General features: G+C 39.5%; 5 protein-coding genes across 5 annotated transcripts in view; 3 read left to right on the top strand and 2 right to left on the bottom strand.

Moving 5' to 3' along the window:
* LOC139324330 (vomeronasal type-2 receptor 26-like) overlaps positions 1 to 11,882 on the top strand; it is a 17,096-nt gene extending 5,214 nt beyond the window's left edge. The window contains exons 3-7 of the mRNA XM_070954051.1: positions 690 to 981; positions 2,991 to 3,854; positions 7,918 to 8,145; positions 8,347 to 8,473; positions 10,981 to 11,882. Coding sequence (XP_070810152.1) covers positions 690 to 981; positions 2,991 to 3,854; positions 7,918 to 8,145; positions 8,347 to 8,473; positions 10,981 to 11,882 — 2,413 coding nt within the window. The remainder of the gene's footprint in view (positions 1 to 689; positions 982 to 2,990; positions 3,855 to 7,917; positions 8,146 to 8,346; positions 8,474 to 10,980) is intronic.
* A 4,351-nt stretch (positions 11,883 to 16,233) lies between these two features.
* Positions 16,234 to 30,827, top strand: LOC139324329 (vomeronasal type-2 receptor 26-like). Its single transcript, XM_070954050.1, has 6 exons — positions 16,234 to 16,319; positions 19,113 to 19,404; positions 21,134 to 21,997; positions 26,608 to 26,835; positions 27,036 to 27,162; positions 29,926 to 30,827. Exons 1-6 carry the CDS (start codon positions 16,234 to 16,236, stop codon positions 30,825 to 30,827), a joined length of 2,499 nt encoding a protein of 832 aa, XP_070810151.1.
* A 115-nt stretch (positions 30,828 to 30,942) lies between these two features.
* On the top strand, positions 30,943 to 42,708 carry LOC139324328 (vomeronasal type-2 receptor 26-like). The gene is made up of 8 exons (XM_070954049.1): positions 30,943 to 30,988; positions 31,411 to 31,797; positions 35,405 to 35,576; positions 36,686 to 36,977; positions 38,229 to 39,092; positions 40,441 to 40,668; positions 40,872 to 40,998; positions 41,807 to 42,708. The coding sequence occupies exons 1-8, from the start codon at positions 30,943 to 30,945 to the stop codon at positions 42,706 to 42,708; spliced, it is 3,018 nt and encodes a 1,005-aa protein (XP_070810150.1).
* A 5,402-nt stretch (positions 42,709 to 48,110) lies between these two features.
* On the bottom strand, positions 48,111 to 54,970 carry LOC139324761 (vomeronasal type-2 receptor 26-like). Its single transcript, XM_070954506.1, has 5 exons — positions 54,683 to 54,970; positions 53,706 to 54,566; positions 52,227 to 52,454; positions 50,482 to 50,608; positions 48,111 to 49,012 (listed from the first exon to the last, which is right to left on the bottom strand). The coding sequence occupies exons 1-5, from the start codon at positions 54,845 to 54,847 to the stop codon at positions 48,111 to 48,113; spliced, it is 2,283 nt and encodes a 760-aa protein (XP_070810607.1). The 5' UTR covers positions 54,848 to 54,970.
* A 4,037-nt stretch (positions 54,971 to 59,007) lies between these two features.
* Positions 59,008 to 66,081, bottom strand: LOC139324981 (vomeronasal type-2 receptor 26-like). The gene is made up of 5 exons (XM_070954767.1): positions 65,794 to 66,081; positions 64,817 to 65,677; positions 62,925 to 63,152; positions 62,196 to 62,322; positions 59,008 to 59,909 (listed from the first exon to the last, which is right to left on the bottom strand). Exons 1-5 carry the CDS (start codon positions 65,956 to 65,958, stop codon positions 59,008 to 59,010), a joined length of 2,283 nt encoding a protein of 760 aa, XP_070810868.1. The 5' UTR covers positions 65,959 to 66,081.
* Positions 66,082 to 71,544: the final 5,463 nt, after the last annotated feature.

The raw sequence follows: 71,544 nt of genomic DNA, 5'->3' as shown, positions 1-71,544 counted from the left end.
GTGATACATTTAGGGGAGTGGAGGAAATGGATAGAGTGGAATAAATGTTAAATTAGATTTTATGGTGAGCCCGCTTTGAAATGTTATTAAAGTAGGACTTATCGTATAGTTTTAAAGTGGAAGGTGGTTTTGAATTGTTGCAATAATGTATAGATATAAAACACTATTATGCTAAATTAGAAGTTATTTTATAATAGTTATAGTATAATGTGTTTGTTTTTTGTTTTGTTTTTTTCTCTTCTTCTTTTCTGAGATGTATGGATAAAGGGGGATTTATAATACTTTTAGTAAGTAAAGGTCAGTATTTTGAGGAGGGAGCAAGTAATCTGTTATGAATTAGGGTTTTTTTTTTGTTACGAAGAAGTCACAGGGGGGGAAGGGTGGGGAGGGGGGGTTAGGGAGGGGGGGGGAGGGGGGGGGAAAAAGGGGGAAAAAATTTGTATTTGAAAACTTTTTCAATAAAAAAAAAAAAATGGAACAAGAATCTAATTTCAGTCTGGCATTATTTGAAATATAGACATACAAATATATTTAGAGAGTTCAAGGCATAGTTAGCCCATGATAAGACGAGCAGCCAATAAATGTGATAAATTTAAATAAATGTATGTATGAATGTATGTATGTATGTATGAATGAATGAATGAATATTCCTCTCAATACTGTTCACAAAAGACTTTCTTTATTTGCAGTGTGATCACAAAATTCTACCAGCATGTCCTTTCCTTGGTCTTTGCTGTCAAGGAGATCAATGAGAACCCACAAATCTTGCCCAATGCTACCCTTGGATTCCACATCTACGACAGCTACACCAATCCTAAAATGACCTATCGGACCACTCTGGACTTACTTTTCAAATCCAATAGATTTCTCCCCAATTACAAATGTGGACTTCGGAAAATTCTCTTGGCCATCATTGGTGGACTTGGATCAGATACTTCATCCCATATGGCAGAAATTCTAGAGCTCTACAAAATCCCCCAGGTGGGTCCAGGGGTGAGAGGATTTATCTTGTTTCTGTTAACCGATTTAAAGAATTAATCAATTGATTAAATGTACCCAAGAGCATTCTTAAGTCTTCTTTCTCATAAATCTCATCTAAGATTTAACAAGTGATTGTTAAATCACTTAAAACCATTTAAAAACCATTAAGAAAACCATTTAAATATTAGCCAGCAGTGTGCAGCAGCTGCCAAAAAAGCCAAAACAGTTCTAGGTTGCATAAACAGAAGGATAGAATTAAGATCATGTTAAAAGTGTTAATACCACTTTATAATGCCTTGGTAAGGCCATACTTGGAATATTGCATTCAATTTTTGTCGCCATGATGTAAAAAAGATGTGGAGACTCTAGAAAGAGTGCAGAGAAGAGCAACAAAGATGATTTGGGGATTGGAGGCTAAAACATATGAAGAACAGTTGCAGGAACTGGGTATGTCTAGTTTATTTATTTATTTATTTATTTATTTATTAAATTTCTATACCGCCCTTCTCCAAATAGGACTCAGGGCGGTGCACAGCCAAGATAAAAACAAAGCATACAAAATTTAAGAACAATATTAAAATAATTAAATGTTTTGGCCGAAATTAAGATAACCCAATTTAAAATCAATTTAAAATTTAACTCAGGCCAGCCCAGCTTGTTGAAATAAATAGGTTTTCAGGGCCCGACGAAAAATCCGGAGGTCTGTTATTATACGTAACTCTGGGGGAAGGTTGTTCCAGAGGGTGGAATGAAATGAAGGACTAGGGGAGACATGATTGCACTGTTCCAATATCTCAGGGGCTGCCACAAAGAAGAGGGAGTCAAGCTATTCTCCAAAGCACCCAAGGGCAAGAACAAGAAGCAATGGTTGGAAACTAATCAAGGAGAGAAGCAACTTAGAACGAAGGAGAAATTTCCCAATTTAATTGTCAGAACAATTAATCATTGGAACAAGTTACCTCCAGAAGTTGTGAATGCTCCAACACTGGAAGTTTTTAAGAAGATGTTAGATAACCACTTATCCAACATCTTGATACCTACACCATGTAGATATCGACATCATGAAGTGGTGTAGGGTTTCCTGCCTAAGCAGGGGGTTGGCCAGACAGATCTCCAAGGTCCCTTCCAACTCTATTATTCTATTCTATTCTAAAAAGATTTCTTGGCGCAGAATGGAACAATTCATTATGACCAACTCACAGGAGGACAAGTCGCCAGAGGACAATTCAAAAATTCAATTTAATTGTTTTAAATAATTTTTAAAAATATTTTAATTTTTGTCGTTCACATTTCATTTTATCCCTCCTTTTTTCATCCTTTCTTTAATGATTCCATTCCAACATTTCCTTTATAAGAATCTTTTCCTGAGATGAGTTACCCATGGTGAGTTTGCCTAGATGGTGAACCTTTTTGGCATCGAGTGCCCAAATTAGAATGGGCGTGAATGTGTGTGCATGTGCGCATGCTGGAGTGGTGAAAATCCAAAGACCAGATGGCCAGTGCCCATGCGCGCACTGGAAAATGGCCTGAAAGCAACCTGAGAAACGGCCAAAACACAGGCATGTCAGCCAGCTAGACTTCGGGTTTCTGGCACGCACATATGTGATGGCCACACGCATTGGAGCACCGGAAACCCAAAGATCAGCTGGCTGGCACACGCATTACTGTTTTTTGGCCCATTTTTGGCCCATTTTTCCAGTATCCATGAAGACCAGCTGGCTTGTCACATACATGCACACCAGAAACCAATGGTGCACATGCCCACAGAGAAGGCTCTTTGTGAAATCATCGCCATAACGGGCCTAGACCCTTCTTGGTGAATGCCGATGATATTTTAACACATTTATTGAAAAAAACATCGATGACCAGGAATTTAACCATATTCTCCAAATTTGAGAAATTATGGATCAGATGTCAATTCTAATCTGTCAAATCAATTTCTGAAGAGATCCATAAAAATCCATGACCAAAACAAAAACCATGTACCACATCTTGATGTTTTCTTTTAGCTCACATATGGATCATTTCCCCTGGCGGAAATTGATAGCAGTCAATCATCTTCACTTTACTTTATGGCCCCAAATGAAGTTCCCCAATATGTAGGGATTATCCGACTGCTTCAGCGTTTTGGATGGAAATGGATTGGGCTCTTTGCTGCAGACACGAAGAGTGGAGAACATTTTTTGCAGAAATTGGAGTCCTTGTTTTTCCAGCATGGAATCTGTTTATCTTTCCTACAAAGATTTCCAAAACAAATGCGTTTGGATGACTTGGGCATATTAAGCGATATCATGTTTCATTTTTATACACATTTCACAGACGTTAAAACAAATACATATATCATCTATGGAGAATCTTTTGCACTTGAATGGCTCACAGCTCTCAAATCTCTGTGGGAAGCTGCAAATAACGGAAATGCATTTTCAAGCAAGGTGTGGATCAGCACCAGCCAAATTGATTTCATGCTCCCAGGATCTCAGAGGGAATGGAATCTCCAGTTTTATGATGGGGCCATAGCTTTTCAAATCCATTCCAGTGAAAATCTGGAATTTGAGGAATTTCTTCAGTCCATAAAGCCATATTCAACTCATGAAGATGGATTTCGAAATCATTTTTGGGAGGAAGCATTCAACTGTTTCCTTCCTAATTCAGAATTGTCATCAGTGGACAGACAAAAATGCACTGGGAAAGAAGAACTGGGGAATCTTCCCGAATCTATATTTCAATTGCAGATGACAGGTCACAGCTATAGCATTTATAATGGGGTTTATGCTGTAGCTCATGCTTTGCATAGCATGCTATCCAAGGGATCCAATCTGAAAAAAATCTTGGCAGATAAAATTGCTAAATCTCCAGAACTACAGCCTTTTAAGGTAACATATCTCCAGCAAAGGGTTTTTTTTTCTTTTCAATGAAGAACTTATTTCAAAATAATTTAGCTCACAAAATCAGCTAATCAGTTTATTCTCTAAAACTAGCTAATAACACCACTTTTCTTTTTTTGCAGTAGTACCATAATATTATATATCAATGGAAAGATCATTTACTCAAGAATGTAATGCAATAACTTTTATGAAGGATTTGCTATTTGAATAGGAGTTAAAGTATAAAGAAGAAAATTGAAACATGTAGAAAAAAAATGAGATATAAAAAAATTATCATCATATCAGTTAATACTTAGTTGAGTAACCTTTAGCATGAATTACGGCCCTACAATGTTTTCCCATGGAGTGAACCAAGTCTTTTAGTTCTTCAGCTGTTATAATGTGAAACCAAGATTGAATGATTGCTTCTATTAACTGGGTTTTATTGCTAGGTCGCTTCTGACTAACAAGTTTCTTTAGTCGGCTCCATAGATTTTCTTTTTTCTTTTTCTTTTTTCTTTTTTCTTTTTTCTTTTTGGTTTTAAAAAACAAACTTGATTAGAGTTTAAAAAAATAAAATTGTATAAAACATTCACAACCTTAAAATACAATCAACAGTATCAACAAACAACAAACAAACTAAGTATATATAATGTATATAAGTACAAATATACACAGTGACTTATTTCCTTTTTTTCCTTAATGACGGTGTATAATTATTACTTTTAATTTCTTACTAAATTTTGACTTTACCTTCTTTTCCATTGCTTTATCCACTCATACCAACTGTCCCATATCTTAAAATACTGTGAGTCTTCCTTATCTTTCAATTTCAATGTTAGTCTATCCATTTCTGCACATGTATAATTTTTTTTTTTTTTTGAATTATTTGCTGCTCCGTTGGCAATTGATCTGTTTTCCAGATTGTGCTAGGGCTAACCTAGCTGCCGTAATTATATGTAATATTAGGTACTTTTTTTCTTTTCTAATGTTTTGTTTAAGCATTCCTAACAAAAATATTTCTGGTTCTAACTCAAAATTTAGAGCCTGGTGCCATAAGGTATTCTATTGTATGTAGAGGAGTGGAATACTCTTCTTGTGAAATACCTCTGGATTCGCTCAATTGTATTAATGTCTGATATACCATGTGGATTTCAGGGAAATGAGCTGTATTCAAGAATTGGTCTGGCAAAGGTTTTGCATGCCCTAGTTATTGGTACAATATTACCGGAGAAGAAGCTTCGCAAAATTAGCTTAACAACTCTTAATGTCTTTTTGGCAATGCTGTTACAGTGACCTCTGGGGCTTAGATCATTTGAGATGAATACTCCTAGGTCCTTAAAAAGTGAGTTTGTAACCACCAGCCTGTATTTGGTGTTCTGATTTTTGTTGCCAATGTGTAAGACAAAGTATTTGTTAGTTGAGATTTGGAGTTGCCAATTGCACGACCATTCAGACCCATAGTCAAGGTCTCTTTGTAGGCAGCAGTATTGTTGGTGATGTTTAATAGTTTTATGTCATCAGCGAAGAGGACAGAGCTCCTTATAATATGATCACAAAGGTCATTTATGTAAAGCAGAAAGAGTGTGGGTCCTAAAATGCTACCTTGTGGGACACCGCTGTTAACTGGTGCCGGGTTTGATAGGGCATTCCCTATTTTGACTACATTTTGCCTATTTGACAGGAACACGGCTATTTTATTTATTTATTTTTATTTTATTAAATTTCTATACTGCCCTTCTCCCGAAGGACTCAGGGCGGTGAACAGCCAAAAGATAAAACACAGAGATACAAAATTTAAAATAGATTAAAACAGATTAAACAATTTGGCTAAATTTTAAAAATATCCCATAATTAAACAAATTAAAATTAGTGTTTAAAATTTAAATTTAAAAATTTTAAAAGGGAGAAGATTTAGGCCACGCCAGCTTGATGAAATAAAAATGTTTTAAGCGCGCGACGGAAGGTGCGCAGATCCAGGATCCTCTGTATCTCTGGGGGGAGCTCGTTCCAGATCGTAGGTGCCCCCACAGAGAAGGCTATCCCCCTAGGGGCCGCCAGTCAACATTGTTTGGCCGACGGCACCTGGAGGAGCCCCTCTCTATGGGAGCATATTGGCCGGTGGGAGGCTATTGGTGGTAGCAGGCGGTCCCGTAGATAACCAGGTCCTAAGCCATGGAGCGCTTTAAAGGTGGTAACCAGAACTTTGAAGTGCACTCGGAAGACCACCGGGAGCCAGTGCACCTCGCGCAGGAGAGGTGTTACATGGGAGCTCCACGTTGCTCCCATAACCACCCACGCGGCCACACTCTGCGCCAGTTGGAGCCTCTGAGTGCACCTCAAGGGGAGCCCCATGTAGAGAGCGTTACAATAGTCCAGACGAGAGGTGACAAGGGCATGAGTGACCGTGTGTAGGGAGTCCCGATCTAGAAAGGTACGCAACTGGCGGATCAGGCGAACCTGATGAAAAATCCACCCGGTCACGGCCGTCAAGTGCTCTTCTAGAGACAGCCGTGAATCCAGGAGGACGCCCAAGTTGCGAGCCCTTTCCGTGGGGGCCAATGATTTGCCCCCAATAGTCAGCGATGGCACCAGCTGACTATATCGGGACATCGGAAACCACAGCCACTCAGTCTTGGATGGGTTGAGCCTGAGCCTGTTCCTCCCCATCCAGATCCGTACGGCCTCCAGGCACCAGGACATCACTTCAAGGGCATCGTTGGGGTGGTCCGGGGTGGAGATGTACAGCTGGGTGTCGTCAGCGTACTGATGGTACTTCACCCCGAAACCACGGATGATCTCGCCCAGCGGCTTTACATAAATGTTGAACAAAAGGGGCGAGAGGACTGATCCCTGCGGCACTCCACATATGAGGGGCCTCGGGGTCAACCTCTGCCCCCCTGTCAACACAGACTGCGACCAGTCGGAGAGAAAGGAGAACCACTGTAATACGGTGCCTCCCACCCCCAACTCTTCCAAACGGTGCAGCATGATACCATGGTTGATGGTATCAAAAGCCGCTGAGAGATCTAACAGGACCAAGACAGAGGAGCAACCCCTGTCCCGAGCCCTCCAGAGATCATCAACCAACGCGACCAATGCCGTTTCCGTGCTGAACCCAGGCCTGAAACCCAACTGGAATGGATCTAGATACGATGTTTCATCCAGGTACTGGGGAAGCTGTCGTGCAACCACACTCTCAACAACCTTCGCAACGAAGCAAATGTTGGAGACTGGACGATAATTAGCCAATACTGCCAGGTCCAGGGAAGGCTTCTTGAGGAGAGGCCTCACCACCGCCTCCTTCAAGGCGGTGGGGAAGGCACCCTCACCCAATGAAGCATTTATAATCCCCTGGAGCCAGCCTCGCGTCACCTCCCGGGAAGCCAGTACTAACCAGGAGGGACACGGGTCCAACAAACATGTGGTCGCATTCAGTCTACCCAGAATCCTGTCCACGTCATCTGGGGTCACAGGATCAAACTCATCCCAGATAACATTCTCAAGACCTGCCCCCGTCACCCTCGCTGGACCTACCCAGTCGGAGTCCAGACCTTCCCGAATCTGAGTGATTTTGTCATGCAGATATTGAACAAAGTCCTTGGCTCTTCCCTCCAAGGGGTCCTCCCGTGCTTCCTGGTGGAGCAGGGAGCGGGTCACCCTAAACAGGGCAGCCGGGCGATTATCTGATGATGCAATAAGAGCAGCACAATGAGTACATTTTGCTGCTTTTATCGCCACTTGTTAAGAGATCCTGAAATACTGTAAGAGCTTAGTTTTAACTGTAGTTTGTTGTGTACCACTGAATCAAAGGCTTTGCAGAAGTTTATGTAAATTACATCTATTGCTTTAACCTGGTCGAGTTTGTAGGTTGACTTTGTAGGTTGACTTCTTGCTCTGTTGAGGAAAACTGGAATTATGACTGCCATCTACAGTCTTTGTTTTGTATTGCCATTTTGTCCAATGAAGCTGAATAACGATTTTGGGATCCAAAACATGGAACTTCTAATGTGTTGATTTTTCTTGTCGTTGGGAATTCAACTTCATTGCTTTCTCTTTCTCGTTCAAGTAGATCCACCCTTTTCTTCAAAACATTTCTTTCAACAACTCAGCAGGAGAAGGAGTGTCTTTTAATGAGAAGAGGGAAGCTGCAGGTGGATTTGACCTCATCAATGTGATAGTTTTTCCAAACAAGTCTATTCGGAGTGTGAAAGTTGGAAAGCTAGATCCTGATGCCTCTCATGGAAATGAATTGATCATTAATGAAAATCTGATAGAATGGCACAAAGGTTTTAATCGGGTATGGAACTGCACAAATGTAGAGTATTTCTTTTTTACAACTTCTTTAAATAACGGAACAGATTTCAGTTAAAATTTCTCCAACTGATCTCTGCTGGTCATGATTCTCTTTATAGGATGACTAGTTGACTGTATTTTCAGCTGATGAAGGAGCTGAATAAGTTGGCAATTCTCTGTGCAAACTTTTTCATGTTATGAGCAGGTTCTTCCAGTTTCTCTGTGTAATGAACGCTGTCGCCCTGGATCTTGGAAGAGAAAATCTGAAGAGAAAAGCTTCTGCTGCTATGATTGTGTTCCATGTCAACCAGGGAAGATTTCAAGCAAGATAGGTCAGTTATGAAACTGCAACAATTTGAGAACATTGAACAGTAAAGGAATTGTTTCATCAAATGTTACAAGAAATTTATTTCTTCTTAAAATTGATGTTTTCTAACATGATTAATTTTGGGAGGTATAAGATGGTCCAAAGCATTAGACGACAATCTAATGAACATCAAGGGGGAGAAAATTGAAAATTATCAACTTAATTGTTTTAAAATTGAATGGAAAAGTACAATATCCAACATGATAAAACTGTTATATTGTTTTATAATAGTTTTATACTATTTATTAATTATTTATTAATTAATTAAGCTTGTATGCAGCCCTCTCTCCGACAAGGACTCAGGGCGGCTCACAGGAATAAGTTTTTACAAGCAAGAATCAAAATTTAAATGTTAAAATTATTAAAATTCCCCTTAAAAACCCTTTCAGTCCCATCCAGCCTGGCGAAATAACCATGTCTTAAGGTCACAGTGGAAGGAGCGCAGGTCAGGGGCCACCCGGAGCTCCAGGGGGAGTTGATTCCATAAAGTGGGTGCACCCGCAGAGAAAGCCCATTCTCTAGGAGTCGCCAGTCGGCACTGCCTGGCCGACGGCACTCCAAGAAGGCCCTCCCTGTGGGAACACACCGGGCAATCGGGAGCTGTCACTGGCCGCAAATAGTCAGTTAGGTGCCCCAGACCTAAGCCATGTAGGGCTTTATAGGTGATAACCAGCACCTATAAATGATATGATATGATATGATATGATATGATATGATATGATATGATATGATGCGATGCGATGCGATGCGATACGATACGATACGATACGATACGATACGATACGATACGATACGATACGATAAGATATTCCATATTTTATGACACCGTCTACAAAATGGTTTCATCAGTATTATGGAAGTGATTCTGTGGTGCAGGAAGTTCTGCTAAATAATGTTAATCTTATTTAGTGGTATTCCCCAAATACTACTAAATATCGTAGTAGCTTTCAAAATCTTGAGAGCACCGTGTGAAATCATGGATGTTTCAAACACTTCCTCCAGATTTCAGTAAAATACAAACTGGGATATTAAAAGAAAGGACAGAAAATAATTATTTTTAATACATTTTAGTCATAGTCATTTGGAAACTATATATGCATATATCCCACAGGAACTGAAGACTTTTGTTTGTTTAGTTGTCTGTTAGTTAAATTTGATTGCCACCCATGTTGCCACAATTTAGCTTTTTAAATTGTCAATGGGTTTTAGTTTGAATGTTTTAACTTTTGGGCCAAAGTCATGTAATTCTTTTAAAAATTTTAAATTTTGTATTGGTATGTGTTTTAGTTCTGGCTGTGCACCGCCCTGAGTCCACTAGGAGAAGGGCAGTATACAAATTGAATAAAATAAATAAATAAATAAATAAATAAATAAATAAATAAATAAATAAATAAATAAATAAATAAACAAACAAACAAACAATTATTGTTCTGCCCCAGCTACAGATCCCAAACAACGCAGCACACACAAAGTCCGTTCAAACCTTAATTTACTGAATAAACCAGTCTTTTTAAAAAATGGCTGTTAATTAATTGCATTAACAGCCACCAGGAATTCAAACAATAATAACTGAAAATTTACTATAGTTGGCAGAATGCCCAGAAGCAATTTGCAGGAAGTTGATAAGATAAGCAAGACAAGACACGAAGGTATGTGAACTAAGTTGTTCCCTGCAAATTGCTTCAGTTGGTGTTAAGGCTAAGGGAGTGGCCAATTAGCCCCCAGCCTTACTCTCGAGGAGACCTCTTCCTGAGGAGCCACTCCTGCCTTTTGGCAGCTCTGTGCACCCGTGCATCGAGAAAAGGCTCCTCCTCTTCATCCTCTTCACTTAAGGGAGCTTCTGGAGGTTCTGAAGGCCCTGACTGAATCCCTGCCTCTGGCACCACATCTCACAGTCCGACTCAAGTGCCAGCTGCACAGGCTGCTGGCACAGCACCACACCAGCCTCCTTGCTGTCTGATTCAGCTACTAGCTGCACAGGCCATGTACGAGCCACAACAAATTGTGTGGAAATGCAAACAAGTACATTTAAGAAAGCATTTGAACTGCTGGTATGTTCCTTGTAAAATTAAATGAAAAATAACACAACAATCAATATTATCTATAGATCACTGTCTATTAACTAATTAATTAAATAAACAAACACATTTCTAGAGTACACAACCCTAAAAAACTCTGTGTAGCTTGACAAATATGAAATTATAATATCAATAACAGCAACTAAATTCTGCACCATTTAAATTTAAATTATTCATTTCAATGAATTTTTATAACTTCATATATTTTCATATCACACTTGAGTAAATAATTGATTTTTGATATAGTTGGTGAATACTTTGGAATAGCCTTGGAATATAGCTGCACAGGGAAAAGATCACAAAATGAATGATCAGTCTTCAAACAGTACATAAAATATTTATTAAAAAGTGGTAAGTAGGAAATTGGTGAGTTTTCTTTTTTTCCTTTATCCAGATACAGAAGATTGTTTCAAATGTCCTGAAGATCAGTATCCAAGCAAGGATCAAGATCGATGCCTTAACAAAACAATGAGTTTCCTGTCCTTTGAAGAACCTTTAGGGATCAGTCTGGCCTCAGCTGCTGTTTTCTTCTCCCTCATGACAACCAGTGTGCTCGGAATTTTCCTTAAGCGTAGAGATACCCCCATCGTCAAGGCCAACAATCGGGACCTCACTTACACATTACTCATTGCCCTTCTGCTCTGCTTTCTCTCTTCCTTGTTATTCCTTAGTCAACCAGGGAAAATAATCTGCCTTCTCCGTCAACCAGCATTCGGCACCATCTTCTCAGCTGCTGTTTCTTGTGTGTTAGCTAAAACTATTACCGTGGTTGTCGCTTTCATGGCTACTAAGCCAGGTTCTTCAATGAGAAAATGGGTGGGGAAAAGATTGGCTCTTTCCATTATCCTTTCTTGTTCTTTTCTTCAAGCAGGTCTTTGCATTCTGTGGCTGGCAACATCTCCTCCATTCCCTGAGTTAGACATGAATTCCCTTACAGAAACCATGATTTTGCAATGTCATGAAGGCTCCATCTTCATGTTCTATTGTGTCCTGGGCTATCTGGGCTTCTTGGCTATTGCCAGCTTCATTGTGGCTTTCCTTGCCCGTAATTTACCTGACACCTTTAATGAAGCCAAGTTCATCACTTTCAGCATGTTGGTCTTCTGCAGTGTGTGGATCTCCTTTGTTCCAACCTATCTGAGCACCAAAGGAAAAGCCATGGTGGCTGTAGAGATCTTCTCCATTTTGTCTTCCAGTGCTGGGTTATTGGGATGCATTTTCTTCCCAAAATGTTTCATCATTGTGTTCAGGCCAGAGCTTAATAGCAGACACCAACTAATCAAACGAAATAATTAAATTAGGTCTACATTTTTTATGATTTACACTGTAAGAATATTAGCAAAGGAAAATAAAAGATTGGACTTTTCAATTTTTCTTCCTATCCTCTCTTCCATGGGAAAGATAGTTTACCATGGATCTTAGGGAAATGAAGCATCGGAAAAGATGCCTGGAGGGTGGTTGGAGATCCTCCCAGTTGGAATCTGACCAAACACAGTTAAGAACCCATATTAGGTCTTACCTTGTGGTGATGGAAGCGGCAAAACATCATTATTTCACTGCTCTCATTCCATCTGCAGAAAAATGCCCAGTAGCCTTGTTTAGAGTGACCCGCTCTCTTTTCAATCATGGAGCGAGGGAGGACCCCTTGCAGGGCAGAGCTGAGGATTTTGTACAGTTTCTCCAAGATAAAATCACTCAGATCCGGACTAGGTTGGACTCTGACTGGGCAGAGTCTATCGAGGAGACAAAGGCTTGTCTTGAAGGTAACATCTGGGTTGGGTTTGAGCCTGTTTTGGTGGATGAAGTGGACATGATTGTGGGTCGGTTCTGTGCCACCATGTGTTTATTGGACCTTGTCCCTCATGGCTTGTTTCTGCAGCCAGAGAGGTGACTGGAGGCTGGATCCAGGCTGTTGTCAATGCTTCTTTAAAGGAAGGGGTCTTCCCCGCCGCACTTAAAAGGTGGTGGTTCGACCCCTCCTTAAGAAGCCTTCCCTGGATCCAGACTCTCTTAACAACTATCGTCTCCAACCTTTGCTTTATAGTGAAGGTTCTCGAGTCCGTGGTGGCACAGCAACTCCCTCAATTCCTGGAGGAAACGGGCTACCTTGACCCATACCAATCAGGCTTCAGGCCCGGTCACAGCACGGAAACGGCATTGGTCGCCCTGGTGAATGATCTCTGGTGGGCCCGGGATGGGGGCTGTTCCTCCATCCTGGTCCTACTTGACCTCTCAGCGGCTTTTGATACCATCGACCATAGTATCCTGCTGCAGCGACTTGGGGGGCTGGGGATAGGAGGCACTGTTTTATGGTGGTTCTCCTCCTACCTCTTGGGTCACTTGCAGTTTGTATGGGCGGAGGGACAGAGATCCCCCTGAGGCACATGTGGGGTGCCTCAGGGATCGGTTCTCTCCCCCCTTCTCTTTAACATCTATATGAAGCTGCTGGGCGAGATTATTCATGGTTTTGGGGTGAGGTATCATCAATATGCTGATGATACTCAGCTTTATATCTCCACCCCAGACCATCCTGGGGATGCCCTTTCTGTGATGTCCCGCTGCCTGGAAGCGGTGCGGGCCTGGATGGGAAGAAACAGACTCAGACTCAACCCATCCAAGACCGAGTGGCTGTGGATGGTGGCATCTCGGGATCTAGTGGTTCCATCACTCGTGATAAGAGGGGAGGTACTTACTCCCTCTGAAAGGGTTCGCAATATAGGTGTCCTCCTGGATTCACAGTTGTCTTTAGAAGATCACTTGACAGCCGTAACCAGGGGGGCTTTCGCACAGGTACACCTCGTGTGCCAGTTACGCCCTTTCCTAGACCGGGATGCCCTCGCCATCGTCACTCATGCCCTTGTTGCTTCTCGGTTGGATTACTATAACACCTTCTACATGGGGATGCCCTTGGGATGCACCCGGAGGCTTCAGCTAGTCCAGAATGCGGCCGCACAGGTTGTTATGGGAGCCTCTCGTTACTCCCATGTAATACCTCTCCTGCGCGAGCTGCACTGGCTGCCAGTGGTCCTCCGGGTTCGTTTCAAGGTGCTGGTACATGGCTTAGGCTCAGGTACTTACAGGACCATCTTCTGCCATCCTCCCATCGTCCTGTGCACTCTCACAGGGTGGGCCTCCTCAGGGTGCCGTCAGTCAGACAATGTTGGCTGGCGGCCCCAAGGGGGAGAGCATTCTCTGTGGGAGTGCTGATCCTCTGGAATGGTTTGCCACCGGGTTTAGGACAGCCCCCGACCTCCTCTCCTTCCGCAGCGAACTGAAGACGTGGCTTTTTCATCAAATGGACTGACCCGTACCACTCAACCAGAACTCCCGGGGCTGGCCAAGACTGATACTATGACTGTGAATAACTATGAATAACAAGTTGCCAAACTAGCAGCTTAGATGGTTTTGCCCGTCTCCTCAGGTCATCCATGAGTGCAAGCAATGTCATCTCAGTCCCAAGTCTTGGGACAGAAAGAATGGGTTCTAGATAATCCGCTTCATCCAAGGTCATTTGCAGTTGTCATGCAACCACTGTTTCCATATTCATCTCTAGACATAGAAGATTGGAAACTGGGTGAAAATTGTTGAGCTTGGTTGGATTGAGGAGGGGACAGAACACTGTCTCTTTAAGTGCTGTTTTGATCACTCCTTGTTTCAAGGATGAATTAACTATTATGAGATCCAATTCTGCATTCCTTTCCATGCAGCTTTAATAAGACAGGAGGGGAATGGATCTAATAAATAAGTCACCAAACTAGCAGCAGAGAGGGCCTTGTCCACTTTCTCAAGCTTCCTGGTCTCAAACTCTTTCCAGGTCATCTTGTAAGACCCCACGCCTGACAGATCCTGCTTTAAAGTTGGGGTCCAACATAGAGCTAATTTGAGTGGCATTGTCCAGCAGAAGTGCTATGACTCTTTAGGTATTACTCCTTCGAAGAAGGTACTGAGTCACCTGAAACATATATTTCTTAGACTTAGACATTGTTGAAGCTATTGAGGAATCTGATGAGGAAATATCTCTGAAAAAATGGCCCAGCAGGTCATGATTGTATTTTATATTCTTAATTAAAATAGTTAAACTGAATATTTCATCTTTCTTTCTGTGTCCAAGTCAGAGGTGGGTTTCAGATAATGTTATCATTGGTTCTCCACTCCCGCATGCATCTTCCTCATATTGCTCCTGGCCTTCGGTGCATGCGTCCGGCCTTCTGTGCAAGCACTTTGTTCTCGCGCACACCTTCTGCACATGCACCCGGCCTCAAAAACATAGCTAAATAGGACAGCATAGTACCGGGGCAGGTGGGTGGACCCACCTGTGATCTCTGCTATTGGTTCGGGTGAACTGGTCCGAACCAGCTGAATACCACCTCTGGTCCAACTGTATAGATTATTATTTTTTTTTTAAAAAAAATATCTATTCGTTAATGTTATTTTTGCCATGAGGAGCACTTTCCCTTCAACAATTAGAGTAGCCCTGAGCCTGTTGGTTTTGAAGGGTCATTGGTTCTCAATGGAGCTTGGTTGTTTCCTTGCAGACATTTCCTTTATTGGTACATGCTGGCTTTTTCTAAAACTCAGAATATTTTATTTTTATTTATTTATTTATGTAATTAATTTATGTAATTATATGTCGCCCTTCTCCCATAGGACTCAGGGCGGCTTACAAAAACAAAACAAAGAATTACATAAACAATTAAAATCAGTTTAAAATTAAATTAAAATCAATTAAAAATTATTAAAATTATTTGAAGTCACCCCTACGGATTCAGCCCATTTGGTGAAAAAGCCACATCTTCAATTCGCAGCGGAAGGAGAGGAGGTCCAGGGCTGTCCTGATGCCGGTGGGCAACCCATTTCAGAGGGTCGGCGCTCCCACAGAGAACGCTCTCTCCCAGGGGCCGCCAGCCAACATTGTCTGGCTGATGGCACCCTGAGGAGGCCCACTCTGTGGGAGCACACCAGACGATGGGAGGAAGGCAGGAGATGATCCTGCAGATACCCCGAGCCTAAGCCATGTAGGGCTTTATAGGTGAGCACCAGCACCTTGAAATGAACCCGAAGAGCCACCGGCAGCGAGTGCAGCTCGCGGAGGAGAGGTGTCACATTGGAGTACCGAGAAGCCCCCGTAACAACCCGCGTGACCGCATTCTGGACTAATTGTAGTCTCTGGGTGTATCCCAAGGGCAGCCCCATGTAGAGGGCATTACAGTAGTCCAACCGAGACGTAACAAGGGCATGAGTGTCCGTGGCAAGGGCATCCCGATCTAGGAAAGGGCACAACTGGCACACAAGGCGTACCTGTGTGAAGGCCCCCGTGGTCATGGCCATCAAATGATCTTCTAGGAATAGCCATGAATCCAGGAGGACTCCCAGATTGCGGACCCTTTCTGAGGGAGTAAGGATCTCCCCTCCCATCAGTAGTGACAGGGCCACTAGAGCAAGAGATGCTGGTATACACTGGGTCCGCCTCCCAGCAGCGGGGGATGACAGAAAGTCCAGCCTGAGGAGGGAATGATCGGACCATGACAGGGGATAAGTTGATGAGTTTCCCCTATCACGATCATTTATCCACTGTCCAGAGAGAAAAACTAGGTCGAGTGTGTGTCCTCCCTTATGAGTTGGGCCCTGTACAACCTGAGTTAGATCCATGGCCATCATGGAGGCCATGAACTCCCGGACTGACTCAGATGTCTCCCTGGCTGATGGCAAATTGAAATCTCCCACAAACAGAAGGTAGGGGAGTTCAACCGCCAATTCAGCCAGGACATCTAGCAGTGCGGGCAGGGCTGAGGCTACACAGCTGGGAGGTAGGTACGTAACCAACAGACCCAACTGAACTCCAGGGTCCCATTTCAGAAGGAGGGACTCACACCCGCCTATCTGAGGAACAGAATATCTGGTTCTGTCCATTGGTGTGTGCAGTCCTATAACTTTACAGAAATATAGACACACCTCGTCCCCATCCCTCTGGGAAGAGATCCTACATATGTCATCAGCGTCATCTACAGATTGCCTAGTAAGGATCCTGCTAGGACTCATGATGTAGATTGGGTAATGAAACATATGCCAGAAAACAGCAAAACTCAGAGAGCACCAAGGATCCCTCATTTCCACCCTGAGCTACACATATTCTCCTTTTTTGATACCCTGTTCTCTGTAAGCACCTGTCCCTGAATCCTATATTCTGAATTAAAATAGTTAAATCCAATACATCATCTTTCTTTCTTTCTGTGTCCATGTATGTATATTATTGTAAAAAAAAAAATCAGCTGATTTTTAAAATTATTTTTATTTCAGAAAGTGGGGGAACACTTTGTCAAATTGACAATTAACAAGTAGGTAGGTTTTCTAAGGCCAGCTAGGGGGAAATATTTTAATAGATAATTAACTCTTCCTGGAATTGGTCCAAATTACTATCGTGTGTTTATTTGCTCAAAGCTCCAGAGATTTTCTAGAAAGCAGTGAAAAGTAGAAAGCAAGTTTGAAAGGAGTTATAAACTAATCCTGGTTCAATGGACAGCTTGGGGTGGAGGGAAGAGTCCCAAAGGGCTATTGGGTTCAATTTCTCCAGCATCCATTCTTTCTTTGATCAGACCTATTTCAAATCTGAGTTGTAGAAATCTTAGTCATTATTCAAGCACGTGTCTGTATCTCCATCAAAATGAAAAATTTAGATTGATGCTTTGGTCTCTGGACCTGTGTTGGGAAGATCCAGGATGCTAGGTCAGATCCATTGGTGTGGCTTGATATTTTGGAGACCTCTTTGGGAAGATGTTTTGGCTGCTGATGTGTTATTCATTCTGATGTTCCCAGTGATCAAAGTGAATGCACTCAACTGCCCAAAAGCTGATCCTATCCCAATTCCACATGAATGGTACCAACCAGGTGATCTCGTCATTGGAGGGATGGCTTCACATATCCTCTATACGTTCAGTGAACATTTGTTTGATGAACATCCATCTAAGGAACTCTATAAACTTTCAGAGTAAGCAAAATCCACTCTTTTCTTCATGTAATGATTCCTTGATTATTTTTTTTCTCACTTATTCATATCTCTATGAAAAAAGGTCCATAAAGAAAGCAGATGAAAGCTTTATCTGACTGAGTAAATGTTTCAGTTTCTGAGAGTTTCTGACTGTAGGTTAAATAAGACTTTTCTTTCCCATCAGTTTTATTTTAAATAAAATGTTATGTAGGCTAAACATGATGGGTAAATTCCAAATCCCTAAGAAAGGGGATTTAATAAGATGAAGAAATACTTTAAAATATATGGTCCCCTTATTGTGAAATAAAAGAATAGAATTAATTTATTTTTTCCAGGAAGAGAAATATATCCATAAGAAGGACCATTAACATCCAATATAGATAAGTTTATTTGAAAGATAAAATGTAGACAAATATATTTCGAGAGTTCAAGGAAGAGTTAGCCCATTAAAAATTTACCTAGGTGCTCTTCATAACTGAAAAGATTATAACTGAGGAAATTTAAAAAGCAAATTTGCATTAAACTCGGTGCTCCAAAATTCTTATCTGAAATTTGATTTTTTTTCTTAAAGTATAACAGTGCTTGAAGCAATGAAAAAAGGCAGATTATTTTCTACTCCACCTGATTAGAAATAATTATTAATACTTAATCTAATTCATCATTGCCTTCAATATTTGAGGAGTAACTTCCCAGGTGTAATGTAAATCATGATAAAAATTTCCTGTCATAAATAATAGATCAACTTTAGTTAAATTAAAGATCATGATAGCAGAAAAAGAAATGTTAAACTTTCTTTTGTAGCATAGACAGAAACTGGGATTTTTCATTCGCAACTAAGGCACCCACTGAAGAATAATTTTCTCAAGGATTCTGGAGAATTTCACATTGCATTCTCAGCTGTTGGTCTCCCTCTCAGATTCCTGTTCTTTCCCAAGCCAGCTTCAGAAATCATGCTGTGTATTGCAGTGTTCTCTGTGTTCCACTGAATTAAGAAATTCCTCCTTAGTTCTAGGTTGGAGCTCTCCGTGATTACTTGCCATCCATTGCTCCTTGTCCTGCTCCTGGGGACTATTGACCCATTGGTTGACCCATTAACTCATCTCTTTCATGAATTTTCTAAACACTTTTCACTCCATACGAAATGTGAAAGCTTGTTCTTCCACTAAAATATCATAATACTTGGAAGGGGAAGAAGGGGTGAGATTATGGATTGTTACAGAATAGCAAAACACTTAGGAAATGATGGGTGAAGATTCATACAATGAAAAAAAAAACTTTTTTTGGTGAAAAAGTGAAAATGGAACAAATGAACAAATGAATCAAAAATGGAACAAGTATCTAATTTCAGTCTGACATTATTTGAAATATAGCATACAAATATATTTAGAGAGTTCAAGGCAGAGTTAGCCCATGATAAGATGAGCAGCCAATAAATGTGATAAATTTAAATAAATGTATGTATGAATGTATGTATGTATGTATGAATGAATGAATGAATATTCCTCTCAATACTGTTCACAAAAGACTTTCTTTATTTGCAGTGTGATCACAAAATTCTACCAGCATGTCCTTTCCTTGGCCTTTGCTGTCAAGGAGATCAATGCGAACCCACAAATCTTGCCCAATGCTACCCTTGGATTCCACATCTATGACAGCTACACCAATCCTAAAATGACCTACCGGACCACTCTGGACTTACTTTTCAAATCCGATAGATTTCTCCCCAACTACAAATGTGGACTTCAGAAAATTCTCCTGGCCATCATTGGTGGACTTGGATCAGATACTTCATCCCATATGGCAGAAATTCTAGAGCTCTACAAAATCCCCCAGGTGGGTCCAGGGGTCAGGGGATTTATCTTGTTTCTGTTAACTGATTTAAAGAATTAATCAATTGATTAAACGTACCCAAGAGCATCCTTAAGTCTTCTTTCTCATAAATGTCATCTAAGGTGTAACAAGTGATTGTTAAATCACTTAAAACCATTTAAAAACCATTAAGAAAACCATTTAAAAAGCAGTGTGCAGCAGCTGCCAAAAAAGCCAACACAGTTCTAGGCTGCATAAACAGAGGGATAGAATTAAGATAATGTTAAAAGTGTTAATAGCACTTTATAAAGCTTTGGTAAGGTCACACTTGGAATATTGCATTCAGTTTTGGTCGCCACGATGTAAAAAAGATGTGGAGACTCTAGAAAGAGTGCAGAGAAGAGATAAAACATGAAGAACAGTTGCAGGAACTGGGTATGTCTAGTTTAATGAAAAGAAGGACTAGGGAAGACATGATAGCAGTCTTCCAATATCTCATGGGCTGCCACAAAGAAGAGGGAGTCAAGCTATTCTCTAAAGCATCTGAGGGTAGGACAAGAAGCAATGGGTGGAAACTAATGAAGGAGAGAAGCAATTTAGAACTAAGGAGAAATTTCCCAATTTAATTGTTAGAACAATTAATCAGTGGAATAAGTTGCCTCCAGAAGTTGTGAATGCTCCAACACTGGAAGTTTTTAAGAAGATGTTAGATAACCATTTATCCAACATCTTGATACCTACACCATGTAGATATTGACATCATGAAGTGGTGTAGGGTTTCCTGCCTAAGCAGGGGGTTGGACAGACAGATCTCCAAGGTCCCTTCCAACTCTATTATTCTATTCTATTCTAAAAAGATTTCTTAGCGCAGAATGGAACAATTCATTATGGCCAACTCACAGGAGGACAAGTCGCCAGAGGACAATTCAAAAATTCAATTTAATTGTTTTAAATAATTTTTAAAAATATTTTAACTTTTCTCGTTCACATTTCATTTTGTCCCTCCTTTTTTCACCCTTTCTTTAATGATTCTATTCCAACATTTCTTCTATAAGAATCTTTTCCTGAGATGAGTTAGCCATGGTGTGTTGGCCTATACCAGTGATGGTGAACCTTTATGGCACCGAGTGCCCAAATTAGAATGTGCATGCATGCATTTGCATGTGTGCACGCTGGAGTGGCGAAAATCCAAAGACCAGCTGGCCAGTGCCCAGCTGGAAAATGGCCTGAAAGCAACCCGAGAAACGGCCAAAACACAGGCATGTCAGCCAGCTAGACTTCGGGTTTCTGGCACGCACATACGTGATGGCCACACGCATTGGAGCACCGGAAACCCAAAGATCAGCTGGCTGGCACACGCATGACTGTTTTTTGGCCCCTTTTTGGCCCACTTTCAGGCCATTTTCCAGGGCCCGTGAAGACCAGCTGGCTTGGCGCACATATGCACATTGGAAACCAGAAGAGCAGCTGGTGATGGTGTGTATGCCCACAGAGAAGGCTCTTTGTGAAACCTATGGCACTGTGCCGTAGGTTTGCCATAACAGGCTTAGACCCTTCTTGGTTAATGAGATGATATTTTAACATATGTGCTGAAAAAAACATCAATGCCCAGGAATTTAACCATATTCTCCAAATTTGAGAAATTATGGATCAGGTGTCAATTCTAATCTGTCAAACCAATTTCTGAAGAGATCCATAAAAATGCATGACCAAAACAAAAAACCATGTACCACGTCTTGATGTTTTCTTTTAGCTCACATATGGATCATTTCCCCTGGCGGAAATTGATAGCAGTCAATCATCTTCACTTTACTTTATGGCCCCAAATGAAGTTCCCCAATATGTAGGGATTATCCGACTGCTTCAGCGTTTTGGATGGAAATGGATTGGGCTCTTTCCTGCAGACACTGAGAGTGGAGAACATTTTTTGCAGAAATTGGAGTCCTTGTTTTTCCAGCAGGGAATCTGCTTAGCTTTCATACAAAGATTTCCAAAATTATTGCGTTTGGATGACTTGGGCATAATAAGTGATATCATGTTTCATTTTTTTACACATTTCACAGACGTTAAAACAAATACATATATCATCTATGGAGAATCTTTTGCACTTGAATGGCTCACAGCTCTCAAATCTCTGTGGGAAGCTGCAAATAACGGAAATGCATTTTCAAGCAAGGTGTGGATCAGCACCAGCCAAATTGATTTCATGCTCCCAGGATCTCAGAGGGAATGGAATCTCCAGTTTTATGATGGGGCCATTGCCTTTCAAATCCATTCCAGTGAAAATCTGGAATTTGAGGGATTTCTTCAGTCCATAAAGCCACATTCAACTCATGGAGATGGATTTCGAGGCCATTTTTGGGAGGAAGCATTCAACTGTTTCCTTCCTAATTCAGAATTGTCATCAGTGGACAGACAAAAATGCACTGGGAATGAAGAACTGGGGAATCTTCCCGAATCTATATTTCAATTGCAGATGACAGGTCACAGCTATAGCATTTATAATGGGGTTTATGCTGTAGCTCATGCTCTGCATAGCATGCTATCCAAGGGATCCAATCTGAAAAAAATCTTGGCAGATAAAATTGCTGAATCTCCAGAACTACAGCCTTTTAAGGTAACATATCTCCAGCAAAGGGTTTTTTTTTTTTCAATGAAGAACTTATTTCAAAATAATTTAGCTCAGAAAATCAGCTAATCTTTAATTCCAGGCACAATCTATTGTTCAAAGAGTTACAGTAGTGGCCAAAATTGTGGAAACTTTTTGGGAAAAGTTTATTCTCTAAAACTAGCTAATAACACTTTTTTTTTTTTTTGCAGTAGTACCATAATTTTATATATAAATGGGAAGATCATTTACTCAAGAATGTAATGCAATAACTTTTATGAAGGATTTGCTATTTGAATAGCAGTTACAGTATAAAGAAGAAAATTGAAACATGTAGAAAAAAAATGAGATATAAAAAAATTATCGTCATAATTCAAGAAGTCAAGAAGCCCTCTCTGGATCCAGCTGTTTTAGCTAACTATCGTCCAGTCTCCAAGCTTCATTTTATTGCGAAGGTTGTTGAGAGTGTGGTGGCGCGACAGCTTCCACAGTACCTGGATGAAGCTGTCGATCTAGATCTGCTCCAGTCTGGCTTCAGGCCTGGGTACAGCTCGGAAACGGCATTGGTCACGTTGGTGGATGATCTTTGGAGGGCTCGGGATAGGGGATGGTCCTCTATCCTGGTCCTGTTAGATCTCTCAGCAGCTTTTGATACCATCGACCATGTTGCACCGGTTGGAGGGGTTCTCCTCCTACCTCTCTGACCGGTCGCAATCTGTGTTGGCAGGGGAGCAGCTGTCGACCCCGAGGCACCTTGTTTGTGGGGTGCCGCAAGGGTCGGTCCTCTCGCCCCTTCTGTTCAACATTTATGTAAAGCCGCTGGGTGAGATCATCTGTGGCTTTGGGGTGGAGTTCCATCAGTATGCTGATGACACTCAGCTGTACATCTCCAGCCCAGGCCACCTCAACGATGCCCTTGAAGTGATGTCCCGGTGCCTGGAGGCTGTGCGGGCCTGGATGGAGAGAAACAGGTTCCGACTCAACCCTTCCAAGACGAAGTGGCATCCCGATATAGCCAGCTGGTGCCATCGCTGATTATTGGGGGCAAATCATTGGCCCCCATGGAAAAGACTCGCAACTTGGGTGTCCTCCTGGACACACGGCTGTCTTTAGAAGAGCATATGACAGCCGTAGCCAGGGGGGCTTTTTATCAGGTCCGCCTGATACGCCAGTTGCGTCCCTTTCTAGATCGGGACTCCCTATGCATGGTCACTCAGGCACTCGTCACTTCCCTCCTGGACTACTGCAATGCTCTCTACATGGGGCTCCCCTTGGGGTGCACCCAGAGGATCCAGTTGGTCCAGAATGCGGCTGCGCAGGGGATTATGGGAGCGACGGGGTGCTCCCATGTGACACCTCTCCTGCGTGAGCTGCACTGGCTTCCTGTGGTCTTTCGGGTGCGATTCAAGGTGTTGGTGACTACCTTCAAAGCGCTCCATGGCTTAGGGCCAGGGTATCTACAAGACCGCCTTCTGCTGCCAATAGCCTCCCACAGGCCAGTTCACTCGCACAGAGAGGGCTTCCTCAGGGTGCCGTCGGCCAGACAATGTTGGCTGGTGACCCCCGGGGGAGAGCCTTCTCTCTGCTGGCACCTTCCCTCTGGAACAACCTACCCCCAGAGATACCAGACCTCCAGACTTTTCGTCGGGCCCTGAAAACACATCTATTTCATCTAGCCGGGCTGGCTTGACCCCATCCTTGGGGTTTTAAATTTATAATTGGTTTTAACTGGGTTATTTTAAATTGATGGCCAAAATTATTTATTTTTTTTTAAATTGCTTTTAAATTTTATATGTTATGTTTTTACCATGGCTGTTCACCGCACTGAGTCATGTTGGAGCAGGGTGGTATACAAATTAATTAATTAATTAATTAATTAATTAATTAAATAAATAAATAAATAAATAAATAAATAAATAAGTCAGTTAATACTTAGTTGAGTAACCTTTAGCATGAATTACGGCCATACAATGTCTTCCCATGAAGTGAACCAAGTCTTTTAGTTCTGCAGCTGTTATAATGTGAAACCAAGTTTGAATGATTGCTTCTATTAACTGGGTTTTATTGCTGGGTCGCTTCTGACTAACAAGTTTCTTCAGTCGGCTCCATAGATTTTCAATTGAGTGAAGGTCTGGACTATTCCCAGGTCATTCCAGCAGTGGAGTAGGATTATCTTGAAACTCCAAAAAAAGTGGTGTTATTAGCCATTAAACCTCAAAAATACACTTTTCCCAAAAGGTTTACACAATTGGCCACTACTGTATGATAAAAACAATTATGGACCTTATCTGCTCCAAATAGATTAAAAGTTTCTTCTCAACAAAGATTGTATCACACAATTCTCTATATATTATTCACTGATAGGTTGACTTTTTGCTCTGTTGTGGAAAACTGCGTATACAATAGTTCTGTGTTTTTTTCCCCCTTTTAAATGAAGAACTTATTTCAAAATAATTTAGCTCACAAAATGAGCTAAGCTTTAATTCCAGGCACAATCTATTGTTCAAAGACCTATGATAAAAACATTTATTGAACTTCTCTGATCTGATTAAATTCTATAGGTGCTATAGTTCCAGGTTGTCCAGGCTCAAAATTTCGAGCCTGGTGGCATAAAGTATTCTATTGTATGTAGAGGAATGGAATACTCTTCTCGTGAAATACCTCTGGACTTGCTCAATTGTATTAATGTCCGATATACCGTGTAGATTTCAGGGAAATGAGCTGTATTCAAGAATTGGTCTGGCAAAGGTTTTGCATGCCCTAGTTATTGGTACAATATTACCGGAGAAGAAGCTTCGCAAAATTATCTTAACAACTCTTATTGCCTTTTTGGCAATGCTGTTACGGTGAGCTCTGGGGCTTAGATCATTTGAGATGATTACTCCTAGGTCCTTAAAAAGTGAGCTTGTAACCACCAGCCTGTATTTGGTGTTCTGATTTTTGTTGCCAATGTGTAAGACAAAGCATTTGTTAGTTGAGATTTGGAGTTGCCAATTGCACGACCATTCAGACCCATAGTCAAGGTCTCTTTGTAGGCAGCAGTATTTTTTTTTTATATTGAAAAAGTTTTAAAACAAACACAATTTCCCCACAACCCCCCCTCCCAACCCCCCTCCCCGACTTCCCAGAGCAGAACACAAGGTATTTCTATTGACCTTTAACAATAAACTAAATTGCATAACCAATCATTAAACTAACATCCCTAAAAAAAAATTTCTTAACCCCCCATATATAAAATCCTATTTCTTAAACATAATACTTCTAATATCACTTATATAACACTTATACAAATAAAAGAAATCATTCATAAGCTATTTGATATTTTTTGGTCTGATACTTATTTTGTATATAATCAATCCATCTTCTCCAGTCCTGTATGTACCTTTCTTGTGTGTGATCCTTCAGATATGCTGAAATTTTAGCCATTTCAGCTAAATTAGTTACTTTCAATATCCAGTCATCAATAGTAGGCAAAAAGTCCTTCTTCCAGTGTTGTGCTACCAACAATCTTGCTGCTGTTATCAAGTTCAAAATCAATTTAGTCTCTGCAACTGTACAGTCCGTAGTTATACCCAGTAAGAACAACTGTGGAGTAAATTTCAGTCTCTTTTTAAGAATATTCTGCATCACCCACCAAATCTTTATCCAAAATGCTTTGATTTTTCTACAAGTCCACCATATATGATAATAAGTTGCATCATCAGAGTCACATCTCCAACATTTAGCTTGCACATTAGAATACATACATGATAATTTTTTAGGATCTAAATGCCATCTATAAAACATTTTATAAAAATTTTCTCTTAAATTTTGTGCTTGTGTAAATTTCACATTTCTAATCCAAATCTTTTCCCAAGTCTCCATCATTACTGGCTCTTGAAAATTTTGTGCCCATTTAATCATACAGTCTTTAACCAATTCCGTCTCAGAATCTATTTCCAATAAAACATTATACAACCTTTTTATATGCATTTGTTTTTGATCTCTAATTTGTTTTACCAAATTCTCCTCATTTTGCACAAAGCCAGTTTTTTGATCTTCCTTCCATCTAGCTTGAATGTAGGCAGCAGTATTGTTGGTGGTGTTTAATAGTTTTATGTCATCAGCGAAGAGGACAGAGCTCCTTATAATATGATCACAAAGGTCATTTATGTAAAGCAGAAAGAGTGTGGGTCCTAAAATGCTGCCTTGTGGGACATCGCTGTTAACTGGTGCCGGGTTTGATAGGGCATTCCCTATTTTGACTACATTTTGCCTATTTGACAGGAACACGGCTATCCACTTGTGAAGGGATCCTGAAATACTGTAAGAGCTTAGTTTTAACAGTAGTTTGTTGTGTACCACTGAATCAAAAGCTTTGCAGAAGTTTATGTAAATTAGGTCTATTGCTTTAACCTGGTCGACCTTGTAGGTTGACTTTGTAGGTTGACTTCTTGCTCTGTTAAGGAAAACTGGAATTATGAAATTCTTTGCCATCTACAGTATTTGTTTTGTATTGCCATTTTGTCCAATGAAACTAAATAACGATTTTGGGATCCAAAACATGGAACTTCTAATGTGTTGATTTTTCTTGTCATTGGGAATTCAACTTCATTGCTTTCTCTTTCTCGTTCAAATAGCTCCACCCTTTTCTTCAAGACATTTCTTTCAACAACTCTGCAGGAGAAGGAGTGTCTTTTAATGAGAAGAGGGAAGCTGCAGGTGGATTTGACCTCATCAATGTGATTGTTTTTCCAAACAAGTCTATTCGGAGTGTGAAAGTTGGAAAGCTAGATCCTGATGCATCTCATGGAAATGAATTGATCATTAATGAAAATCTGATAGAATGGCACAAAGGTTTCAATCGGGTATGGAACTACACAAATGTAGAGTATTTTTTTTTTCAACTTCTTTAAATAACGGAACAGATTTCAGTTAAAATGTCTCCAACTGATCTCTGCTGGTCATGATTCTCTTTATAGGATGACTAGTTGACTGTATTTTCAGCTGATGAAGGAGCTGAATAAGTTGGCAATTCCCTGTGCAAACTTTTTCATGTTATGAGCAGGTTCTTCCAGTTTCTCTGTGCAATGAACGCTGTCGCCCTGGATCTTGGAAGAGAAAATCTGAAGAGAAAAGCTTCTGCTGCTATGATTGTGTTCCATGTCGACCAGGGAAGATTTCAAGCAAGATAGGTCAGTTATGAAACTGCAACAATTTGAGAACATTGAACAGTAAAGGAATTGTTTCATCAAATGTTACAAGAAATTTATTTCTTCTTAAAATTGATGTTTTCTAACATGATTAATTTTTGGGAGGTATAAGATGGTCATCCAAAGCATTAGACAACAATCTAATGAACATCAAGGGGGAGAAAATTGAAAATTATCAACTTAATTGTTTTAAAATTGAATGGAAAAGTACAATATCCAACATGATAAAACTGTTATATTGTTTTATAATAGTTTTATATTATTTATTTATTTATTAATTATTTATTAATTAAGCTTGTATGCTGCCCTCTCTCCGACAAGGACTCAGGGCGGCTCACAGGAATAAGTTTTTACAAGCAAGAATCAAAATTTAAATGTTAAAATTATTAAAATTCCCCTTAAAAACTCCTTCAGTCCCATCCAGCCTGGCGAAATAACCATGTCTTAAGGTCACGGTGGAAGGAGTGCAGGTCAGGGGCCACCCGGAGCTCCAGGGGAGTTGATTCCATAAAGTGGGTGCACCCGCAGAGAAAGCCCATTCTCTAGGAGTCGCCAGTCGGCACTGCCTGGCCGACGGCACTCCAAGAAGGCCCTCCCTGTGGGAACACACCGGGCGATGGGGAGCTGTCGCTGGCCGCAAATAGTCAGTTAGGTGCCCCAGACCTAAGCCATGTAGGGCTTTATAGGTGATAACCAGCACCTATAAATGATATGATATGATATGATACGATATGATACGATATGATACGATACGATACGATACGATACGATATGATATGATAAGATATTCCATATTTTATGACACCGTCTACAAAATGGTTTCATCAGTATTATGGAGGTGATTCTGTGGTGCAGGAAGTTCTGCTAAATAAGGTTAATCTTATTTAGTGGTATTCCCCAAATACTACTAAATATCGTAGTAGCTTTCAAAATCTTGAGAGCACCGTGTGAAATCATGGATGTTTCAAACACTTCCTCCAGATTTCAGTAAAATACAAACTGGGATATTAAAAGAAAGGACAGATCTCACAGTCCGACTCAAGTGCCAGCTTCACAGGCTGCTGGCACAGCACCACACCAGCCTCCTCGCTGTCTGATTCAGCTACTAGCTGCACAGGCCATGTACAAGCCACAACAATTATGGACAAAATTATGGACAAAAGATCATCCGTGGTTTCGGGGTGGAGTACCATCAGTACGCTGACAATACCCAGCTGTACATCTCCACCCCGGATCACCCCAACGATGCCCTTGAAGTGATGTCCCGGTGCCTGGAGGCCGTACAGATCTGGATGGGGAGGAACAGGCTCAGGCTCAACCCATCCAAGACCGAGTGGCTGTGGTTTCCGACGTCCCGATATAGTCAGTTGACGCCATCTCTGACTATTGGGGGCAAATCACTGGCCCCCACGGAGAGGGCTCGCAACTTGGGCGTCCTCCTGGATTCACGGCTGTCTTTAGAAGAGCACTTGACGGCCGTGACCAGGAGGATTTTCTATCAGGTTCGCCTGATTCGCCAGTTGCGTCCCTTTCTGGATCGGGACTCGTTACGCACAGTCACTCATGCCCTCGTCACCTCCCGCCTGGACTATTGTAATGCTCTCTACATGGGGCTCCCCTTGAGGAGCACCCGGAGGCTCCAGCTGGCGCAGAGTGCGGCCGCGCGGGTGGTAATGGGAGCGTCATGGCGCTCCCATGTGACACCTCTCCTGCGCGAGCTGCACTGGCTCCCGGTGGTCTTCCGGGTGCTCTTCAAGGTTTTGGTTACCACCTTTAAAGCGCTCCATGGCTTAGGACCTGGTTATTTACGGGACCGCCTACTACCACCAATAGCCTCCCACCGGCCAGTACGCTCTCATAGAGAGGGACTCCTCCGGGTGCCGTCAGCCAAACAATGCCGGCTGGCGACCCCTAGGGGGAGAGCCTTCTCTGTGGGGGCACCTACCGTCTGGAATGAGCTCCCCCCAGAGATACGGAGGATCCCGGATCTGCGCACCTTCCGCCGCGCTGTGAAGACTCTTTTATTCCATCAAGCAGGCTTGGCCTAATCTCCTCCCTCTTTTAATATATAAATTTTAAATCTGTTCTTAAATTATTGGGGTGTTTTAATTTGTCTGGGCCAAAAAATGATTTAATTCGATTTTAACTGGTTTTTTAAATTTTTGTATTTATGTATCTTATTGCTTGGCTGTTCACCGCCCTGAGTCCTTCGGGAGTAGGGCGGTATACAAATCAAATAAATAAAAAAAATAAAAAATAATAATAAAAAAATTGTGTGGAAATGCAAACAAGTACATTTAAGAAAGCATTTGAACTGCTGACATGTTCCTTGTAAAATTAAATGAAAAATAACACAACAATCAATATTATCTATAGATCACTGTGTATTAACTAATTAATTAAATAAACAAACAAACACATTTCTAGACTACACAACCCTAAAAACTCTGTATAGCTTGACAAATATGAAATTATAATATCAATAACAGAAACTAAATTCTGCACCATTTAAATTTAAATTATTCATTTCAATGAATTTTTATAACTTCATATATTTTCATATCACACTTGAGTAAATAATTGATTTTTGATATAGTTGGTGAATACTTTGGAATAGCCTTGGAATATAGCTGCACAGGGAAAAGATCATAAAATGAATAATCAGTCTTCAAACAGTACCATAAAATATTTATTAAAAAGTGGTAAGTAGGAAATTGGTGAGTTTTCTTTTTTTCCTTTATCCAGATACAGAAGATTGTTTCAAATGTCCTGAAGATCAGTATCCAAGCAAGGATCAAGATCGATGCCTTAACAAAACAATGAGTTTCCTGTCCTTTGAAGAACCTTTAGGGATCAGTCTGGCCTCAGCTGCTGTTTTCTTCTCCCTCATGACAACCAGTGTGCTCGGAATTTTCCTTAAGCGTAGAGATACCCCCATCGTCAAGGCCAACAATCGGGACCTCACTTACACATTACTCATTGCCCTTCTGCTCTGCTTTCTCTCTTCCTTGTTATTCCTTAGTCAACCAGGGAAAATAATCTGCCTTCTCCGGCAACCAGCATTCGGCACCATCTTCTCAGCTGCTGTTTCTTGTGTGTTAGCTAAAACTATTACCGTGGTTGTCGCTTTCATGGCTACTAAGCCAGGTTCTTCAATGAGAAAATGGGTGGGGAAAAGATTGGCTCTTTCCATTGTCCTTTCTTGTTCTTTTCTTCAAGCAGGTCTTTGCATTCTGTGGCTGGCAACATCTCCTCCATTCCCTGAGTTAGACATGAATTCCCTTACAGAAACCATGATTTTGCAATGTCATGAAGGCTCCATCTTCATGTTCTATTGTGTCCTGGGCTATCTGGGCTTCTTGGCTATTGCCAGCTTCATTGTGGCTTTCCTTGCCCGTAATTTACCTGACACCTTTAATGAAGCCAAGTTCATCACTTTCAGCATGTTGGTCTTCTCCAGTGTGTGGATCTCCTTTGTTCCAACCTATCTGAGCACCAAAGGAAAAGCCATGGTGGCTGTGGAGATCTTCTCCATCTTGTCTTCCAGTGCTGGGTTATTGGGATGTATCTTTTTCCCCAAATGTTTCATCATCGTGTTCAGGCCAGAGCTTAATAGCAGACACCAACTAATCAAACGAAATAATTAAATTAGGTCTACATTTTTTATGACTTACACTGTAAGAATATTAGCAAAGGAAAATAAAAGATTGGACTTTTCAATTTTTCTTCCTATCCTCTCTTCCATGGGAAAGATAGTTTACCATGGATCTTAGGGAAATGAAGCATCGGAAAAGATGCCTGGAGGGCAGTTGGAGATCCTCCCAGTCGGAATCTGACAAAACACAGTTAAGAATCCATATTAGGTCTTACCTTGTGGCGATGGAAGCGGCAAAACATCATTATTTCACTGCTCTCATTCCATCTGCAGAAAAACACCCAGCAGCCTTGTTTAGAGTGACCCGCTCTCTTTTCATTCATGGAGCGAGGGAGGACCCCTTGCAGGGCAGAGCTGAGGATTTTGTACAGTTTCTCCAAGATAAAATCGCTCAGATCCGGACTAGGTTGGACTCTGACTGGGCAGAGTCTATCGAGGAGACAAGGGCTTGTCTTGAAGGTAACATCTGGGTTGGGTTTGAGCCTGTTTTGGTGGATGAAGTGGACATGATTGTGGGTCGGCTCTGTGCTGCCACGTGTTTATTGGACCTTGTCCCTCATGGCTTGTTTCTGCAGCCAAAGAGGTGACTGGAGGCTGGATCCAGGCTGTTGTCAATGCTTCTTTAAAGGAAGGGGTCTTCCCCGCTGCACTTAAAGAGGTGGTGGTTCAACCCCTTCTTAAGAAGCCTTCCCTGGATCCAGACTCCCTTAACAACTATCGTCAAGTCTCCAACCTTCGCTTTATAGCGAAGGTTGTCGAGTCCGTGGTGGCACAGCAACTCCCTCAATTCCTGGAGGAAACGGGCTACCTTGACCCATACCAATCAGGTTTCAGGCACGGTCACAGCATGGAAACGGCATTGGTCGCCCTGGTGAATGATCTCTGGTGGGCCCAGGATGGGGGCTGTTCCTCCATCCTGGTCCTACTTGACCTCTCAGTGGCTTTTGATACCATCGACCATAGTATCCTTCTGCAGTGACTCAGGGGGCTGGGGATAGGAGGTACTATTTTGTGGTGGTTCGTTTCAAGGTGCTGGTGCTCACCTATAAAGCCCTACATGGCTTAGGCCCAGGGTACTTACAGGACCATCTTCTGCCATCCTCCCATCGTCCTGTGCGTTCTCACAGAGCGGGCCACCTCAGGGTGCCCTCAGTCAGACAATGTTGGCTGGCAGCCCCCAGGGGGAGAGCATTCTCTGTGGGAGTGCCAACCCTCTGGAATGGTTTGCCCACCGGGCTTAGGACAGCCCCCAACCTCCTCTTCTTCCACAGCGAACTGAAGACGTGGCTTTTTCATCAAATAGACTGACCCGTTGAGGGTGGTTTTTACGTTGTAATAATTTTAATTAATTTTAATTGGATTTTAATTTATATTTAATTCATATTGTTGAATTTTTATCTTGTAAGCCACCCTGAGTCCTTCGGGAGAAGGGCGACATATAAATTGTAAAAAAATAAAATAAATAAATAAATAAATATGAAAATTGACCTTTGTTGTATTTACTTCTTCAGTAACTGAAGGCACAACTAATTCAGGAACTGGAGGAGAGATTACAGCTACAAAATTTTTAATTAAACATTTAACAGGGGCCTGGAGTAGAGATATAAAATTGGGTATCATTTTCATATTGATGATATCTCATCCCAAACTGATAAATCACCTCACACATATAGATATTAATATGACAGGAGAAATCACCAAGTCTTTTTTTTTTTAATTTGATTTATATGCCGCCCTTCTCCGGAGACTCAGGGCGGCTTACAATGCGTTAAGCAATAGCCTTCATACTTTTATATATTTATACAAAGTCAGCTTATTGCCCCCACAAACTGGGTCCTTACCTACCTTAGAAAGAATGGAAGGCTGAGTCAACCTTGAGCCTGGGGAGATTTGAACTAGCAGTAATTGCAGGCAGCTGAATGATAATAACAGGCTATTAGTCTGCTGCGCCACCAGGCTCTTCTCAGACTCCTCAAATCTTGAGGGTCTTGGTGGCCAGGATCTCTCCTTGCCTATCAACACCAACTAAAGCCACCTCAGAGGAAGGAGAACCAGCACAGTACCACTCAACCAGAACTCCCGGAGCTGGCCCAGACTGATCCTACGACTGATGTTGTTGAATGCTTTTGGGTGGTCAAGAAGAGCTGGGATGGATGCACCACCTCCATCTCACTCCTACCAGAGGTCATCTATGAGTACAATCAATGCCATTTCAGTCCTAAGCCTTGAGACAAACAGAATGGAGCCTAGATAATCCAATCCATCCAAGGTCATTTGCAGTTGTCATGCAACCACTCTTGCCGTTTTCATCTCTAAACATAGAAGATTGGAAACTGGATTAAAATTGTCCTGTTTGGTTGGGTTGAGTGTCTCTTTAAGAGCTGTTAGGACCACTCCTTTTTCAAAGAAAAGTTAACTACTACCATACCCTATCCCATATTCCTTTCCACACAACTTTAATAATCTAGGAGAGGAATGGATCTAATAACAAGTTGCCAAACTAGCATGTTAGATGGTCTTGTCCATCTCCTCAGGTCATCGATGAGTGCAATCAATGCCATCTCAGTCCCAAGTCTTGGGACAGAAAGAATGGGTTCTAGATAATCTGCTTCATCCAAGGTCATTTGCAGTTGTCATGCAACCACTGTTTCCATATTCATCTCTAAACATAGAAGACTGGGTGAAAATTGTTGAGCTTGGTTGGATTAAGGAGGGGGCATAATACTGTCTCTTTAAGAGCAGTTTTGACCACTCCTGGTTTCAAGGATGAATTAATTATTATGAGATCCAATTCTGCATTCCTTTCGACACAGCTTTAATAAGCCAGGATGGTAATGGATTTAATAAATAAATCAAACTAGCAGCAGAGTGGGCCTTGTCCACTTTCTCAAGCTTCCTGGTCTCAAACTCTTTCCAGGTCATCTTGTAAGACCCCACGCCTGACAGATCCTGCTTTAAAGTTGGAGTCCAACATAGAGCTAATTTGAGTGGCATTGTCCAGCAGAAGTACTATGACCCTTTAGGTATTACTCCTTCGAAGTAGGTACTGAGTCACCTGAAACATATATTTCTTAGACTTAGACATTGTTGAAGCTATTGGGGAATCTGATGAGGAAATATCTCTGAAAAAATGACCCAACAGGTCATGATTGTATTTTATATTCTTAATTAAGATAGTTAAATTAAATATTTCATCTTTCTTTCTGTGTCCAAGTCAGAGGTGGATTTCAGATATTGTTACCATTGATTCGCTACGGCCGCATGCACCTTCCACATATGCTCCTGGCCTTCTACGCAGGCACTTTGTTCTTGCACACATCTTCTGCGCATGCACCCAGCCTCGAAAACACAGCTAAATAGGATAGCATAGTGCCGGGACAGGTGTGTGGGCTACCTGTGATTTCTGCTACCAGTTTGGGTGAACCGGTCCGAACCGGCTGAATACCACCTCTGATCCAACTGTATAGATTTTTTTAAAAATCTATTCGTTAACGTTATTTTTGCCATGAGGAGCACTTTCCCTCCAACGATTAGGGTAGCTCTGACCCTGTTGGTTTTGAAGGGTCATTGGTGCTCAATAGAGTTTGGTTGTTTCCTTGCAGACATTTCATTTATTGGTACATGTTGGCTTTTACTAAACTCTGAACATCTGGTTCTGTCCATCGGTGTGCAGTCCTATAACTTTATAAAAATATAGACACACCTCGCCCCCATCCCTCTGGGAAGAGATCCTACATATGTCATCAGGGTCATCTACAGATTGCTAAATCAGGATCCTGCTAGGACTCATGATGTTATCTAGATTGGGTAATGAAACATGTGCCAGAAAACAGCAAAATGCAGAGAGCACCAAGGATCCCTCATTTCCACCCAGAGCTAGACATATTCTCCTTTTTTGGTACCCTATTCTCTGTAAGCACCTGTCCCTGTATCCTATATTCTGAATTAAAAGAGTTAAATCCAATACATCATCTTTCTTTCTGTGTCCATGTATGTATATTGTAAAAAAATCAGGTGATTTTTTTAAATTATTTTTTATTTCAGAAAGAGGGGAAACACTTTTTCAAATTGACAAATAACAAGTAGGTAGGTTTTGTAAGGCCAGCTAGGGGAAAATATTTCAATCGATAATTAACTCTTCCTGGAATTGGTCCAAATTACTATCATGTGTTTATTTGCTCAAAGCTCCAGAGATTTTCTAGAAAGCAGTGAAAAGTAGAAAGCAAGTTTGAAAGAGGTTATAAACTAATCCTGGTTCAATGGAGAGCTTCGGGGGGGTGGAGGGGTGGGAAGAGTCGAATAGGACTATTGAGTTCAATTTCTTCAGCATCTGTTCTTTCTTTGATCAGACCAATTTCAAATCTCAGTTGAAGAAATTTCAGTCGTTATTCAAGCACGTGTCTGTATCTCCATCAAAATGAAAAATTTAGATTGATGCTTTGGTCTCTGGACGTGTGTTGGGAAGATCCAGGATGCTAGGTCAGATCCATTGGTGTGGCTTGATATTTTGGAGACCTCTTTGGGAAGATGTTTTGGCTGCTCATGTGTTATTCATTCTGATGTTCCTAGTGATGAAAGTGGATGCACGCAAGTGCCCAGAAGTTGATCCTATTCCAATTCCACATGAATGGTACCAACCAGGTGATCTTATCATTGGAGGGATGACTTCACAGAACCTCTATGCCTTCAGCGAACATTTGTTTGATGAACATCCATCTCAGGAGCTCTATGGACTTTCAGAGTAAACAAAATCCACTCTTTTCTTCACGTAATGATTCCTTGGTTATTTCTTTTTCTCACTTATTCATATCTCTATGAAAAAAGGTCCTTAAAGAAAGCAGATCAAGTAAATGCTTCAGTTTCTGAGAGTTTCTGACTGTAGGTTAAAAAGGACTCTTCTTTCCCATCAATTTTATTTCAAATAAAATGTTATGTAGACTAAATATGATGGCTAAATTGCAAATCCCTAAGAAAGGGGATTTAGTAAGATGAAGAAATACTTTAAAATATATGGTCCCCTTATTATGAAATAAAAGAATAGAATTATTTTTTTCCAGGAAGGGAAATATATCCATAAGAAGGACCATTACCATCTAATTTAGATAAGTTTATTTGAAATATAAAATTAAAAATTTACCTAGGATGCAGTTTATAACTGAAAAGATTATAACTGAGTAAATTTAGAAAACAAATCTGCATAAAACACGGTTCTCAAAAAATTCTCATCTGAATTTTGACAGTATAACAGTGCTTGAAGCAATGAAAATAGGCAGATTTTTTTCTACTCCACCTGATTAGAAATAATTAATAATACTTAATCTAATTCATCATTGCCTTCAATATTTGAGGAGTAATTTCCCAGGTGTAACGTAAATCATGATAAAATTTCCCGTTATAAATAATAGATAATTGGTTGACCCATTAACCCATTTCTTTCATGAATTTTCTGAACAGTTTTCACTCCAAATGAAATGTGAAAGCTGTTCTTCCACTAAAATATCATAATATTTGGAAGGGGAAGAAGGGGTGAGATTATGGATTGTTACAGAATATCATGACACTTAAGAAATGATGGATGAAAATTCATACAATAAAAAAAAACTTTTTTGTGAAAGAGTGAAAATGAATCAAAAATGGGACAAGCATCTAATTTCAGTCTGACATTATTTGAAATATAGACATACAAATATATTTAGAGAGTTCAAGGCAGAGTTAGCCCATGATAAAGTGAGCAGCCAATAAATGTGATAAATTTAAATGTATGTATGTATGTATGTATGTATGTATGTATGTATGTATGTATGTATATACCTCTCAATACTGTTCACAAAAGACTTTCTTTATTTGCAGTGTGATCACAAAATTCTACCAGCATGTCCTTTCCTTGGCCTTTGCTGTCAAGGAGATCAATGAGAACCCACAAATCTTGCCCAATGCTACTCTTGGATTCCACATCTATGACAGCTACAACAATCCTAAAATAACCTATCGGACCACTTTGGACTTACTTTTCAAATCAGATAGATTTCTCCCCAACTACAAATGTGGACTTCAGAAAATTCTCCTGGCCATTATTGGTGGACTTGGATCAGATACTTCATCCCATATGGCAGAAATTCTAGAGCTCTACAAAATCCCCCAGGTGGGTCCAGGGGTCAGGGGGTTTATCTTGTTTCTGTTAACCGATTTAAAGAATTAATCAATTGATTAAATGTACCCAAGAGCATCCTTAAGTCTTCTTTCTCATAAATCCCATCTAAGATTTAACAAGTTATTGTTAAATCACTTAAAACCATTTAAAAACCATTAAGAAAATCATTTAAATATTAGCCAGCAGTGTGCAGCAGCTGCCCAAAAAAGCCAACACAGTTCTAGGTTGCATAACAGAGGGATAGAATTAAGATCATGTTAAAAGTGTTAATACCACTTTATGATGTTCAGTTTTGGTCACCATGATGTAAAAAAGATGTGGAGACTCTAGAAAGAGTGCAGAGAAGAGCAACAAAGATGATTTGGGGACTGGAGGCTAAAACATATGAAGAACGGTTGCAGGAACTGGGTATGTCTAGTTTAATGAAAAGAAGGACTAGGGAAGACATGATAGCAGTCTTCCAATATCTCAGGGGTTGTCACAAAGAAGAGGGAGTCAAGCTATTCTCCAAAGCACCTGAGGGTAGGACAAGAAGCAGTGGGTGGAATCTAATCAAGGAGAGAAGCATCCTGGAACTAAGAAGAAATTTCCTGATTTAATTGTTAGAACAATTAATCAGTGGAACATGTTGCCTCCAGAATTTGTGAATGCTTCAACACTGGAAGGTTTTAAGAAGATGTTGGATAACCATTTATCCAACATCTTGATATCTACACCATGAAGATATCTACACCATGAAGTGGTGTAGTGTTTCCTGCCTAAGCAGGGAGTTGGACTACAAGACCTCCAAGGTCCCTTCTAGGTTATTTTATTCTATTCTAAAAAGATTTCTTGGTGCAGAATGCAACAACTCATCATGGCCAACTCGCAGGAGGACAAATCACCACAGGACAATTCAAGAATTCAATTTAACCATTTTCAATAATTTAAAAAATATTTTAATTTTTGTCCTTCACATTTCATTTTGTCCCTCCTTTTTCATCCTTTCTTTAATAAGAATCTTTTCCTGAGAGGAGTTAGCTGTGGTGAGTTGGCCTAGACCCTTCTTGGTGAATGCCGATGATATTTTAACACATTTCTTGAAAAAAACATCGATGCCCAGGAATTTAACCATATTCTCAAAATTTGAGAAATTGTGGATCAGGTCTCAGTTCTAATCTGTGAAACCAATTTCTGAAGAGATCCATAAAAATGCATGACCAAAACAAAAACCATGTACCACATCTTGATGTTTTCTTTTAGCTCACATATGGATCATTTCCCCTGGAGGAAATTGATAGCTGTCAATCATCTTCACTTTACTTTATGGCCCCAAATGAGGTTCCTCAATATGTAGGGATTATCCAATTGTTTCAGCGTTTTGGATGGAAATGGATTGGGCTCTTTGCTGCAGACACCGAAAGTGGAGAACATTTTTTGCAGAAATTGGAGCCCTTGTTTTTCCAGCAGGGAATCTGCTTAGCTTTCATACAAAGATTTCCAAAATTATTGCGTTTGGATGACTTGGGTAAATTTAACGATATCATGTTTCATTTTTATACACATTTCACAGACGTTAAAACAAATACATGCATCATCTATGGAGAATCTTTGACCTTAGCCTGGCTGACAGCTCTCAAATCTTTATGGGAAGCTGCAAATCAGGGAAATGCATCATTAAGCAAGGTGTGGATCACCACTAGCCAAATCGATTTCATGCTACCAGGATCTCAGAGGGAATGGAATCTCCAGTTTTATGATGGGGCAATTGCCTTCCAAATCCATTCCAGTGAAAATCTGGAATTTGAGGAATTTCTTCAGTCCATAAAGCCACATTCAATCCATGGAGATGGATTTCGAAGCCATTTTTGGGAGCAAGCATTCGACTGTTTCTTTCCTAATTCGGGATTGTCATCCTTGGGAAGTCAAGAATGCACTCGGGAGGAAGGCCTGGGAAACCTTCCTGAATCTCTGTTTCAATTGCAGGTGACAGGTCACAGCTACAGTATCTACAATGGGGTTTATGCTGTGGCTCATTCCTTGCATAGCATGCTATCCAAGGGATCCAATTTAAGAAAAAAAATGGCAGCTGAAATGGCTAAATCTCCAGAACTACAACCTTTTAAGGTAACATATCCCAGCAAATATTTTTTTTCATTTCAATAAAAACGTATTTCAAAATAATTTAGCTCACAAAATGAGCTAAGCTTTAATTCCAGGCACAATCTATTGTTCAAATAGCTATGATAAAAATACTTATTGAACTTGTCTGATCCAATTAGATTTCACTTAACATTCTTCTCAAGGAATTCTTATCTATCTATCTATCTATCTATCTATCTATCTATCTATCTATCTATATTTTCTTACTTTTTCATAGGTTTTATGTGTGTGATTGGGGTAGATTGTAAGGCTGACACTGAAATATAATTTTATGTCATTTTATTCTATTTTACATATTTATGTATTAAATTGTATTGTATCTTATCCTATAATTATTGTATTTTACCCCACTCTTATTTTAAATTGTTTGTATAAGATTTTAGTGGTGATATGTGTTTTAACCTTGTGGTTTGATATGGCATATAAACTAATCAATAAATCTATCTATCTATCTATCTATCTATCTATCTATCTATCTATCTATCATCTATCTATCTATCTATAATTTTATTTATAGATTTTTTTTTCTTTAACATCCAGAGGTGCTTGTTGGACAAAGTATTGTCTGGGTTAATATATTTTACACACAGTAGTAATAATAGTAATATTGTTTAGATATATATAATCATAATTTCTCAACTTCTCACATTTTTGTATATATATATTAGTTATAATGTATTCTATTCTATATCAATATACATAATACTATTATCCCAATTTCTAACTTCTACCTCTGTTTTCTAACTCTTAATAAAATAACTACCCAATTCGGAAGTATTCTATGTCTATCCATCATCTCTTGCCCTTTTTAAAATTTCAACTCTTATTGACTTTTTGGTAAATCTTTCATGTTTCTCCCTTGGGATCTTGTAGCTCCTTACATCAGATTTATTTAATCTTAGTATTTTCATCTGCCACGTGACCTATCTCTTGTTGTTGGATCTCTAGAGTCATCTTCTGTGGGTCTTTCATCATTTTTAAGATAACTTTCTCTTTTTTCTCTTCTATATTTTGAACTCTTGGAGGGTAAACTGTTTGTTCCATTTTGGCTGCTGATGTATTCTGTTTTCTGTCTCAAGGAATTCTGCATATGTTATTCACTGATAATACTTTGTAGGTTGACTTCTTGATCTGTTGAGGAAAACTGGGATTATGAAATTCTTTGCCATCTATAGTCTTTGTTTTGAACTGGCATTTTGTCCAATGAAACTGAATAACGATTTTGGGATCCAAAACATGGAACTTCTAATGTGTTGATTTCTCTTGTCATTGGGAATTCAATGTCATTGCTTTCTCTTTCTCGTTCAAGTAGCTCCACCCTTTTCTTCAAGACATTTCTTTCAACAACTCTGCAGGAGAAGGAGTGTCTTTTAATGAGAAGAGGGAAGCTGCAGGAGGATTTGACCTCATCAACGTGATCGTTTTTCCAAACAAGTCTATCCGGAGTGTAAAAGTTGGAAAGCTAGATCCTGATGCATCTCATGGAAATGAATTGATCATTAATGAAAAGTTGATAGAATGGCACAAAGGTTTTAATCGGGTATGGAACTGCACAAATGTAGAGTATATTTTTTTTTTACAACTTCTTTAAATAACGGAGCAGATTTCAGTTAAAATGTCTCCAACTGATCTCTGCTGGTCATGATTCTCTTTATAGGATGACTAGTTGACTGTATTTTCAGCTGATGAAGGAGCTGAATAGGTTGGCAATTCTCTGTGCAAACTTTTTCATGTTATGAGCAGGTTCTTCCAGTTTCTCTGTGCAATGAACACTGTCGCCCTGGATCTTGGAAGAGAAAATCTGAAGAGAAAAGCTTCTGCTGCTATGATTGTGTTCCATGTCGACCAGGGAAGATTTCAAGCAAGATAGGTCAGTTATGAAACTGCAACAATTTGAGAACATTGGGCAGTAAAGGAATTGTTTCATCAAATGTTACAAGAAATTTATTTCTTATTAAAATTGATGTTTTCTAACATGATTATTTTTTGGGAGGTCCTACAGATGTTATATGTAGACCAAGACTGTATCGTAGCCCAACAATACTATATATGATGGTCTGTCAACTTGCAAGCTTTCAAGTTGCCATGAGCAGGAGGGAGGGAGAACTGAAGTGAAATCCATACATTCTTCTGACCGCAATCAGAAGGAGGGCATTAGGTTTCACAGCCAGCCAAAGTGGTTAATTGGAGAATGTGATTTATGACATGGCCAGAGAGGAGGGGAGAGACAGGGTCATAGGGGAACGTAAATCTATGTGGGATCAGTCCTGACTACATCCCAGTATTGCCGGAATGGTGCTCCTAATAAATGACTATATTTCCTTTGAAGTTTGGATCATGGCTCATGAATTAATTAGGGCATCTTTCGGAAACTTGACATGGTCATCCAAAGCATTAGACAACAATCTAATGAATATCAAGGGGGAGAAAATTGAAAATTCTCTACTGAATTGTTCTAAAATTGAACGGAAAAGTTCCATATCCAACGTGACAAAACACACCTGAGTAAATAATTGATTTTTGATATAGTTGGTAAATATTTTGGAATAACCCTTGGAATATAGCTACATAGGAAAAAGATCATGAAATGTATTATCAGTCTTCAAACATTACATAAAATATTTATTAAAAAGTGGTAAGTAGGAAATAGGTGAATTTTCTTTTGTTCCTTTATCCAGATACAGAAGATTGTTTCAAATGTCCTGAAGATCAGTATCCAAGCAAGGATCAAGATCGATGCCTTAACAAAACAATGAGTTTCCTGTCCTTTGAAGAACCTTTAGGGATCAGTCTGGGCTCAGCTGCTGTTTTCTTCTCCCTCATGACAACCAGTGTGCTCGGAATTTTCCTTAAGCGTAGAGATACCCCCATCATCAAGGCCAACAATCGGGACCTCACTTACACACTACTCATTGCCCTTCTGCTCTGCTTTCTCTCTTCCTTGTTATTCCTTAGTCAACCAGGGAAAATAATCTGCCTTCTCCGTCAACCAGCATTCGGCACCATCTTCTCAGCTGCTGTTTCTTGTTTGTTAGCTAAAACTATTACCGTAGTTGTCGCTTTCATGGCTACTAAGCCAGATTCTTCAATGAGAAAATGGGTGGGGAAAAGATTGGCTCTTTTCATTGTCCTTTCTTGTTCTGTTCTTCAAGCAGGTCTTTGCATTCTGTGGCTGGCAACATCTCCTCCATTCCCTGAGTTAGACATGAATTCCCTTACAGAAACCATGATTTTGCAATGCAATGAAGGCTCCATCTTCATGTTCTATTGTGTCCTGGGCTATCTGGGCTTCTTGGCTATTGCCAGCTTCATTGTGGCTTTCCTTGCCCGTAATTTACCTGACACCTTTAATGAAGCCAAATTCATCACTTTTAGCATGTTGGTCTTCTGCAGTGTGTGGATCTCCTTTGTTCCAACCTATCTGAGCATCAAAGGAAAAGCCATGGTGGCTGTGGAGATCTTCTCCATTTTGTCCTCCAGTGCTGGGTTATTGGGATGCATCTTCTTCCCAAAATGTTTCATCATTGTGTTCAGGCCAGAGCTTAATAGCAGACACCAACTAATCAAACGAAATAATTAAATTAGGTCTACATTTTTATCACTTACAGGAGAAGTAAATTAGCAAAGGAAAATAAAAGATTGGACTTTTCAATTTTCCTTCCTATCCTCCATTCCATATCAACATTTCTATTTTGTGGCTGTGATCTCTCCTCCATTATCTAAATTAGTTGTGCCCCCAGTTACTGAAGAAGAGAATACAACAAAGGTCAATTTTCTACAATGCAACTGAGGTCAATTTTCATTTTTTACCATTTCTTGTTGGTAAGGGCCAGCATATAGGCCTTGTGGTCCTGAGCAGCTTCATGATTGATTTTGTTGCCTCTAAATTATCTGTCAGCTTCTGATAATCCACGTTCTTTTAGCATGTTCATCTTTTGCAGGATGTGGGTCAACTTTCCGTCAACATATCTGAGCACAAAAGGAAAATTCATGGTAGCTGTGGAGATCTTTTCCAACTGGACCTCCAGCGATGCTTTACTTGCATGTATCTTTTTCTGTTAAATGTTCCTAATTGTGCTGAGACCTAAGATAAACAACAGGGAGCAACTAATAAAAGTAATAATTAAATATTTTTATTTATTTATAAAATTTATTGCCTCAGCATTTATTTATTCATAATAACTCTAATGATATATTTTTCTCAGTGTATTGCCAAGTTCTTACATTATACAATATGTAAGCACTAATTGTGTACTCAGTTCAGATTGTCTTATAAAGAATGAAGAAAGAAAGAAAGAAAGAAAGAAAGAAAGAAAGAAAGAAAGAAAGAAAGACAGACAGACATAAAAATTCTGAAACATGTTTTTCTATGTCTGAAACATAAACCTTTTTTGCTATGCTGTTCTATTTCCATTCTATAAAATCAGATTTTAATGCAAATTTAATAAACAGAAATACAATATTATTTTTTTTCTTTTTTTTATTATTCAAGGATCTTCTTTTTGGATCCTCTTTTAATGTCTAGTAAAAGGACAAAGTCTAGACATAGATTTTGAGTTGGTGACTCTCCCTTGGTTTAAAATAAGTTAACAAGGTGTAATTTATTTTTATTGTTTGCTTAACTTATTGGATTAAAAAAATAGAAGCACTTAGAAAGTTAGCATCATAAAAAAAATGTATGAATGTGGTACTTCATTTGGTAGAGTATGAAAGCACTGCAGCCAAGAGTTTGAAACTCGTGGTAGTTAAGGGAAGAGTAGTGGAGTTTAATGAAAACAAGTGATTTGATAGATCATCTCATTTTTATATTTATTTATTCATTCATTCTGAAACATTTAAACAATTTTTAAAAGAGTTGAAATAATAAAAACATCTGCAAAATAAATAATTACAAATAGCAGCCCTGATGATTAATCAACTACTAGTAAAGCCAAGGAATGCATCCCTTAACACATTCTTAGTCCCAGGATACATATTCATATTTTTAAAGCTTTGCAAAAAACCAACATGGATCCAATTTAATATCTGAGTGTATACTATGGTATATATACTCAGTATATTATGGAGTATATCTGTCAGGCGTGCGTCCATTCAAAACTCAAGAAAGGAAAATCCCAACTCCATTTTTGTAGAGAAAGGTACTTTTACTGAATTTGAACTGATAGCAACGAAAGAAAAGCAAGATCTAAAGCAAAAGGTGCGAAAGTTACATATTGAAAGTATCCCCAAATCCCTCCCCCAAAGACCCAGGGTAAATATCCAATCTCCATCCCGATTGGTGTCATGTGGGCAGCATCTCCAGGTGTTTTCATCCATCTGGTATTCCAAGATAGTTGACCTTGACTGGGCATAAACAAGTCCAGAGTAGAACATAGGAGCAGTCCTCCCTATTTCTTCACACAGGGCAATCTCTCTCCAGCTCACATCCCCCACCCAAAAGCCAATCTCCCCCCCCCCACCATCACTATGGCAGCAGATAGCAAGCAAGCATCATAGAGGCTGACAATATCTTTAATATACTCCATAAGACAACTGCTAAAGCAGAAACTATCTTCTCATATTTGCCAGTCAACACTGTGTGGCTGATGGGATCTGCAGCATGCCTAATCTGTTGTATTGAATGGGAATCTCTTGGGGGGGGGGGAGATTCTTCAGATAATCCTGTCCCAAGCTATGTAGGTCTTTAAAGATGACAAATATACCATTTTGAATTGTATCTACAAATACACTTGCAAGTAGTACAACTCACAGAGTTGAGGTGATGTGCAAATGCACTTCAAGAGCAGCCACATGTAGAACACATTACAGTAATCTAACCAGAAGCTTACAAGGGCATGGATCATGGTGAACAAGGCCTCTTAGCTAGTGGTGAGTTGCTCCTGGTACAGTACGGTTCTTTAGAACCGGTAGTAAAACTGGTGGGAGGCTCTGCCCACCTGCCACAACATCATCATGGGTGGTCTGTGCATGTGCAGAAGCTTCTGCACAGAAGCACGCACCCAAGTGGGCTCCCATTGTGAACTGGCAGTAAAGATAAGTACAACCCACCCCTGCTCTTAGCCTAGGAATGGGCACAACTGGTCCACTTCCTAAAGGTGTATAAAAGGTTTCCCAGCCACAATTGCCACCTGCTCCTCAAGTTGGAGCTGTGAGTCTAGGAGAAGCAATGGGATGTCTAGGTATGCCACTCCATCCAGAAACTAGAGATGGAAGAACCTTGTTTCCAGAAGATCCAAGTACCCACAGCCATTCCATCTTACTAGGATTGAGTCAGATCTGGTTTCACCCCATCCAGACACAAACCCAATTCTGCATCCCTTTCCACACAGCTTTAATAAACTAGGAGTGGAATGGATCTAATAAATAAGTCACCAAACTAGCAGCTGACAGGACCTTGTCCACTACTTCAGAATCCCTGGGTTTAAACTCTTCCCAGGTCACCTTGTAAGCTCCTACACCTCACAGATCCTGCTTTAAAGTTGGAGTCCAACATAGAGCTAATTTGAGTGACATTGTTCAGCAGATGTCCAATGGCCCTTTAGGTATTATTCCCTCCAAGAAGGGACTGAGTCACCTGAAACATGTATTATTTATACCATACTGGATCCACTCCTGCTCTTAGCCCAGGAATGGGCACAACTGGTGCACTTTAGGAGTTATATCCAGCTTCGGGTGTGACATTTGTAACTGGCTGACAATCTGTACATATGAGTAGTCTACATGAAGGGAAGTAAGCAGTGGGGTACCACAAGGTTATGTCCTGACCCAGTACTCTTCAATATCTTCATAAACGACTTAGATGAGGGAATAGAAGGGGAACTTACCAAATTTGCAGATGCTACTAAACTGGGAGGAATAGCCAACATCCTAGATGATAGGTTCAAGATCCAGATGGATCTTGACAGACTGGAACTCTGAGCCCTATCTAACAAAATGAAATTCAGTGTAGAGAAAAGTAAAGTCTTACACTTAGGCAAGAAAAACCAAAAGTATACATATAGACTGGGTGAAACCAGGCTTAATAGCAGTAATGTGAGAGGGATCTTGGAGTCTTAGTGGACAACCAATTAAATATGAGCCAAAAGTATGTGGCAGCAGCCAAAAAAGCCAATGCAACCCTAATTTGCATGAACAGAGGGATACAATCAAGATCAAGGGAGGTACTAATACCACTCTATAAAGCCTTAGTAAGACCACACCTAGAGTACTGCATCCAGTTTTGGTCATCAAACTATTAAAAAAGATGTTGAGACTCTAGAAAGAGTGCAGAGAAGAGCAACCAAGATGATTAGAGGACTGGAAGCTAAAACATACGATGAACGGTTGCAGTAAATGTGCATGGTTAGTCTAGCGAAGAGAAGGACCAGGGGAGACATGATAGCAGTGTTCCAATATTTGAGGGGCTGCCACAGAGGGGGGGGGTCAAACTATTTTCCAAAGCACATGAAGGCCAGACAAGGAATAATGAATGGAAATTGAACAAGGAGAGATTCAACCTGGAAATAAGGAGAAATTTTCTGACCGTGAGAACAATCAACCAATGGAACAGTTTGCCTCCAGAAGTTGTGGGAGCTTCATCACTGGAAGCTTCCAAGAAGAGACTGGACTGCCATCTGTCAAAAATGGTGTAGGGTCTGCTTGGATGGGGGTTGGACTGGATGACCTACAAGGCCCCTTCCAACTCTTTTAATCTGTATCTGTTTCAATGGAAAATTAAAGGCACAGTTGGCAGTATAGTGATCATCAGCCAGGAGTTTCTAAAGACTTCAAGGGTGCTCCACCACAGATTCTTGAATGTGAAACCTGTTCAATAGTTGGGATCAGGGGATTAGTTGGCATCATTGCTGCTACACCAGCCTCCCTCATAGGTAGCAGCCTCCCAACCTGATCTTCTAGACTCCATTTTTGGGTTGACAGTGGAGTTGATCAACCTCATGGTCTTGGTGGATTTTAATCTGTTTTCCATAGAAGAGGGTTCTGAGGTGGCATAGGAGTTCATGGCTACCATGGTTGTCATGGGCCTATCTCTGATCATTTAGAGTCTGACATAGGACAATGGTAACATACTTCATTGGATGTTCCTGTTGGAGCAGTAGCAATGTGATTTAAAATTTGGGAGACAGGGGCTATTGGTGTTTCCCTTGTCTATTGCCTGGTAATATCACGCCATGATTGTCATCGGATTCTTTGGCAGCACTATCAACTGCATGGAAGCATGGACTATTCAAACTGATTAGCTGCATGGTCCATATGAACCATGGGCCAATGCTTGGAATAGTCTTTGGATTGGATCAGGCATATGTAATCTTTCACCTTGCATGGATCTCTTCTCTCCCTGAGATTCAGGGAAGATCTGAAGGAGATGAAATAAGACAAGTGACATCCAGATTGTTGCTGGTACTCAACAAGAAACAAACTCAACCAAACATGTGTTAGATGATCCTTCCAATAATTATTCAGGATGATAACTTTTGTTTGCTTGCTTTACTACTAAAATAGTTGGTTGATTAGAAAAGAAATGTATATATTGAACATACATTACATTATCTTACATTACTTCTGTGGTTATATAGTAGACGCGGCTAATTTTTCACTTTTAAAAAATAAACTTTCTAATGTAGAGTGGGAATTCACATTCACATTTTAAACTTCATCATTATACTCATATTTACAATAGATAGTTCATGAAATGTAATTGTGTCAGCTCAGAAAATAAAGCAGGATAGCTGGAAAATTGTCAATGCTTGATTGTAAAATGATTTTCTCCGGTTCTCAAAAATCACTAGTCTTTCCACACTATATTTGTGAGACATCCTAGATTATCATTGGGGAAAAACTTAAACTTTTCCCTAATGCAGATTTCAGAGATACAAGTAAATCACAAGAGACCCTTTCATATGGCTAATTTAAAAAATATTTTCTATTTCTATATTTTCTAATTTTGATGAATATTAAATAAGACTAAGTATCATACTAAGATAATTAAGCATTTCTTCTTATCAATTGTTCCTTGTTGTTTAAATCAGGCCTCAACACAATAATGTAACACTTAGGGAAAAAGATGCATCCTAAGAGCGCAGCAGTAGAACACAAGATGGAGAAGATCTCCACAGCCACCATGGCTTTTCCCCTGGTGCTCAGGTAGGTTGGAACAAAGGAGACCCACACACTGCAGAAAGCCAACATGCTGAAAGTGATGAACTTGGCTTCATTAAAGCTGTCAGGCAGTTTACGAGCCTGGAAAGCCACAATGAAGCTGGCAAATGAAAGGAGGGCCATATAGCTCAGGACACAATAAAACATAACAACTGACCCCTCATTGCATTGTAGAACCATTTCTTCAGTGATTGAGTGCACATCTAATTCTGGGAATGGGGGAGAGGTTGACAACCACACAATACAGATGCTTGCTTGGAATAGAGAGCAGAGAAGGACAATAGAAACAGCCAGTCTTTTCCCCACCCATGTCCTCATCCGAGATCCTGGCCTGGTGGCCTTGAAGGCAAGAGAAACAAGGATGGTTTTGGCCAACACACAAGAGATGGATAATGAGAAGATGAGACCAAATGCAGACTGTCTGAGCAGACAGGTCACTCTCCCAGGTTGTCCAAGAAAGAGCAAAGAGCAGAGGAAGCAGAAGAGAAGGGAGATGAGGAGGGTGTAAGTGAGATCCCGGTTGTTGGCTTTTACAATAGGGCTGTCCTTGTGCTTAATAAAAGTTCCCAGCACCCATGTTGTAATGAGGGTGAACACAGCAGCAAGAGAAGCTAAACTATACCCTAGAGGTTCTTCATAAGACAGGAAGTTTATCCTTTTCATGAGACATCCATTTCTTTCTTGGTTTGCATATTGATCTTCTGGACATTGGACACAAGCTACCATGTCTGAAATTGGGAAAAAAAACAAACACTCATGTTGCAGTGAATAAATGTAGAGTAGCAACAGTGGCTAAACTGATTCCTAAAAGTTCTCCATAAGACAAGTAGCTAATTGTTTTCATGATGCATTCCTTTTTGTTATAATTTGCTCATGGATCTCCAGGACATTGAAAGCAAGTAAATGTGTGAAAATGAAATAGAATAGAATAGAGTAGAGTAGAGTAGGATAGGATAGGATAGGATGGGATGGGATGGGATGGGATGGGATGGGATGGGATGGGATGGGATGGGATGGGATGGGATGGGATGGGATGGGGTGGGGTGGGGTGGGGTGGGGTGGGGTAGGGTAGGGTAGGGTAGGGTAGGGTAGGGTAGGGTAGGGTAGGGTAGAGTAGAATAGAATAGAATAGAATAGAATAGAATAGAATAGAATAGAATAGAATAGAATAGAATAGAATAGAATAGAATAGAATAGAATAGAATAGAATTTTTTTATTGGCCAAGTATGATTGGACACACAAGGAATTTGTCTTGGTGCATATGAAATGTTTTCAAATTTCAGTTTAAAAGGGAAGACAAACTATCAAGGAGGAAATTCCAAAAAGATCAATATTTTATACATATTTCAAGGACAAACTACATCAAAACCAGAATTTTTTGATGCTACAAAACATCATTTTTATTTAATAATTTTATTTTCTAATTTTTCATTCTTCACTTCTTTTAAAGTTCATCTTTGTGTTTATCCCCATAAATAAAATACTGGACTTAGGGTATCAAAAAATGGTATATCTATATTCATTTTTTGCACACTCTAGGGAAAATATGAGTAGCAAAGATTTTCCAAAGAAGTCAAACAGTGCAGAAATGGACCATAATAAATGTAATTGGGAAATGGAAATAATTAGCATTTAAAATATATTATTATTGTTGTTATTATTATTTTTGTCACCTACCATTTCTAAATAAATAAACAAAATTCTAAAAATCTCATTGTTTAGAGCTTGGGTGGCATGGTGGCCTAGAGGTTGAGCTCTCACCTCACAATCAGGAGGCTGTGAGTTCGATCCTAGGTAGAGGCAGATATTTCTCTCTCTGGGCAGAATGAGAATATATCTACTGAAAAAACACTGCATTTGTGACAGAAAGGGAATCCAGCTAGTAAACATTCAGCTCCATTCAGTTGCCCAGATTTCACCCTTGAAGGGATTATGGGCTCATGAAAAGAGGATAATCTAATTGTTTATCCCATTTTCAGATACTGTAATATATCTAGATTTTTTATATTTTACCATCATTTTGCTGTTTCCAAATAAAAACTAATGAATATGCAACCTGAAAACTAATTAGCTGAAATCATGTTGCAGAATACCTTTCCAAAAATACCCACATGGTGTACTTGTCTGTAATGGCACTCTGGATGATATTTCAAGTTCATCTCTATGGCAATAAAATTAGAGATGTGATTAACTTACCAATCGTATTTGAGATTTTCCCTTCTGGGCATGGAACACAATCATAACAGCAGAATTTTTTCCCTTCATTCTTCCTTTTCTGATAACCACGCTGACAATGTTCATTGCAGACAGAGATGGGGAGCACCTGGTTTTCAATATCAAAATTGTTGAAAAAATGAGGATTTCTTATTTTGAATAAAAATCAGACGTTAATTGTGTTTCACTGTTACACTAAAAAGATACATCTTATCTGAACTATGTATAAAAGGGTCAAGAAATAAATAGGATTTCAGAATGTATTTCAAATCAACCTGAAATCTGTGAGCATACTAGATCTGGATTTCCAATTTTGTAAGATACCAGAAATTGAATATGTGATTCATTACATCAATTCATCCATTTAATCAGAAGGAATGAGTCAACCAAATTTGCTCTAAATCACATCAAGTTTGACTCAACTAAAGAAATGTAGTCATTTAAATGCATTTATTTTCTTTCACATTTTCAGTTTGCTATTTGGGGGAAGTCTAATAAATAATGTACATAATATTAGTGAAGTTAGTTTTCGACAATTAAAGTGGAAAAATGTATTTTTGATCTAGTTATTCCTCAGGCTCTGCTTGGAAAGAGAAAAATAAATTTCCAACTCAAATAACCATATGAGAATGGTATAATAATAATAATAATAATAATAATAATAATAATAATAATAATAATAATAATAATAATAATGATTTAATTGGATTAATAATTGGAACTGGTTAAGATCAGGAGTACTGAAAAAAGAAACAGAAAGCTTTATTTTAGCAGCTCAAGAACAAGCCCTAGCCACAAACTGCATGAAGGCAAAAATTCAACATGTTACCATCAACAGCAAATGCCGCCTCTGCAATGAGAAAGATGAGATAGTCGACCACCTGATCAGTGGGTGCAGCAAAATTTCACAAACTGACTACCTACAATGCCATGACCGTGTTGCTAAAATCATTCACTGGAAATTGTGCCAGAAGTTTGGATTTGAGTACAGCAAAAACCACTGGGAACATCAGGTTGAGAAAGTTTTAGAGAATGAGAAACTCAAGATCTTGTGGGACTTCAGGATTCAGACTGACAGGCACTTGGTCTACAACACACCTGACATAACAATAGTTGGAAAGAAAAAAAGTACGGTTCATTGACATTGCAATACCTGGTGATGCACGGATTGAAGATAAGCAGCAAGAAAAAAATCACAAAGTTCCGGGACTTGCAAATTGAAGTTGAGCGACTGTGGAAAAAGAAATTGTGTGTTGTCCCGATTGTAATTGGAGCCCTTGGGGAAATACCCAAAGGGCTACCCCGCTATTTAGAAATTCTAAATTTACCGGACTTGAACATTTTGACTCTACAAAAAACCACCTTACTCGGAACAGCTTACATCCTCCGACGATACCTTAACAGTTCCTAGGTCCTTGGTTAGGACTCGAGCTGCTGAGCTATTAACCAGCCTCAAAGGCTGTGAATCTCACTAAAGATTAAATAATAATAATAATAATAATAATAATAATAATAATAATAATAATAATAATAATAATATAAAATAAAAATATTGTTCACAATGTTACTGCACTTGGTTTTTAATAATTAAAATGTGGAAAAATGTCATTTTATTTTAATCTGGTTAGTTCTTTTGGATTGCCTAGAAGAAGAACAGTAAATTTCCAAGCCAAATCAATCCATATGAAAATGGTATCTCCTCACAAAAACTCTTCTGGAAACCATACCTGGTTAAATGACCTATGCCAAGCTATCATGTCCTCATTAATGACTAATTCCTGTCCTTTGAGAGCATCAGGATCCACTTTTCCAATCTGACGTCTCTGGAAAGTGGAATTGGGAAAGGTGACTATGTTGATGATATCAAATCCACCTTCCATGTTCTTTTGATCATAAAATGTCAAGATATCTCCAAGTGAATTATTGAATTTCTTGCCTTTAAGAAATTGGTGAAGCTATATTATTGGGAATAAAAAAAATAGAAAACAAATAATAGAAAGGTATCAGTAAGAGCCTTGGTACTACAGTGGTTTAAAGCACCCTGTTATTAACACAGCTGCCTGCAATTTACTGCTGGTTCGAATCTCTCCAAGGCTCAAGGTTGACTCAGCCTTCCATCCTTTCTAAGGTAGGTTAAATGAGGACCCAGTTTGTGGGGGCAATAAGCTGACTTTGTATAAATATACAAAAGTATGAAGGCTATTGCTTAACGCACTGTAAGCCGCCCTGAGTCTCCGGAGAAGGGCGGCATATAAATCAAATTAAAAAAAAAAAAATTTGTTTTAGTTATAGTAAACTTTTGAGGGAGGAATTCTGAAAGCATAGAAACTCTATTTCTCTATTTCTCCAGGATCAGATATCTCTGACTGGGTCATAATCAAATGACAGATGAAGTGAATTACAGCATGTTCTTGTTCCCACTTCAATGTAGCCTAGGAAATGATGTGGAACTAGATTTCCAAAATCACATTCCATCTCCGATCTCTTCCTCATTTTCTGAGTAAGACCCACCTGACTGATCTTCTTGTGACTTCCTGCCCATTTTTCATTTCATTCAACTCTCACAGACATAAGGCTGGTAAAGACTGAAAGATAGCTGACACAACTAAATAGGATCCCTCTATTGTGTTCAATAATATCAGTAGGTAAAATTTATTCATATTATTATATTGGTTCGATTTATGTGCCGCCCTTCTCCAGAGACTCAGGGAGGCTTACAATGCGTTAAGCCTTCATACTTTTGTATATACCTGCTTAGTAGGGCTTTGCCACCCCCCCTCCAGCGGTGTTCTTTTTTATACAAAGTATAAAGTATACATTTTTATACAAAGTCAGCTTATTCCCCCCACAATCCAGGTCCTCATTTTATCTACCTCGGAAGGATGGAAGGCTGAGTCAACCTTGAGCCTGGTGAGATTTGAACTCGCAGTAATTGCAGGCAGCTGGCAGCTAAATGCTACTTAACAGAACTGCACCACCAAGGCTCTTTTTAAAAAATACCTAAAAAGCTATAGGAATTTAAAAACTAGGACCTGGATGTTACTTCATTTAAGCCTTAATCCTTGCATTCTGAAGTTGTTCAGGGAGTAAAATGGAAAACATATCTAGGTAAGGAAATAAAGAAATAAATATAAATTTTATCAAAGGACGAATTATTTTAATAGTTGCTTCTTCCCGGTTTGAATCATATATATAACACAAATCACCTGCCATGGCTGTGTATCTTTATATTCTAATAATTTATATTTCCTCAAATGCCTGTGATTAGATTGAAGTAAGAAGAAAGCATGTAAAGCTTGGGCCAATACATAGACAGCATTATAGATACTATAGCTGTGTCCAGACAGTTCCATCTCAAACAGAGACCCAGGAAGTTCTCCCAGCATCTCTTCTCTGGTACAAGTGCTATTGCCCACTAGAATCGAATAAGGAGATGGTAATGAACAATCAAATACTTGTTCCCAGAAAAGTGGAAAAAATTCATCTTCTTGAATCCAAGGAGGTTTTATCAATTTCAGGAATTCCTTGAACCCTGGAATTTGTTTTGAGTGGATTGTGAAAAAAATGGCACCATCAAATAACTGTCGATCCCACTTTATTTGCATTCCTGTTAAGACATAATCAATCTGGGCAGTCATGATCCACACTTTCCCCAAAGAACTCTGCCCAACTCCGGGATCAAGAATGAATATAAAAGTAGTCACCCATGCAATTGTCAAAGAGTCTCCACACACAATAAAGATATTGATCTTCTCATCAGTTATGCTGTTATAAATAACTGTTGCTTTTCCAATCATGAAATACAATTTATCCCATTGTGTTAAGTACGGAATTCTTTGAATGGAAGCAGAGCAGATTCCATGTTGGGAAAGGAGGGTTTCCATGATCTGCAAGAAACGTTCTCCATTCGTATTATCAGTAGTAAGGATCCCAATCCAGGTCCACCCAAAATGTTGAAGCAGTTGGATAATCCCAATGTACTGAGAAGATTCATTTGGGACAATGGAGTATGAAGATGATGTTTCACTGTCATAACTATTCCGAGGGGCAAATGACCCATAAGTCAGCTAAAAGGAAAAACACATTTTGTGGAAAGATATTGCCAGTAAAATATTCAACTCCTTTAGTAAATTCATTGTAAGCTGAAAGGTAACTGCTTTATGTCTATTCTTCAAATGTCTACCTGTGGTATCTTGTATAAACCTACAATGTCTGCCATATAGGATGATGTTTCAGAGGTGAGTCCCCCAATAATGGCCATAACGTTTTTCATAGTGTCACACTTGTAGTTGGGGACAAATTGCTGGGATTTGAAGAGTAAGTCCAGGGTTGTCCGATAGGTCATCATTGGGTGATAATAGTTGTCATGGATATGGAAGCCAAGGGTGACATTAGACAGGATTTGTGGATTCTCATTGATTTCCTTCACAGCAAAGGCCAAGGAAAGGACATGTTGGTAGAATTTTGTTAAGACCCTGTAAATAAAACTTACAAAGTGTTAACAAAAAATCACTTTTTCAGAAGTTAACTTTAAAGGAAATTTTATGCCTCAACAAGAGTCGTTGCTTTAGCTGAGTTAAATATATTGATAACTTCTACCCCTCTCTATGTTTTCGATAGGGATATTTTATGTCAATTGACAACTCTGTCATAATGAAATATTGTCTGTGAATGGCATGGTCGCTGAACCAATCAACCTATCATCAGTTTTCATGAATAAAATGTCCTCCTATTTCAAAACCTAAAACGGTTCTTCATTCTTACCCTACAAACTGAAAATAAAGTCTTATAATGATATAATAGCTTGGTCTCATCTTGTAGGCTTGATGTTAGAGAAAACCCCATGCTATTTCTCTCTAGCACCCTTCCACCACACAAACTAGGTTACCTGATCTAATTTTGCACATTTGGCAGACAGAATTTTCATTCATTAAAAGCTGTCTGGAATTCCAGAGATGTAGACACACCTTCAGAGAGAAAAAATTGCCATTATGTAAGGAAACAGTCTACTTTTCTCTTTTTCTGTTCATGCATTGAAAGATTCCTAACTAATATAGAGGAGAAGATAGAAAATCCATACTCTTGAAATGCAAAAAATTCTTGTGAAGGATGCTTCTTGAATGTAACTTCGTTAAAATGGCAATGTATCAGAGAGACCATCCCTCCAAGAATGACGTCACCTTGCTGGTACCACTCTTACGGAGTAGGTATTGAATCCCCCACATGACATGCTAAACTATTCACTCTGACTATTGGGATCATTAACAGAAGAAGAAAAAACATCTGGGCAGATGGATGGACCTGATTTCACTGTCTTCAAAATCCTGCATTAGCAAATATTAACCTGGCTGAATACATCTCTGAAGAACTTTGCTACTACTAATATAAAACAAGAATGTAGTTCGATACACGTCCTTTACTAAACTTCTCAAAACCACAGCACACTTTGCTCAAAGGGTGGCTCCCTGGTACTATTGAAGACCACAGTTTGAAGCAAATGAAAAAGTAGACTCTACCCTTCCCAGTTCATACTCTTGTTCGCAACTCTCTATGGGGATAAAACCTTTATATACTTTCTCATTCTCATTAACAGATTGTTTGTCTCTGCTTCAGATGTTTGCATCTTTACCCAAGAGAACAAATTACAGTCACTAAAATAATTCCAGTGGAGAGCATCATTTTTCACTCTGAATGTCATCTGTCATTAAAAGAAATGATATAATACGTAAATAGTGAAGTAGTAAAAATTAGACACAATTGTTCTCCCAGTTTCTCCCAGAAGCACTCTTTTCTTACTGGAAGAGCAGCCATCATTAGCTTTGCAAACAGATTGTCTCTGTAAATTCAGCTTTTAAAATAACCAAACCCCAAATTGCAGAAACATATTTGCAGTTGTTATTTCTTTAGTAAAATTCATACTTCGATGGAATTATTTCCCAGTATTTTATATAGAGAGCAGAGCCTTTTTTAGGTGGGATTGTAGTATTTCATACATAGATAACAGGATGTAGCTCAGGAGTAGCTTCTTCTAAAGAAAGCAAGGTTTGGTTGAGACGTCCATCTAAGGTAGTCCTCAACTTACAACCATTCTGTTAGCGACTGGTCAAACTTACAAGAGCACTGAAAAAGTGACTTAAGATCATTTTTCACACCCATTCAGATAGAGTGGGGTCTAGATAATCCACTTCATCCAAGATCATTTGCAGTTGTCATGCAACCACTCCTGCCATACTCATCTCTAACAGTGGCGGGTTTCAAATTTTTTTACTACTGGTTCTGTGGGTGTGACTTGGTGGGCATGGCATAGCTTGGTGGGCATGGCTTGGTGGGCGTGGCAGGGGAAGGATGCTGTAAAATCTCAATTCCCTCCCCAATCCAGGGGAAGGTTACTGCAAAATCCCCATTTCCTCCCAATAGCTAGGACTTGGGAGGCAGAGAATAGATGGGGATGGGGACGAAGCCAGTCACACTTTTTACTACCAGTTCTCCGAACTACTCAAAATTTCTGCTACCGGTTCTCCAGAACTGGTCAGAACCTGCTGAAACCCACCTCTGATCTCTAAAAAGAGATGGTTGGAAATTTGGTGAAAATTGTCCAGCCTGGTTGGGTTGAGTGATGCTCCTTTAAGGAGGGGGCACACTACCCTCTCTTCAAGAGCTGTTGAGACCACTCCTTCTATCAAGGAAAGTTAACTCTCACCAGACTCAATCCAATGTTCCTTTCAACACAGCTTTAATAAATCAGGAGGGGAATGGAGCTAATACAGAAGTGATTAAACTAGCAGCCGAGAGGGTCTTGTCCACTTCCTCTGGTTCCATGGGCTCAAAATCTTCTCACATCACCTTGCAAACCCCCACACCTCACAGATCCTGCTTTTAAAATTGAAGTCCAACATGGAGCTAATTTGAGTGACATTGTCCAGAAGATGTGCAAGGACCTTTTAGGTATTACTCCCCCCAAGAAGGGACTGGGTCACCTGAAACATGTATTACTTAGACCAGTCTGAGTCCAGAAGGATGGGTGGAACTTTAGGAGATATACCCAGCTTCAGGTGGGACATCAGTGGAAAATCTAAGGCATGGGTGGCAGTATAGTGATCACCAGCCAGGAGTTTCTAAAGACTTGAAGGATGCTCCACCACAGATTCTTGAATGTGAAACCTGTTCAATAGGTTGGGATCAATAGGCATTGTTGCTGCTGCACCAGCCTCCCTTATAGGTTGTAGCCTCCCAACCTGACCTTCTTGACTTCATTTTTGGGTTGACAAACTCATGGTCTTCGGGGATTTTAATCTGCTTTCCCTAGTAGAGGGCCTATCCCAAATCATTCAGGGCCTGATAATGAGACTGTGGGGGCATACTTGATTGGGTATTTCTGTTGGAGTAGTGACAATAAAATCTAAAATTGGAGCAGGGGTGGTGGCTCTTGGTGTTTCTCTTGTCATGGTCATATTATGCCCTGATTACCATCAGGTACTTTCAGCTGTGGTGAGGCTAAATCTAAGAGATCAGTCTGCCCATGGTTGACTAATGCACCCACAAGGATATCATAAAGCTACAGGCTCTTTAAGTTGATTAGTTGAATGACGTTAACTGTTTGGAATAGGGAGGAAACTGAGGTTCTGGATTGGATCACACCTATGTAATGTTTTGCATCTCATGGAATAGAATATAAAGTTTATTACGGTCATAGACCAGCAATAGTCAAGAATCTATTTACAATAATATTAAAAGATAATACCAATCACAATAGTAAACAATAACATCAACACCAATAAGATACATTGTATCATGCAGTTTGGATCGTACCCATGTGTACTTGATGGATAAGCAGATATAAGTATGGATGAAATAAGACAACAGATCTTATTATCTTATTGTGAAGGAGATAAAATAAGACAACAGATATCCAGACTGCTGCTGGTAGTGAACAAGGAACAAACTGAACCAAACATGTCTTCGATCATCCTGCCAATAATGATTCAGGATGATAAATTTTGTTTGCTTTCTTTATTAATAAAAATAATTGCTTATTTTAAAAGAAATGTTTTTACATTACATTATGTTAAATTACTTCTGTGACTATACAGTAGACCCCCCTTAACTTTTCACTTAGAAAAAGAAGTGTGAATTCAACATCACATTTTAAATTTCATCATTATACTCGCATTTTCAATGGATAGTTCAAGAAAAGTAATTGTGTCAGCCGAGAATATATATGAGGACAGTTGGAAAATTATCAATGCTTGATTATAAAATTGTTTCTCTCTGGTTCTCAAAAATCTCTAGTCTTCCCACACTACATTTGGGACACATCCTAGAATATCATTGGAGAAAAGCTTAAATATTTCCCTAATGCAGATTTCCCCTAAATCCAGGTTTAAGAGTTACAAGTAAATCAGAACATTAAAGACCCTTTAATATGGATAACTTAAAAAAATATTTTCTAATTTTGATGAATCTTACTCTTACTAACTTAAAAACATAATCAAGCAAAGAAAAATACGTTCAAGAATGTCTCTTTATTAATTGTTCCTTGTTGTTTAAATCAGGCCTAAACACAATAATATAACACTTGGGGAAAAAAATGCATCCTAGGAGCACAGCACTGGAGGACGAAATGGAGAAGATCTCCACAGCCACCATTGCTTTTCCCCTGGTGCTCAGGTAGGTTGGGACAAAAGAGACCCACACACTGCAGAAAGCCAACATGCTGAAGGTGATGAACTTGGCTTCATTAAAGCTGTCAGGCAGTTTACGAGCCTGGAAAGCCACAATGAAGCTGGCAAATGAAAGGAGGGCCATATAGCTCAGGACACAATAAAACATAACAACTGACCCCTCATTGCATTGTAGGACCATTTCTTCAGTTGTTGAATGCATGTCTAATTCTGGGAATGGGGGAGAGGTGGACAACCACACAATACAGATGCTTGCTTGGAGTAGAGAACAGAAAAGGACAATAGAAACAGCCAGTCTTTTCCCCACCCATGTCCTCATCCGAGATCCTGGCCTGGTGGCCTTGAAGGCAAGAGAAACAAGGATGGTTTTGGCCAACACACAAGAGATGGACAATGAGAAGATGAGACCAAATGCAGACTGTCTGAGGAGACAGGTGACTCTCCCAGGTTGTCCAAGAAAGAGCAAAGAGCAGAGGAAGCAGAAGAGAAGGGAGATGAGGAGGGTGTAAGTGAGATCCCGGTTGTTGGCTTTCACAATAGGGCTGTCCTTGTGCTTAATAAAAGTTCCCAGCACGCATGTTGTAATGAGGGTGAACACAGCAGCAAGAGAAGCTAAACTATACCCTAAAGGTTCTTCATAAGACAGGAAGTTTATCCTTTTCAGGAGACATCCATTTCTTTCTTGGTTTGCATATTGATCTTCTGAACATTGGACACAAGCTACCATGTCTGAAATTGGGGGAAAAAAACCCACCCAGGTTGCAGTGAATAAATGTAGAGTAGCAACAGTGACTAAACTAATTCCTAAAAGTTCTCCGTAAGTCAAGTCGCTAATTGTTTTTCTGATGCATTCCTTTTTGTTATAATTTGATTACAGATCTCCAGGACATTGAAAGCAAGTAAATGTGTGAAAATGAAATGTTTTCCCTAAATTTCAAGTGAAAACGTAGGACAAACTATCAAGGAGGTAATTCCAAAAAGATCAATATTTTACACATATTTCAAGGACAAACTACATCAGAAACAGAATATTCTAATGGTGCAAGATATTATTTTTATATAATAATTTTATTTTCTATTTTTTTTCCTATCTTCATTCCTTTTAAAGTTCATTTTTGTGTTCATTCCTATAATCGGGGAAAACTGAATGTACATATACCACACTCTGGCGAAAAAGTGAATAACAAGGATTTTCCAAAGAAGTCAAATAGAGCATAATATGGAAATGGAGCATAATAAATATAGTTGGGAAATGGAAATAATTAGAATTTTAAATAAATTATTATTGTTGTTTGTTTTTAAATAAATGGTCAAGATTAAACCACTTTGCTTCTTTCAAATCTAATGCTTTACAACTTGCCAATGAACTGGGGGGGGAGGGAAGAGGGAAATAGAATGCTGAGAATGTGTGCGTGGATCATGAGATCTTGGAAAACATCAAGGTCACCACTGCCGGTACTTGAGAAAGAGGTGGACTGTTTCCATAACAAAAGGACGTCTCATAATTGGACAATGTGTTCACCCGAAGGTGGGGAGAATGGGAAATTATTGTTTAACTAAGCAAGCATTTGCGTGGAAAATCAGAACTGGTTTTGATTCTTCAGTATAGTGTAGTGTAGTGTAGTGTAGTGTAGTGTAGTGTAGTGTAGTGTAGTGTAGTGTAGTGTAGTGTAGTGTAGTGTAGTGTAGTGTAGTGTAGTGTAATATAGTACAGTACAGTATAGCCTTTATTGTCTTTGTATATAAAATATACAACCAAATTGGTTTAGCCTTCCTGGTGCAATCCATAACAGAAAATACAAAACAACATAAATAATATAGAGAATAATCGCTATACAAGTAGAATAATCCCTAATAATAATAATAATATTATTAATATTAATAATAATAATAATAATCCCTAATTGGGGGAAAAAGACCAGTCAAGCATGCTGCAGAATACCTTCTCAAAAATACCCATATAGTGTACTTGTTTGTAATGGCACTCTGGCTGATATTTCAAGTTCATCTCTATTTATTGGCCAAGTATGATTGGACACACAAGGAATTTGTCTTGGTGCATATGAAATGTTTTCAAATTTCAATTGAAAAGGGAAGACAAACTATCAAGGAGGAAATTCCAAAAAGATCAATATTTTATACATATTTCAAAGACAAACTACATCAAAACCAGAATTTTTTGATGCTACAAAACATCATTTTTATTTAATAATTTTATTTTCTAATTTTTCATTCTTCACTTCTTTTAAAGTTCATCTTTGTGTTTATCCCCATAAATAAAATACTGGGCTTAGGGCATCAAAAAATGGTATATCTATATTCATTTTTTGCACACTCTAGGGAAAATATGAGTAGCAAAGATTTTCCAAAGAAGTCAAACAGTGCAGAAATGGAGCATAATAAATGTAATTGGGAAATGGAAATAATTAGCATTTAAAATATATTATTATTACTGTTGTTATTATTATTTTTGTCACATACCATTTCTAAATAAATAAATAAAATTTTAAAAATCTCATTGTTTAGAGCTTGGGTGGCACGGTGGCCTAGAGGTTGAGCTCTCACCTCACAATCAGGAGGCTGTGAGTTCGATCCCAGGTAGAGGCAGATATTTCTCTCTCTGGGCACAATGAGAATATATCTACTGAAATAACTTTGCATTGGTGACAGGAAGGGCATCCGGCCAGTAAACGCTCAGCTCCATTCAGTTGCCCAGATTTCACCCTTGAAGGGATTATGGGCTCGTTGAAAGAGGATGATCTAATTGTTTATCCCACCCTTCCCTTCCTCATTTTCAGATACTGTAATATATCTAGATTTTTTATATTTTACCATCATTTTGCTGTTTCCAAATAAAAACTAATGAATATGCAACCTGAAAACTAATTAGCTGAAATCATGTTGCAGAATACCTTTCCAAAAATACCCATATGGTATACTTGTCTGTAATGGCACTCTGGCTGATATTTCAAGTTCATCTCTATGACAACAAAATTAGAGATGTGATTAACTTACCAATCGTATTTGAGATTTTCCCTTCTGGGCATGGAACACAATCATAACAGCAGAATTTTTTCCCTTCATTCTTCCTTTTCTGATAACCAGGCTGACAATGTTCATTGCAGACAGAGATGGGGAGCACCTGGTTTTCAATATCAAAATTGTTGAAAAAATGAGGATTTCTTATTTTGAATAAAAATCAGTTGTTAATTGTGTTTCACTGTTACACTAAAAAGATACATCTTATCTGAACTATGTATAAAAGGATCAAGAAATAAATAGGATTTCAGAATGTATTTCAAATCAACCTTAAATCTGCTGTTTGAATGTGAACATACTAGATCTGGATTTCCAATTTTGTAAGATACCAGAAATTGAATATGTGATTCATTACATCAATTCATCCACTTAATCAGAAGGAATGAGTCAATCAAATTTGCTTTAAATCACATCAAAGGTTTACTCAACTAAGGAAATATAGGAAATATAGTCATTTAAATGCATGTATTTTCTTTCACATTTATCCATATGAGCATGGTCATATAATAATAATCAATATAAATAATAATAAATATTGTTTACAATACTACTGCAGTTGGGTTTAACAATTAAAATGGAAAAATGTCATTTCATTTTAATCTGTTTAGTTCTCTTGGGTTGCCTAGAAAAAGAACAGTAAATTTCCAAGCCAAATAAATCCATATGAAAATGGTATCTCCTCACAAAAACTTCTGGAAACCATACCTGGTTAAATGATCTATGCCAAGCTATCATGTCCTCATTAATGACTAATTCCTGTCCTTTGAGTGCATCAGGATCCACTTTTCCAATCTGACGTCTCTGGAAAGTGGAATTGGGAAAGGTGACTATGTTGACGATATCAAATCCACCCTCCATGTTCTTTTGATCATAAAATGTTATGACGTCTCCAAGAGAATTATTGAATTTCATGCCTTTAAGAAATTGGTGAAGCTATATTATTGGGAATTAAAAAAAAAACAGAAAACAAAGAATAGAAAGATATCAGTTATTTTGTCTTAGTAGTAGTAAGCTTTTGAATGAGAAACTCTGAATATATGGAAAGACTATTTCTCCAACCTCTTGAGAACCTGTTTGCTGCCCTCTGCATTTGGGGGAATAATTCAAAGGGTCAGATACTTCTTTTCTGAGTCATAGTCAAATGACAGAAATGAATTGCAGCAAGTTTTCCCCCAGTCAAACAAAGCCTAGGAAGTGATGTGGAACTAGATTTCCAAAATCACATTCCCTCTCTGATCTCTTCCTTGTTTTCTAAGTAAGCCTCACCTGACTGATCTTCTTGTGACTTCCCACCCATTTTTCATTTCATTCAATTTTCACAGACATAAGGCTGCTATGAACATGGTAAAGACTGAAAGATAGCTGACACAACTAAATAGAATCCCTCTGTTGTCTTCAATAATATTGGTAGTTATGGGAAAGAAATTACAAATTAACGATGTCAACAGCATACAAAGAAAACCTGTACAAAATGTTTTATAGATGGCATTTGCCACAAGCAAGAATATCAAAAATGTTCCCAAGAATGTCACCAGGGTGTTGGAAATGTAAACAAGTACCAGGATCCTACTATCATATGTGGTGGACCTGCCCAATGGCAAAAAAATATTGGTCAAAGATAAAAAGGTGGTTAGAAGGGATGACAGCACAACAAATAGATCTAAAACCAGAACTATTCTTACTAGATATACTATCAGGAAAATACATTAAAAGAATCACATACTTAATGTTACATGTAATAACAGCAGCTAGAATCACATATGCACAAAATTGGAAAAACAAAAGTATACCTATAGACAAAAAGGTAATAAAGAAAATATTAGAATGTGCTGAATTGGACAGGTAAACGATGGAACTTAAAGATAAAGAAGAATTACAGTATTAATTAAGAGTGTGAGTTTAGAGTTTATTAGATGTCTGTACCGCCCTTCTCCCGATTAACATGGGATTCATTGTACAAATGGTTAGATAACAGGTGCAGAGATTAGTAACTTAATAACGAAAGAAGATTAACAAAATAGAAATAAATACTGTTATATAGATATAAATAAGAATATATATTATAAGCAATAGTACTATTGGACGGTACGTGACTATAGATTAAAATGTATAGAGTGATAAATGTATAGAGCGTTATGGTACAGCTATGAAAATAATGGTTATAACTATGACATACAATATGAAGTATTTAAAAGAGACTATACTCGTATGACTACAAGAATAATGGTTATAATCAGGGTGTATAATATTATGTATACTTAAAAAGGATGATACAACTAATACGTATAATAAAGGAAAATGTATAATAAAAATATTTTTTTTAAAATAATAATATCAGTCAGTGAAATGCCTAAAAAGCTATAGGAATTTGAAAACCAGGACCCGGATCTCACTTCATTTAAGTCTTAATCCTTGCATTCTGAAGTTGTTCATGGAGTAAAATGGAAAATATTTTGAAGTATGGAAATAAAGGAATAAATATAAATTTTATCAAAGGATGAACTATTTGAACAGTTGCTTCTTCCCTGTTTGAATCATATAGTCTAACTTTGTATTTACCATGGTTTCATATAATGTATTTTTACAACACAAATCACCTGCCATGGCTGTGTATCTTCATAGTCTAATAATTTTTGTCTCCTCAAATGCCTGTGATTAGATCCAAGTAAGAAGAGAGTATGTAAAGCTTGAGCCAACACATAGACAGCATTGTAGATACTATAGCTGTGCCCAGAAAGATGCACCTCAAACATAGACCCAGGAATATCCTCCAACTTTTCCTCTCCAGTACAAATATTGTTGTCCTCTGAGGTCGAACGAGGTGATGGTAATGAATAATCAAACACTTGTTCCCAGAAAAGTGGAAAAAATCCATCTTCTTGAATCCAAGGAGGTTTTACCGACTTCAGGAATTCCTTGAACCCTGGAATTTGTTTTGAGTGAATTGTGAAAAAAATGGCACCATCAAAGAACTGTCGATCCCATTTTCTTTGCATTCCTGTTAAGACATAATCAATCTGGGCAGTCATGATCCACACTTTCCCCAAGGAACTCTGCCCAACTCCGGGATCCAGTATGAATATAATAGTGGTCAGCCATACAATTGTCAAAGAGTCTCCACACACAATAAAGCTATTGATCTCCTCGTCAGTTATGCCATCATAAATAATTGTTGCTTTTCCAATCATGTCATAAATTTTATCCCATTGTGCGAAATACTGGATTCTTTGGATGGAAGCAGAGCAGATTCCATGTTGGGAAAGGAGGGTTTCCATGATCTGCAAGAAACGTTCTCCATTCATATTATCAGTAGTAAGGATCCCAATCCAGATCCACCCAAAATGTTGAAGCAGTCGGATAATCCCAATGTACTGAGAAGATTCATTTGGGACAATGGAGTATGAAGATGATGTTTCACTGTCATAACTATTCCGAGGGGCAAATGAACCATAAGTCAGCTAAAAGGAAAAACACATTTATCCTTTTGAAAGATATTGCCAGTAACATATTTAACTCCTTTAGTAAATTCATTTTAAACTGAAATGTAATTTATGTCTATTCTTCAAGCACCTACCTGTGGTATCTTGTATAAACCTACAATGTCTGCCATATAGGATGACGTTTCAGAGGTGAGTCCCCCAATAATGGCCATAACTTTCTTCATAGTGTCACACTTGTAGTTGGGGACAAATTGCTGGGATTTGAAGAGTAAGTCCAAGGTTGTCCGATAGGTCATCATTGGGTGGTAATAGTTGTCATGGATATGAAAACCAAGGGTGACATTAGACAGGATTTGTGGATTCTCATTGATCTCCTTCACAGCAAAGGCCAAGGAAAGGACATGTTGGTAGAATTTTGTTAAGACCCTGTAAATAAAACTTACAAAGTGTTAACAAAAAATCACTTTTTCAGAAGTTAACTTTAAAGGAGATTTTATGTCTCAACAATAATCCTTACTTTAGCTGAATTAAATATATCTATAACTTCTACCCCTCTCTATGTTTTCGATCTGTCATAATGAAATATTGTCTGTGAATGGCATGGTCACTGAATCAATCAACATATTATCAGTTTTCATCATCAGTTTTATCACCGTGTCTGTTAATACTTAACCTTTAAGTATTAACTGACATGGGTACCCTTTACCATGAGCCTTACCCCATCCCACTGGGTTCACAATCCCTAGTGATCACAGAAAAGGAAGTGCAAGACCTATTTCACAGATAAAAGCCAGGAAACGCTCCAGGCCCAGACAAGATAACTTCTTCTTGCTTATAAATCTGTGCTGACCAATTGGCCCCCATCTTCAATAAATCTATGCTATGTTCCTTCTTGCTTCAAATGCTCTACTATCATCCCAGTGCCCAAGAAGCCCACCATCAAGAAACTGAATGACTACAGACCAGTTGCTTTAACATCTGTAGTCATGAAAACCTTTGAAAGGCTAGTGCTGTCCCACTTGAAATCCATCACGGAACTGCTGTTAGACCCCTTGCAATTTGCATATCGAGCAAATAGATCGACAGATGATGCTGTTAATATGGCTCTGCACTACATCCTACAACATCTTGAATCTCCAAAGACCTATGCAAGGGTCCTCTTTATAGACTTTAGTTCAGCATTTAATACCATCATTCCAGACACACTTCTAACTAAGCTAAACCAGATACAGGTACCTGAACACACTTGCAAGTGGATCATAAGCTTCCTAACAAACAGGAAGCAGTAGGTGAAGCTAAGCAGAATCGCATCAGATACCTGTACAATTAGCACAGCCCCCCCCCCCCCCAAGGCCGTGTGCTCTCCTCACTTCTCTTCTCTCGTATACCAATGACTGCATCTCTAACGATCCATCTGTTAAACTACTGAAGTTCACAGATGACAAACAGTGATGGGTCTCATTCGAGACAATGATGAATCCACATATAGACAGGAGGTTTAACAACTAGCCTCGTGGTGTGACCGGAACAATCTGGAACTGAACACACTCAAAACCGTAGAAATGGTGGTGGACTTTAGGAGAAAACCTTCCATATTTCCACCTCTCACAATACTAGACAACCCAGTATCAACAGTAGAGACCTTCAAATTTCTAGGTTCTACCATATTGCAAGATCTAAAATGGACAGCTAACATCAAAAAGTCATAAAAAAAGCAGAACAAAGAATGTTCTTTCTGCCCCAACTCAGAAAGCTCAAAACTGCCCAAGGAGCTGTTGATACAGTTCTACAGAGGAATGATTGAGTCTGTCATCTGCACCTCTATAACTGTCTGGTTTGGCTCTGCAACCCAACAAGACAGACACAGACTTCAAAGGATAATTAGAACCATTGAGGATAATTAATCCATTGAGGAAGGCAGGTTGCTGGGTCACTTCTGACTAGTCGGAACTTCTTTAGTCAGCTCCATAGATTTTCAATTGGGTTAAGGTCGGGGCTATTCCCAGGCCATTACAGCAGTGGAATCTGATTATATTGAAACTCAAAAAAAAAAAAAAAAAAAGTCAAACCTCAAAAATACACTTATTATGTCAAACCTCAAAAATACACTTTTCTCAGAAGTTCCACAATTTTGGCCACTACTGTACTTCAACAAAAAATAATAATAATAATCAAAATTCAGAATTTTTTGAGTACCGTGTTTTAGGCAGATTTCCCTTCTAAATTTCCTCAGTTATAATCTTTTCAATTATGAAGAGCACCCTAAATTTCTAATTTTATCTTTCAAATAAATTTATCTATATTGGATGTTAATTGTCCTTCTTATGGATATATTTCTCTACCTGGAAAAAAATAAATTAATTCTATTCTTTTATTTAATAATAAGGGGACCATATATTTTAAAGTATTTCTTCATTTTATTAAATCCCCTTTCTTAGGGATTTTCAATTTAGCCATCATGTTTAGCCTACATAACATTTTATTTAAAATAAAACTGATGAGAAAGGGAAGTCTTATTTAACCTACAATCAGAAAGTCTCAGAAAATGAAGCATTTATTCGATCAGATAAAGCTTTCCATCTGCTTTTGTTATGGACCTTTTTTCATAGAGAGATGAATAACTGAGAAAAACAACAACCAAGGAATCATTACATGAAGAAAAGAGTGGATTTTGCTTACTCCAAAAATTCTTAGGGATTTGCAATCTAGCTATTTAGCCATCATGTTTAACCTACATAACGTTAAATTTAAAATAAAAATGATGGGAAACAAAATCTACAGCCAGAAACTCTCAGTAACTAAAGTGATTACTTGATCTGATAAAGCTTTCATCTGCTTTCTTTATGGATCTTTTTTCATAGAGATAGGTGTGGTCAGCTAGAACAAACTGAAGAAAAGAAACAAGGAATCATTAGGTGAAGAAAAGTGTGGGATTTGCATACTCGGAAAATCCATAGAGCTCCTGAGATGGATGTTCACGAAACGAATGCTCACTGAAGGAATAGAGGATCTGTGAAGTCATCTCTCCAATGAGGAGATCACCTAGTTGGTACCATTCATGTGGAATTGGGATAGGATCAACCTCTGGGCACTTGAGTGCATTCACTTTGATCACTAGGAACATCAGAATGAATAACACAGCAGCAGCCAAAACATCTTCCCAAAGAGGTCTCCAAAATATCAAGCCACACCAATGGATTTCACCTAGCATTCTGGATCTTTCCAACACACGTCCAGAGACCAAAGCATCAATCTAAACTTTTCATTTTGATGGAGATACGACACGTGCTTGAATAATGACTGAGATTTCTACAACTCAGATTTGAAATAGGTCTGATCAAAGAAAGAATGGATGCTGGAGAAATTGAACTCAATAGTCCTGTGGGACTCTTCTCACCACCCCAAGCTCTCCATTGGATTAGTTTATAACCCCTTTCAAACTTGCTTTTTCACTGCTTTCTAGAAAATCTTTGGAGCTTTGAGCAAATAAATACACGATAGTAATTTGAACCAATTCCAGGAAGAGTTAATTATCTATTAAAATATTTTCTCCTAGCTGGCCTTAGAAAACCTATCTACTTGTTAATTGTCAATTTGACAAAGTGTTCCCCCTCTTTCTCAAATAAAAAAATAATTTTAAAAATCAGTTGATATTTTTTACAATAATATAAATACATGGACACAGAAAGAAAGATGATGTACTGGATTTAACTATTTTAATTCAGAATATAGGATACAGGGACAAGTGCTGACAGAGAACAGGGTACCAAAAAAGGAGAATATGTGTAGCTCAGGGTGGAACTGAGGGATCCTTGGTGCTACTCTGAAGTTTGCTGTTTTTGTTTTTTTTTAATTAAATTTGTATACTGCCCTTCTACTGGACTCAGGGTGGTGCACAGCCAAAATAAAAACATCCCAATACAAAATTTAAAATTTGTTAAAAGAATTACACAACTTTGGCCTAAATTTAAAATCCTGACTAAAACCCATAGACAGTTAAAAATCTCAAAAAGGGGTGGGGGTGGGGTTTACACCAGTCATGCTTGGTGAAAAAGAAAGGTTTTTAGGGCATGGCAAAAAGCCCAGAGATCTGGTATCATAAGTATCTCCGGGGGCAGGTCATTCCAGAGGGCAGATGCTACCACAGAGAAGGCCCTCCCCCTGGGGGTCGCCAGCCGACACTGCCTGGCTGATGGAACCCTGAGAAGTCTCTCTCTGTGGGAGCGTACTGGCCGGTGGGAGGCTATTGGCAGCAGAAGGCGGTCCCGCAAATACTCAGGTCCAATGCCATGGAGCGCTTTAAAGGTGGTAACCAATACCTTGAAGCGCACCCAGAAGACCACCGGAAGCCAATGCAGCTCACGCAGGAGAGGCATCACATGGGAGCGCCCCCTCACTCCCATAATCCCCTGTGTGGCCGCATTCTGCACCAGTTGGAGCCTCCGGGTGCTCCTCAACGGGAACACCATGTAGAGAGCATTGCAGTAGTCCAGGCGGGAAGTGACGAGTGCCTGAGTGACTGTGCGTAAGGAGTCCCAATCCAGAAAGGGACGCAACTGGCGAATCAGGTGGACCTAATGAAAAGCCCCCCTGGCCACGGGTGTCACATGCTCTTCTAAAGACAGCCGTGCATCCAGGAGGATGCCCAAGTTGTGAGCCCTGCTGGCTATATCGGGATGTCGGAAGCCACAGCCACTCGGTCTTGGAAGGTTTGAGTCGAAGCCTGTTACTCCCCATCCAGATCTGCATGGCCTCCAGGCACTGGGACATCACTTCAAGGGCATCGTTGGGATGGCCTGGGGTGGAGATGTACAGCTGAGTATCGTCAGCGTACTGATGGAACTCCACCCCAAAGCCACGGATGATCTCGCCCAGCAGCTTCACATAAATGTTGAACAGAAGGGGCAAGAGGACCGACCCTTGCGGCACCCCACAAACAAGGCGCCTCGGGGTCGACCTCTGCCCCCCTGCCAACACCGACTGCGTCCTGTCGGAGAGATAGGAGGAGAACCACCACAGAACGGTGCCCCCCACTCTTCTACATATGCCACTTTTCTGACATATGTTTCATTACCCAATCTAGGTAACATCATGTGTCCTAGCAGGATCCTGATTTAGCAATCTGTAGATGACCCTGATGACATCTGTAGGATCTCTTCCCAGAGGGATGGGGGCGAGGTGTATCTATACGTCGCTATTTCTCTGATGTCATCGCATCCGCAGAGACTTGCCCAACTGCCCTGTTTCGGGTGTCCTGCTCCCTCTTGAATCAGAGGGCGGGGGAAGTCCCGATGCGAGGGCAAGCTGAGGAGTTTGGCCAGTATCTGCTGGACAAGATCGCTCAGATTCGGGACGGCTTGGACCCTGACTGGTCAGGGTCAGATGATGAAGCGGGTCTTGTGCTTTGGGAAGAGTTCGATCCTGTTACCCCAGACGAAGTGGACAGGATCATGGGGAAGTTGAGTGCGGCCACATGTGTACTGGACCTGTGCCCCTCCTGGCTGGTTTATTCAGCTCGGGAGGTGACATGTGGCTAGATGCAGGCGGTGATAGCTGCTTCTTTAGAGGAGGGTAGCTTTCTGATCTGTCCCCGTCCACACACACACACAAACACAGCCAGCCGAGGGTTAAGGAAACACTTTGGAACACACCCAGTTTCTTTATCTCCAACTTGGCAGCGATAGACACACCGTCTGCCAAGTGCCTTTATTTTCACAGAAAAACAGAAAGATAAATACTCAGCTTCCAAATGTCCGACAACAATAAATATTTCTCTCAGCAGTTCCGAACGAGGCTTTAGTGACTATCCAAGGTTAGTTTTGTTCGTCACAAGGATCACTGACCACTACCCTCTATTATATAGTCTCTGGGGTGTGGTCCAGTGA

The sequence above is a fragment of the Pituophis catenifer genome, unplaced genomic scaffold (genome assembly GCF_029215685.1).
Source record: "Pituophis catenifer annectens isolate HBS135680 unplaced genomic scaffold, rPitCat1.0.hap2 SCAF_15, whole genome shotgun sequence".
Lineage (NCBI taxonomy): Eukaryota > Metazoa > Chordata > Lepidosauria > Squamata > Colubridae > Pituophis > Pituophis catenifer.
The sequence above is the reverse complement of the archived record's forward strand: the minus strand, read 5'-3'. Positions and strand labels throughout refer to the sequence as shown.

What these genes read in the sequence shown, in the direction of transcription:
- LOC139324329 (XM_070954050.1), top strand. Translation starts at nt 16,234, where the DNA reads ATGGCCATCATGGAGGCCATGAACTCCCGGACTGACTCAGATGTCTCC. An exon ending in GGCACAAAGGTTTCAATCGG is followed by an intron (nt 26,836 to 27,035) that starts GTATGGAACTAC and finishes TGTTATGAGCAG; the next exon opens with GTTCTTCCAGTTTCTCTGTG. An exon ending in GAAGATTTCAAGCAAGATAG is followed by an intron (nt 27,163 to 29,925) that starts GTCAGTTATGAA and finishes TCCTTTATCCAG; the next exon opens with ATACAGAAGATTGTTTCAAA.
- LOC139324981 (XM_070954767.1), bottom strand. Translation starts at nt 65,958, where the DNA reads ATGATGACCTATCGGACAACCTTGGACTTACTCTTCAAATCCCAGCAA. An exon ending in GTTTATACAAGATACCACAG is followed by an intron (nt 65,678 to 65,793) that starts GTAGGTGCTTGA and finishes TTTTCCTTTTAG; the next exon opens with CTGACTTATGGTTCATTTGC. An exon ending in GGCATAGATCATTTAACCAG is followed by an intron (nt 62,323 to 62,924) that starts GTATGGTTTCCA and finishes ATTGAAAACCAG; the next exon opens with GTGCTCCCCATCTCTGTCTG.
- LOC139324328 (XM_070954049.1), top strand. Translation starts at nt 30,943, where the DNA reads ATGGATCTTAGGGAAATGAAGCATCGGAAAAGATGCCTGGAGGGCA. An exon ending in GAAAAGATGCCTGGAGGGCA is followed by an intron (nt 30,989 to 31,410) that starts GTTGGAGATCCT and finishes TTGTTTCTGCAG; the next exon opens with CCAAAGAGGTGACTGGAGGC. An exon ending in CAGAACTACAACCTTTTAAG is followed by an intron (nt 39,093 to 40,440) that starts GTAACATATCCC and finishes TCGTTCAAGTAG; the next exon opens with CTCCACCCTTTTCTTCAAGA.
- LOC139324761 (XM_070954506.1), bottom strand. Translation starts at nt 54,847, where the DNA reads ATGATGACCTATCGGACAACCCTGGACTTACTCTTCAAATCCCAGCAA. An exon ending in AAGATACACAGCCATGGCAG is followed by an intron (nt 52,455 to 53,705) that starts GTGATTTGTGTT and finishes CCAATAATATAG; the next exon opens with CTTCACCAATTTCTTAAAGG. An exon ending in GGCATAGGTCATTTAACCAG is followed by an intron (nt 50,609 to 52,226) that starts GTATGGTTTCCA and finishes ATTGAAAACCAG; the next exon opens with GTGCTCCCCATCTCTGTCTG.